This window comes from Juglans regia, chromosome 1 (genome assembly GCF_001411555.2).
Source record: "Juglans regia cultivar Chandler chromosome 1, Walnut 2.0, whole genome shotgun sequence".
NCBI lineage: Eukaryota > Viridiplantae > Streptophyta > Magnoliopsida > Fagales > Juglandaceae > Juglans > Juglans regia.
The window spans coordinates 20,721,702-20,793,790 of NC_049901.1; the positions used below are offsets into that span (position 1 = coordinate 20,721,702).

Here is a 72,089-nt window from a genome sequence, read left to right on the forward strand (position 1 = left end):
AGTTTTAAAAGGGTGAAGTTTTGGTTCTAGCAAGTACATCTAGAACTCATGCTCACACACACACACACACACACACACACACACACACACACACACACACACACACTAACTCTAGCTAGAAGAAGTTAGCTCATGCTTTGAGAGGTCTTCCATATAAACCTAAGTTTTTATGCAATGTTTAGATTAGGGTTTTACTTCAAGAAAGATGGAGTCAACCCTACTTGTTTTAAGCACATGAGCATGTTATTTTGATGAAAGAGTGTCACGAACTTAGTGATTATTTGAAGTTAGGATTAGTTGTATAAGATTTGGACTTGAGGATATGGAGTCTTTTCTTGGAAAAAGATGTCTAGAGCACAACACTCAATCACACGGGTTAGGAGTTTCTTGAATGATGAACCTAACGATTACTATATGTATTTTCAGCTTGCTTGTCATCTATTATGGATTTTTTTTGTAAGTGAACTTCTAACTTGTACTTGGATATTTTGTATATATGTCATGTGAACTTGTTGGTTGCTTAGTTTTATGTAAATGTTGTGATATTGATGTTTCTTCCATATGATATAATCTCTTCTTAGCATGACTATCTAATGCATGAATAGAACGGCCTATGGAATGTATTCATGTTATGAAAAATGGAATAAGAAACGATTTTAGGGTTCATAGAGCGCAATGTTTGTTTTGTCTATAAATGTTTGTTGCATGACCGAAACTAGTATGGGACTAAGTTCAAGAAAATGTTTGTCTATGATCACTAAAGTGCTTCGGCTACCCATGAGTATTCATTGTTAAAGGTTTTGCTTAATACATTAGAAGATTCTTAGTTCATAAAAAATTGATTGTAATACATGTTTCAAGTTTTAAAGTCTCGGCTATTACTATGGACAAGGTATGATCTTTTTGTGATTGAAGTTTAATGAGATAAGACCTATTCATTGATGTGCTAGGACTTATATGTCTCGGGCACTACATGGAAATTATTGCATGATTGCCTCTTGATTAATATTGAATGTGCTAGAGTTTATATAAAGGAACATATTCGCATGTTCTAATATTTTCAAGCTGTAATGCAAAATGTATTGGAATTGCATGTATGAATGTCATATAGTTATGATGAAGCATTTCGGCATTGCATGTGTCTCACGAAAGTTCTAAGTTTCATTATCATATCGCATGCAGTGAGATTGTAAAAATCTTTTGAAAGGAAAATAGTTTTTTTAAAGTTTTATCATGACCCCAAAGGCTAGGACGAGAAAATGTCCTAGCGGAACTCTTCTGTCTACTCAGGAGTGTTTAAAATAGATTGGTAACCCCTGAGTCGACAAAGTATAGTCAATGGATCTTGAATGGTTCCTAAAAGAAAAGGATATCGAAACGAGATCACACCTAAAGCTAGTGGGTGCACTACGGTGAAGGTGAAAAGTGAACTCCCGTAATATGAAAAATTTAAAGTAAGACGTAGTCACCTTGGTCAAAGTGGCCAATGGTTGATGTAGTAACTAGTAGGGAACACATGGTGGATAAAGGAGTCGTGAGGTATCCATTCATATGTAAAAGTTGAGAAAGACCTTCAGCTTAATGTTATGTTATATGATCAAGAATCGAGCTCACAAGTATGCTAAATGAACAAGTATGAAATGAAGAAAGAATTATGAAAGTCATGATTTATACAATGTCTTTTGAAAAGTCAAATGCATAAGTAAAGTCTCATGTCCATACATTCATTGTTAAGTTTGCTTACATATGTGCTTACAATATTTGTTACACGTTATTTGTTTACTTACTGAGATTTTTCGAAATCTCACCGTTGTAATTTCTATTATTATTCCCATACTTGGAATGGTAGAAGCTGTGACAAAATATCATAATTTATACAATGTCTTTTATTTTATTTTTTATGTTTACGATGGAATATGATTTTTTTTAAAAGTCGAGCCCAGCTACTCAACAATTCTATGCACGTTTCTTCCTACTCTTTCTTCCTCTGGGTTTCCAACTTTCGATATTTATGCACACCTTTAATACACAAACCCACTCTCTACAGACCTAATACATGGACAACCACACCCTTCCTACATGTTCTGAGCATCAACAACCAAAGCCCCTCACGTACAATATATTTTGTCAACTACCCAAGCCACTCCCCACGTACAGTATATTTTCTTCAACCTCCCCATCACTTTCTCTCCCACATTTTATTTTTGTTCTCACCTAAGGCAGGCCTCTCTCTCTCTCTCTCTCTCTCTCTCTTTCTCTCTCTCTCTCTCTCTCTTCTAAGAGTTTCACTGCCCAAGCCCTACCCCAGTCCAACGCCTTTCTCCTCCACCTCTGCCTCCCACCTCTGTCATGCGCATCCTGCCAAACAGCTGCCTCTCAACACCTCCAAGTAAGCCACGACATCAAGCTGTCGTCCAACCCTTCACGTTGCTAACCATACATCCAACAGAGTCGGTTGCAGTGCCACTACCATACGGATCCTTTGAGTTGCATTGTGCGCACACCAACATACTCCTCAAAGTCCAGCAACCAAGCGGAGGACCACCGCTGGTTCCCTGTCTTCCCTTTCTGTAGGTAGGAAGAAAACCACCATAGGTAGCCATGTTGCGACACCATGACCACCAAAAATAGCCCTTACCCAGCCTCTACTTTTGCTCCTCAAAACAAAGCAGCATGCCTTCTAGACCACACGGGTCCTCTGTCCTCCATCGAGCCCAGCCAAATGTGCATCACGAACCAGTTACTGGTGACACGCAACCCAAAAGAGAGAACAAGAATTCAACTAATTACTGTTGCCTTGCTAACCACAATATCCAACTCCACAGGCCACCAGCACAGTGCCTCATTGCGGGAAGATCACGACCATATGTTCCTCCATGATAAACCAAGCCAAAGCCACACTAAACAGAAATAGAAACGCCCCTGAAACACGGAACTGCAGCAAGCCACTGCAATGTGAGAAGACCCCAATGCTGCAGTCCGTTCCTAATGGTAGAACAATCACACCGTAAGCCTTTGCCTCCATGAATAATTGACACTGCCCAGTTCCTCCAAACATCAACACCAACGACATGCCCTGTTTTCCTCAACAAAAACACAACAAGTTGTGCACGTCCCCACAACCGTCACATGGCCATTGTAGACTACAAAGGCAACCAACCACAACGAAAGCCTTGTCTCTAAGTCTCGGTCTCTCCCTCAAGTTAACAGTCTCTCTCTCTCTCTCTCTCTCTCTCTCTCAGTGCCATGCCGCAGTGCTCACCATTGTCGACCTCTGCCCAGCTCACTGTCCCATAGTGCCTCTCATCCTTTCTCGGTGAGTATGCCTCCTTTGTTGCACAGTTTTGGTCCGTGGGTTCATTTTACTTTTGTCTAACATATATTCTTTTCCAGTCATACCATACCCAAAGAGCACATGCATGTTCATGTTGTTATTTTCCAAAACGCTCTTGTCATTTAGATGGTTTCATATTGGACTGACTTTTATATTAAACTCACTTTAAGTGGACTTTGCTTGAAATATAAGATTTTACATTTATGGATTCAAATTAAATTACTAAATATGTTACAACTAATTTTAGTAATAAATAATAAGATTTTAATTTTATTCTAAATGCTTTAAAACTGATTTAAATCTATCTCACTATATGAGTTTTCCTCTATTTATATTGTTTAAATTTGATATAATTATTTTGTTAAGTTGTAAATTGTAAGTGTAGATTTGCTATTATAATTCAAAAATAGTTGGAACATTATAAATGAGCTGATTACATATGAGCTTGATGTTTAAATTAGATTTGTTGTATTTTTCAAAAAATTATGTTAACAATTTTTAATGAACTTTATTTTCTTGTATTAAGAGACTAATGTATTATTTTAATTTGGGTTGTGTTTAGTATTTCTTAAATTAGGCATGACCTTATTCGTTTAAAAATATTAGTCATAAACTTGATTTCATAGAAAATATTTAAATACTTTAATTATATTACTTAATATTAATTTTACAATTTGATTTTGGTAGTAAATTGTAAGTATTTAATCTTTTCTTTTAAACACTTTAAACCTATTATATGAAATAAACCTTGTATGGTTTTAAATTAGATATGTTTAGTGGTTTGCAATGATTTTTAAGATAAGTATTATTAAAGATATTTTATGAACTACTATTGTTTAAGAAATTTACGATTCCCTACTACCTTATATGTTAGCATTATTAAATTATCATTAGAGAGAGTTTTAAAAATGATCGAGTTAATTTTTGAAATGAATTTTAAGTTGTTTTGCCAAATTTGAAAAAATTATATTATAATAAGTTAAGAATATATTTTTAATGAAGATAGTATTTGTTAGATTTTTGATAACTAAATAATTATTAAAACCATATATGTAGTATGAATTCAATTAAATGGGGAGTTTTAGCAAGTCCTTTTAGAAGCTTTGTAACGTTTAGTATTCCGTATATGTGAGAATTGATATTCATTCGGCATGATTGTGGAAAGATTCAGAAAAATTAAAAAGTCCAGATAAGCAGGGTTTCTATACTAGACATTGCATAAAAGAAATGAAACGAAGTTGATTTTGAAAATATGCATGCTTACTTTGAAAAGAAACCTAAAATCGAAATCAGATATGTGTTCTACATATTTATGGAATCTGTATATGAAATGAGTATTTTCTATCATGACTGATATAGACATGAGCTTATTTTGTTGCATTTCATCTTCTAAATTATGCAAAAATAGTGAATATGAAATTTATGAAAACTTGTGCATGTAATTTGAAGATTTCGGAAGTTGTTTTTGAATATGTAAATGATCTGAATTTGTTCAGTACTCTATTTTGATTTGATGTAACATCTAAAAACATTGGCATGAATTTTTATTTTGTATCTGATTATAATCTGGTTTCGATGTTGCCTCTATTCTGTCTCTATTAAGGCCATGTCATGGATATAATAGTGGTATACGGCCTCGCTACGGGTATAATAGTGGTTTATAAATCTACCATGAGGGTTAAACATGATATACGTCCCCGCCATGGGTATAATAGAGGCATACGGCCACGCCACGGGTATAATGGTTGTTTATAACCCTACCACGGAGGTTAAATATGGTATACGGCCCCACCACGGGTATAATGGTGGTTTATAACCCTACCACGTGGGTTAAACGTGGTATCTGTCCCAATGTGATGCTATGATATGATGAAGATGAGCTCTCAAATTTTGATATGCCAAATGATTTTTGAATAAGAATGTTTTCTGAAAGTTTCGCTCTAATATTTTTGATAAGATGCTTTGATTTTGTATTCTGAAAGCAAATGTTTCTGATTCTGCATTCTGAAATTAAATATTTTGTTCTGCATTCTGAATTTTGAAAATGCTCATGTTTATATACTAGTATATATAATCTGTTTACTGAGTTATTGATAATTCACCCCTTATCTCCATAATATTTTTCAGATAATTTGAATATTTCAACTGATGATTGAGATTATGGAGCATGGGTGAAATGATTTAAGCATAGAAAGTTTCTATAAGTACTGACATTTTTTTGTTAAGTTGTTTTGTCGTATTCTAATGACTTAATATTTTAGGAAGTTGATTATATTGAGATAGTTAGTAGGGGTGTAAACTCAAACCGGAAAATCGGACCGAACTGGACCGGTTTTACCGGTTTTGAACCGGTCCGGTTCGGAACTGGTTTTTAAAACGTAAAAAATGGCCGGTTCCGGAATTTTTTGGACCGGACCGAATCGGACCGGTTGATTAAAAAAAATAAAAAATAATATTTTTATATATAAGTTTTATACAAAATATTTTATATATATTAAATATTAATATACATAAGTTTTATATCTAATGTATAATTATAAATTTTATGTGAAATTTTATATATAACATATATATTCATTTATGAAATAATTTCTTATTATAATTTATAAATTATTACATAAAATATTAATACTAAATCACTAAAAGTTTATAACTAATGCTAATATATAACTTATAACTATATCAATAGTCTAATATATTAATAAAAGTATAAAATAGTTTTTTTTAAATCAATTTTTTTTTTTTTGTAAACAAATTTTTAATGATAAATTGTGAAATTTACATTTTAAAAAAACTGAAAAATCGGACCGGAACGGACCGGAAACCGGAAGTACCTGTTTAGGAAGGTAACCGGTGCGTAATCGGTTTTGAAAAATACAAAACCGGTACATACCGGCTCGGTCCTAAATTTTATCCAAAACCGGACCGGACCGAACCGGTTACGCCCCTAATAGTTAGTTTGAAACAACAATAATTTCTATATGGCATTGAAAATTTGAAGTCATAAATATATTTTTGAAATATGAGTTTAAATAACAGGATGTAACTCTCCGATCCATTCGAGACCGAGAATTACAGTGGGAGATGACTTTACGTAGAGAGAGATAACGTGGAGAGAGAAAAAGAGAGTGTAACGTGAGAGAGAGCCTGACATGCTTCCTGGCGGTGGCTAGGCGGCTATGGTTAAACTGTGGGCTACCGTGGGGGAGGATGGAAGTGGGTATTGCATCATGGCTTCGGCTGATGCAAGGTGTGGCTCTCGGTTTGGCCATAAAGTCTAGGGCCGGTTTACCTAGTGTCTGTGTTGACCAATCTCAAGTTTGGCCATAAACCATGGGTGTTACAGATAATGTTATGTTTCCTCAATGGAAGAGTAGATAAGAACACATAAATGGTTGTATGAAATGCTTGTAATGAGGAATGAAGAGAATGTAAATGACTACTGCGGGAATGAATACATGAGAATGCACAAGAAATGTTTGATAAAAAGCTCAACAGAGCCACTGGTATATTGCTACGGGTTCTTCGAGAGACCCAACCTCCATTACAGCACTCTAAGTAAAATCTTCCAGAATATTCATCCCCTCTTTCTAGTGCTCTACTTCCCTTCATATCCATGCAGGAATAACTAACTGATCTAATAAACTTGCAACACGTGTAAAGTAGAAATAACCGACTGCTTACTTAAAAGGAAATATTACAATGACTGGACAACAAGAATTAGAAATAATGACAAGCATAAACAACAAACTCCATACTTAGACGGCAACAACTGAAAATACTAAAAGGGCTCCTCCCAACACGCTGTGTCCTGGCCATCTTATTGAAACGGTGCACTTCACTCCAGCTAATGGCTTCTTACGCTTCGTTTAGAGTTTCCCTCATTTCCTGCCTCTTCTAAACCCTTCTACAGAAGAGGTCATAACAATCTCTCCCCCTTAAGAAACTTTGTCCTCAAGGTTTAAAGCATTGATAGCCTCTTGAATCAACTGGCATGGGAAGCTTTCCAAGGCATTAAGAAACATGTCACCAGAATTTTCTACTGGAGGTGCAGCACCAATTGTCATTGTAGCTTAAGGCATAAACATAACCAAAAAAAAATCAACAAGCCTTGAGCACTGAACCTGTGGGTGGATTCTAAAGCAAGCCAATTCCTAATGGCATCATCCTGAGGATTATAGAAAATAGTAGTAAGGTCACTGTATCCCTTCTCCTTACTGCAATAAAAATTTATATAACTCCCATGCATTGTAGGAGGCCTTGGACATTCTAAACCGAATTTAGAATCCATTCCGAGACATGGACTACATTTTCTCAGAAGTTGTAATCCAAATGAGATTATCAAGGAGACAAGACATGCTTCAATTATCTTGACTCGGTTCCCCCTCGTGGAAATGATTTATATGCCAATAAGATATATAAAAAGTAAATTGGTCAAAGAGTGCTCCCAGCAAACTTCTCATAACTCCAATAATTGACATCGAAAACAACTCCTCAAAAGAATAACCATGTTGACCATATGATATGTCCCATATTCTAACTACGGAAATATCAATGGTAATAAACTTTGGTTGTTTAGAATTTAGAGTACTATGCCATTTAATATCCAATATTGGGCCCCCAGTCCTGTGATGCTCAACTTGAGTTGGATAAGATGAACACAAGACATAGCTTAGCACCTTCCCTGTGTTACTTTCTATGGCCAATGGGAAACCTCTACCTCTGTCAAACTCCAATGAATTTACATCTTCACTATAAAATTGCTTGCTTCCTTTGCTCCTTGAAAGAGAAGGCAAGCAACCACAGAGAAGATTCCCTCTAACAGCAACTAATTTATTTATTTATTTATTTTTATTATTTTGCAGATGGCACCATTGCATGACCTTCATTCGATTTTCTTTCAAAGCTATTATTTAGTTCCAGCCTTCCACTATCAAAGTGCCTCCAGATTTGTTCCTCTATCAAGTGATATTCTCCAAGTTTTAGCAGTTTAATCCTATACCACTCAAAAACAGCCTTAATAAGCAATTTCTCGAGCAACTGAAGGGCTGTATTTTTATCTACTAAAATTTGCAAGACCATGAGTTTTCTCCATTGCCCTCCACCAAAGATTCCAAGAGAAACTTGAAGGGTTTTAAATATCTCAAAATTGCCTTCAGTGGTATAATTTGCACCCAAATCCCGATAGAAAGTGAAAATAGAGAGAGGGGGAATGTGCTTACCACTGATATGATTGAGTACAGGGTGCAGAAAAATGGGATAGCGTTCTAGTATCCCTTCTTCAAAGGTTGGAGGATCTAAGAATCCACACAATGATTTGATTCCAAGCCATATGGGTATGTGGTCCAGCTTTGCTTTTGACCTTGAAGTCTCACTTGTCGGTGGCAAAGCATTGATAATTGCTTTAATCAATGTTTCAAATTCAATGAACAATGACTGATCTTCTAACAGGATAGGGACTATTAAAATCTCATACATAACACTAACTTCAGCATTATCACGAGCCGGTTCACATTCTTCTCGTGCTATTCTTGCATTAATCTCTCTCAAGTGTTGAGTCACCCTCTACGCCTCCAGGGTTCGCAGCACATCAAGAAGAGAATTGATGCAACTTAGCTCATAATCTCTATCATACCTTTCTAAGGCTTGATGGTACTGAGAGATGCACTGGATACATTTCCGCATCTCGAAAGAAATCACCACTCTTCTATTATCCTCTGGAGACCATCTCTGTGACCATATCTTGGTGAATACGATGACCATCATCTGAGCAGAAACCGACTTTGCACAAATCTGATTGCTGCCATTCAATCCACCGAGATGCACATTGTAGCAGGCCCTGACTATATGCACCAAATGATCGCCTTGGGTCAAGACTCCGGGGGATCGAATGGCGGAAAGGAAAACATGGGGCACACCCAGCTCAATGGCTTCTTCTCCGAGACCAGCCGACCTGCACACACCGTCAATCATCTTGTAAACAGAGGATGTGTTGTTGCTATAGGGACCGAGGCGGTCAATCTTAGCGCAGATGAGGTTGAGGGAGAAGAAGCTGAAGGTGCAATCGAGGACAAGCTCGACGAGCTTGGCGTGGGCGGAATCTAGGGTCAAAATGAGGGGTTGGGGGACGGAATCAGTATGGGAGGAGGAGAAGGAGGAGAGATAATAAAAATAGATCCCACCAGGGTCAAACTCCAATCTAATGCCGCGATCGAGCTTGATGGTTGGGCCTTCTTCTGTCACTACATGGTTACTACTAAGTATGACCGACGAAAGTGAAGGAAGGAGGTGATCGTTTCTGAGAGAAACTAATGGAAACGAAGTTTGGGGGTGGCCATCTGAGAATATAGAAATTAATATCGGCTCTGGGTTTCCAAGAACAACGTAAATAGAAATTTCTTTGAGGGTTTCGTTGGGAACAACTTTCGTGGACATCACCACCCTCTCCTCCACCTCCACTGTTTTTTTGGCACTTTCCTCCGCAGTTTGGTCTTCGCCAAGCAAGAAGGATTCCGGCACTTGATGCTTGAAAATGTTACGATTTTCTTCCACCGCTGTTGGAATATTTTTCTCTTTTGTTGTATCTTCTGCGCCATCCTCCACAGTCTCTGTTGCCTCTTCTTCTTCATCCTCCTGGTCGTGACAGTGCACAAGAGATTCCTGCCTCTTCTTGGAATTTTGTTCCATTTTGTCGAGTATTTCACTCATATGATCTAATTTCTCCAAAATCTTTTCTAACAATAATAATTGTTGTTTATTTAATCGTATTACACCCATGAAGAATCGATGGCTCTGATACCAATTGTTATGTTTCCTCAATGGAAGAGTAGATAAGAACACATAAATGGTTGTATGAAATGCTTGTAATGAGGAATGAAGAGAATGTAAATGACTAGTGCGGGAATGAATACATGAGAATGCACAAGAAATGTTTGATAAAAAGCTCAACAGAGCCACTGGTATATTGCTACGGGTTCTTCGAGGGACCCAACCTCCATTACAACACTCTAAGTAAAATCTTCCAGAATATTCATCCCCTCTTTCCAGTGCTCTGCTTCCCTTCATATCCATGCAGGAATAACTAACTGATCTAATAAACTTGCAACACGTGTAAAGTAGAAATAACCGACTGCTTACTTAAAAGGAAATATTACAATGATTGGACAACAAGAATTAGAAATAACGACAAGTATAAACAACATACTCCATACTTAGACGGCAGCAACTGAAAATACCAAAAGGGCTCCTCCCAACACGCTGTGTCCTGGCCAGCTTATTGAAACGGTGCACTTCACTCCAGCTAATGGCTTCTTATGCTTCTTTTAGAGTTTCCCTCATTTCCTGCCTCTTCTAAACCCTTCTACAGAAGAGGTCATAACAGATAATAGGTAAATATATGGTGTTATGGGTTCAAATATACAAATATATGTATAGATCATATGAGTAGAATTATTATAACAAGTTTAACAAACCAAAAAAAAAAAAAAAAAACAATTACAACGCAGTTCGGGAAGCATCAAGGGAAGCAAATAGAGATGGAGGGACTGGAATATCCATTGTTCCTTCCAACATCAGGATCACACTCTTCATTGATGGACGCAAAGCAGGGTCTTCTTGAATGCACCATAACCCCACCTTCACTATTCTTTCCAGTGTTTTGAAGTCAACATTTTCATCAGCTTCCACAAGCTTATCCAACTCTCCAGCCACAAAGCAATTATATACCCAACTAGAAAGACTTATCTCGTCTGCCGTTGGGACGTTTACTTCTATACTTCTTCTACAACAGACAATCTCCAAAAGCAAGATACCAAAGCTATATGTGTCTGCTTTCGCTGATATCATGGCATTCTTTTGCCATTCGGGTGCAAAGTAGGAATACCCAGTTGTCTGTTTGCCTCCCATAGTCTTTCTTGATTGATTTGACAGTAAATATAGCTTCGCCAGCCCAAAATCAGAGATCTTTGATGTCCATGTGTCGTCCATGAGTATATTCTGTGGCTTTATATTGCAGTGGATGATATGGACTTCACACCCTTCATGCAGATAGAGGATCCCTCTAGCAACATCAAATGCAATTTTTACTCGTTCTTTCCAAATGGGGCGTATCTCGGCCTTGAAGAGAAGATCTGCAAGTGAGCCATTGCGCATGTATTCGTAAACAAGAAGCTTTCTAGAGCCCTCAATGCAAAAACCAAGTAATTGAACCAAGTTTCTGTGATGAGTTTGTCCAATTGCATTCATTTCAGCTCGAAATTCCCTTTGCCCTTCTTCCACAACTTTCTCTAGCCTTCTAACAGCAATAGTTTTGTTACCTCCATGCATAGTTCCTTTGTAAAGAGCTCCAAAAGTACCCCTACGTAACTCTTCCTTAAAGCCATTCGTTGCTTTCTCGAGCTCTTTATAAGAAAATGATCGCAAAGTAAATTCTTCATTTAATCCCAAGTTCACATTTTCTGACAGCAATCTATACGTACGAACTTGATGCCTGTATCTGCAGAAACAACAGACAGCAAAGAGGAAACACAAGCATGAAAAGAAACCCAAACTTGTAGCAAGAATCAAAACTAGTCCTCTTTTGCTTTCGAATCTGATATTTTCCCTTGTCACTTTGAATAAGGCCGTAGTTGGTTGGCTTTGATCACTTTCAAGAAGGCCATATCCAAGTGGAAGCTTATATTTGGAGCAACTATTATTTCTATACAATACTGCCCCACAGTTACAATCTATCAAGCAAGAGTCGCGGCAATTTCCCTCCTTCACTGATATTACCACAAAGTAAGGATGATCCATCAACAACACATGATGGACCGGAAAGATACTATACAGCATCACTGGATCTTCAGTACCACGTCTGCAATCATTATTATTGAAGTTCCTGTAGCAACCTAGGAACTTATTGCTGTCGTTAAAGAAACGAAATCCGGGAAAACACATACAGTCGGCTTTCTCGCCCATGAACGAACAGTAACTGTTGAGGCCACAGAAGCCTTTGACATAACATTGGTTGGGCAAGGCCGACCACTCTATCGATTTACTTGAGCTATTATCTGATCTCTCAAAGTGGTGTGAATACAATCTAAAGATCCCATCTGCATCAAGGGTTGCCCGGTAGATAACAGCTCCATTATTCTTGTCAGGATATGCGCTATTATCTGCCAAAACACGTTGGGCAAAATCAGTACTAGTTAGCATTGCTAGAACGCCTTGACGACTAAGTGAGATCTTTGTAGTACAAGTACTGTAAGTTCCAGAGGACCAATAAGAGTCATCTTGTTCATACGAGCTGTTTATAACAGGGTAGGCAACGAGGTTTCCATCTGACTGCATAATAAGAGAAAATGGTCCACTCGATTGGTCTGATTTAGACACACTCGAAACTAACTCCTGGCCGATAGACAGATTCTGACATCCTAATATGGTGTCAGTTGGAAAAAGAAAGCTTTCCCAGATTATATAAGAATCATTTTTGTAGAGCACAAAGTTACCGGAATCAAGCATAGCAGCTGAAGCTGCAGGTTCAGGCACATCAGAAATGGATTTTTTAAAACCGTGTCCAGTTCGAAGCACTAGCTTACCATCTGTAGTAAATTCGAGTGTAGAATTTGAGGAGGTAGGTGGGTCATCTCGATTTGCCGTCCAGATGATTATCTTTTCGGTTTGATTAATCAGCCATATTCCGATTGCAAAACCATCACCTTGTGAATAGAAACCGAATGCAAAAAGGCCCGATGGTGAGAGCCATGAAGTACGGTTTCCACTGGGGGAAAGTGAAGAATTCAAGGGTATGACGTTGGAGAGGTTTCTTTGGGCATTTGCGTCGAGAGAAAGTACGAGAACAAGCAGCAAGCGTAGATTTGCTTTAGAAGCCATGAGATGAAGACTGGGAGACAGACACGAGGATTAATGAGGCCAATGACTACCAGATAATGCTGACACAGATATATATATATATATATATATATCTATGAGTAATACTAGAGAGAAGTCATAATAGTAGTGCACACTTTACACTCACTGCGTGGCTACTTCTAGTTGATTGTTCCCAACACTCACTTACGGAGATGTGTGGTCTAGATGATGCCACATCATGTGTGCAAAATGGATGTTCCTAATAGTGGCTTCTATCTATATTTATTCTATATATATATATATATATATATATATATATATATACTAGTAAGATGTTACGTGCCTGAGGCACGTACGCGCAGTTCAAAGCACTAATATATTTTATTAAAATAAACATAAAGTACATATATCTTATTATTTTATTACTAATATATATCTTAAAAGGTATTGAAAGATAGGCTATTTGTAAATTATTATAATGCTTTCCTATTATAATGAATACGAAAAGACAAATCTACATAAATCTGTTTTCCTATTATAATGTATTTTCAAATTAGAAATTGAATCCATGATTATTATTATAATAAATATGCTTTATTAGCATATTTAAATATATTAATAGTGGAATAGAAACTAACAGAAATTATAAAAGTAGCCATAAATTGAATGTAAATGAAAATACAATTATATTCCTGTGTTCTGTAATTATTACAAACAGATGAAAAGTTAATGAAAACCAACATATTCCGTTACAACAAGAAATTTTTGTTAAAATAAGAAAATTTCGTTTCATAGGTTCTTTATATATATAGAGATATATTAGTTAATAAGCAAATTTATCCTTAGCTACTTCCTAATTAAGTTACTAAATATTTCTGAATGCCAAAGAGAAGGAAATAGACTTCACAGCAATTCGGTGAAGTTATTGCAGCCCAAGTTGACTTTGATCCCGTATTGAAAATGAATTGAGATTAGATGAATGGAAATTAAAATTAAATGTTAAATAAAATATTATTATAATATTATTATTATTTTGAGATTTGAAAAAAATTAAATTGTTATTATATTTTATATGAAATATAAAAAAATTATAATGACAAGATAAAATGATATGAAACTATAAAGACTTTCACTTACCTTCATCGTTTACTGTTCATCAGCAACCCAAAACATACGTTTGGTTGTTACTAGGGGTATAACCGGTTTGGTCCGGTTTTCGACAAAATTTAGGACCGAACCGGTATGTATCAGTTTTGTATTTTTCAAAATCGATTACGCACCGATTACCCTCCTAAACCGGTATTTTCGATTTTCGATCTTGTCTGGTCCGGTTTTAAAGTTTATATATGTAGTAACAAAAATAAACATCATAATCAAGGCAGATATAACAATATAATTATTAATAACTAAACCAAAGGTGGAGTTTAATGCAGACAACATGTCCAACTATTATATTTTGCTTCATTCAGTGTCAAAGACCAAGTGCAACCATTATTTTAACTATAAACATCCATTTGCTACAGTGGGTTTATATATGCTAGAATATATATATATATATATATATATTAATATTATAAGCTGCAATTAATTTCTTCACCCGATCCATATATGAAAGTTTCCTATCTGCATGCATATGTTAATTTCTAAGTAATTTCTTATATGTTATTGTTCCTTATTTTATTTTTATTTATTTTTGTTGAGCTTCACATTTTAAAACAATATGAGATGTTGTAATATGCAGATGCAAATGATAAAATAATTTTGGAACATACAAGAGAATTATGGGATTTTTGACTTAGCAGATGAATCGATGATAATGATATGCACATGCAGATGATAAAATCAGTTAAAGACAGATGATATGCAATGGAGCAAAGCCACTTGAAAGCTTTCATTCAACTTAGAATCTCAGATGCTTAATCGAACAAAACAAACAGAACTTTAGGCTAACGTGGTCCTTAGAAAAAAAAAACTAGGAAGTCCGCAACCCAAACATATCATTGCAGATTAAACAAACAGAGCTTCAGTACTTCATTATTGAGTATTGACATTAGACAAATAAAAATACTCAAGAAAAATTACCGTCCAAGTAGAGAGACAATAGAGAGGGGTTGTGGGCTGTGTGAGAGATGGGAGGGTTGCGTGAGATGCTGAGAGACTGAGGATGAGAGGTGAGGTTGGGAACGTTGGATGTAGAGAGGTCATGAGAGGGCAAAGAGGCCGTGAGAGGGCAGAGATGGAGGTGAGTTGTTGAGAGGCGGAGTGAAGAAGAGAAAACGGAGAGGAGAATCTGTGATTATCACGATAGTCTGATTCCTAGAGGTAGAGGGGATGAATTAAGAGGGAAAAAAAATAACTGGGTGTTTGGGGAAATAAATCAGGGTTTTTGGGGGGCTGGGGGGACGACGCCGTTTCTTAGAGTAATTTAATACGATATAAAAATAAAAATAATATATATATATATATATATATATATATATATATATATAGAGTCATATAAATTTTGTTCTAATGATTTAACCTATTAAAAACAATTATTATAGACTTATAGTGATTTAATATAGATTAGTATAACCATAACTATAGTCTATATTAGACTATTAGTATAGCTATATATTAATATTAGTTATATATTAGTGTAGCTATATAATATATTAGACTATATAATAGTATTAATATTAAACTATTAGTATTAGTATATATATTAGTATTAGTTATATATTAGTTAATATAATATACTAGACTATATAATAATATTAATATTAGACTTAAAGTATATTACTAATAGTAATATAGTATTAGACTCTAATATTATTATAAATATTAGTATTTGACTATTAGTTATAGTGATTAGAATAACTATTTGTAATATATTTAATAGACCATAGTGATTTAGTATAACTATATATATATATATTTGTAATACATTTAATATACTATAGGCAAATATATTATATATTAGACTATATAATTTATATATATTTGTAATACATTTAATATACTATAGTCTAATAGCATTAATATTAGCCTATTAGTATAGTCATATATTAGTATTAGTTATAGTAATTTAGTATAACTATATTAGTATAAGTAAAACTAGAATCTATAGTCTATATTAAACTATTAGTATTAGTTAAATTGTTATAGACTTATATATAATTAGTATAGCTATATAATATATTAGACTATATAATAGTATTAATATTAGCCTATTAGTATAGTTATATATTAGCATTAGTTATAAACTATATATTAGTATTAGTTATAAACTTTTAGTGATTTAGTATAGCTATATTAGTATAAGTATAACTATAGTCTATATTAGACTATTAGTATTAGTTAAATAGTTATAGACTTATAGATTAGTATAGCTAAATAATATATTAGACTATATAGTAGTATTAATATTAGACTATTAGTATTAGTTATAAACTATATATTTAATATTAGTATTAGTTATAAACTTTTAGTAAAAACTTTTAGTATTGATTATAAGTATAACTATAGTCTATATTAAACTATTAGTATTAGTTAAATAGTTATAGACTTATATATTAATATAACTATATAATATATAATAGTATTAATATTAGCCTATTAGTATAGTTATATATTAGTATTAGTTATAAACTTTTAGTGATTTAGTATAGCTATATTGGTATAAGTATAATTATAGTCTATATTAGACTATTAGTATTAGTTATAAACTTATATATTAGTATCAACATTTTATGTAATAATTTGTAAATTATAATATGAAATTATTTCATATATGAATATATATAATTATAGATATTATATATAAAAATTTCACATATTAATTTATAATTATACATTATATGTAAAACTTATATATATTAATATATTAAAAATATTTTGTATAAAACTTATATATACAAATATTATTTTATATATTTTTTTTATCAACCGGTTCGGAAAATTCAAAAACTAGAACCTTACTGGTTCCAGCTGGTTTTTACATTCCAAGAATCGGTCCCGGACCGGACCAGTTCAAAACCGGTAAAACCGGTCCAGTCCGGTCTAGTTTTTCAGTTTGAATTTACACCCCTAGTTGTTGCTATCATGTTCGTAACGTAAACACCACATGCTTGGGTTCGCGTGACTATGGTACTGACACTCAAGAAGGTATATTGACTTCTTTTCCAAACCGACACTAAATTATTATTGCTCTGCATGGCATCTTGACTTCATGATCAAGACTCTAGCCTCAAGAAGGTGTGGTTTCAGGGTTGGGAAAGTATCACCTCTCATATCATTATTATAATTTTTTTATATTTTTATAAAAAATATAAAAAATAATTTATACCAAACCCAAAACAAATGTTTGGTTGTTGCTGTCATGTTCGTAAATATCACATGCTTGGGTTCTAGTGATTGTTGGTACCGAACTCAATCTTGACTTCTTCTCCCAATTGACACTAAATTATTATTGCTACGCAAGGCATCTTGAATTCATGATCAAGACTCTGGCCTCAAGAAGACTCGGTTTCAAGGCTGGATAACTATCTCCTCACATATAATTACCGAGTGTCGACAGTGGGGTCCCGCACCCCGTTACCCCACCCCCGCATGGCGGGCCAGGCAATCCCGCTCTGCCCATGGGGGTCGGGCCCTTCGTCCCGCATCTAGGGCCCCTAGTGGGGGTGGGTGGCGGGGAGGGCCCAACACCACCCTGCCCCTACTTACATATATATAAACATAACAATGTAATTATATTTTACAAATTGTGTATATATAAATATATACTATAATTTATTAGACTTGTTCACAAAATATGCAATGACAAATTTAAAAATTATAGTGTAAAACCTAATACACTACAATACACAAAATATGCACTAGCAAATTTAAAAATTAAATAATTTTTAAATTATAGTCATATTTTCAAAATTCAAATTTATAATTTGAGTCCAAAAATGTATTTTTAATTACTTTTGGATTAGAAATAATTTTTAAATCAAGTAAAATGTAGTGTTTGTTTTTTAATTAGATGATGGCAGGGCTGATTGGGAAGCCCATCCTCAGATGATAAAATCAGTTAAAAACAGATGATATGCAATGGAGCAAAGCCACTTGAAAGCTTTCATTCAACTCAGAATCTCAGATGCTTAATCAAACAAAACAAACAGAAATTTAGGCTAACGTGATCCTTAGAAAAAAAAAACTAGGTAGTCCGCAACCCAAACATATCATTGCAGATTAAACAAACAGAGCTTCAATGCTTCACTATTGAGTATTGACGTTAGACAAATAAAGATCCTCAAGAAATATTAACGTCCAAGTAGAGAGATGTTAGAGAGGGGTTGCGGGCTGCGTGAGGGATGCGAGGGTTGCGTGAGATGCTGAGAGAGCGAGGAAGAGAGGTGAGGCAGGGAACATTGGATGCAGAGAGACCATGAGAGGGCAAAGATGGAGGTTGTGAGTCGTAGAGAGGCAGAGAGTGAGGAAGAGAGGGGCACCGACGGAGGGACTGAAGGATGCGATGGAAGTTGTTAGCCTGTTACGTGCGGCGCAGTTCCTAGGGGGGGGGGGATCTAGGGTTCCTAAGGTAGGGGGATCTAGGGTTCCTAGACGCTGTTTCTTAGAGTAATTTATTACCATATAATAATAATAATAATAATAATAATAATAATAATAATAATATACATATATAGTCATATAAATTTTGTTATAGTGATTTAACCTCTTAAAAAAAATTATTATAGACTCTTAGTGATTTAATATAGATTAGTATAACTATAACTATAGTCTATATTAGACTATTAGTATAGCTATATAATATATTAGACTATATAATAGTATTAGTATTAGACTATTAGTTTTAGTATATATATTAGTATTAGTTATATATTAGTTAATATAATATATTAGACTATATAATAATATTAATATTAGACTTAAAGTATATTACTAATAGTAATATAGTATTAGACTCTAATATTATTATAAATATTAGTGTTAGACTATTAGTTATAGTGATTAGAATAACTATTTGTAATACATTTAATAGACTATAGTGATTTAGTATAACTATATATATATTTGTAATACATTTAATATACTATAGTCTAATAGCATTGATATTAGCCTATTAGTATAGTCATATATTAATATTAGTTATAGTGATTTAGTATAACTATATTAGTATAAGTAAAACTATAATCTATGATTCTATAGTCTATATTAAACTATTAGTATTAGTTAAATAGTTATAGACTTATATATTAGTATAGGTATATAATATATTAGCCTAGTCTAATAGTATTAATATTAGCCTACCAGTATAGTCATATATTAGTATTAGTTATTGTGATTTAGTATAAATATATTAGTATAAGTTTAACTATAGTCTATATTAAACTATTAGTTTTAGTTAAATAATTATAGACTTATATATTAGTATAGCTATATAATATATTAGACTATATAATAGTATTATTATTAGCTTATTAGTATAGTTATATATTAGTATTAGTTATAAACTATATATTAGTATTAGTTATAATCTTTTAGTGATTTAGTATAGCTATATTAGTATAAGTATAACTATAGTCTATATTAGACTATTAGTATTAGTTAATTAGTTATAGACTTACATATTAGTTTAGCTAAATAATATATTAGACTATATAATAGTATTAATATTAGACTATTATTATTAGTTATAAACTATATATTTAATATTAGTATTAGTTATAAACTTTTAGTAAAAACTTTTAGTATTGATTATAAGTATAACTATAGTCTATATTAAACTATTAGTATTAGTTAAATAGTTATAGACTTATATATTAGTATAACTATATAATATATAATAGTATTAATATTAGCCTATTAGTATAGTTATATATTAGTATTAGTTATAAACTATATAATATTATTAGTTATAAACTTTTAGTGATTTACTATAGCTATATTAGTATAAGTATAACTGTAGTCTATATTAGACTATTAGTATTAGTTATAAACTTATATATTTGTATCAACGTTTTATGGAATAATTTATAAATTATAATAAGAAATTATTTCGTATACGAATAAATATAATTATATATATTATATATAAAAATTTCACTTATAAATTTATAATTATACATTATATATAAAACTTATATATATATTAATATATAAAAAATATTTTGTATAAAACTTATGTATACGAATGTTATTATATATATATATATTTTTTTTATCAACCGGTCCGGAAAATCCTAAAACCAGAACCGGACCGGTGTCGGCCGGTCTTTACATTCCAAGACTCGATCCCGGACCGGACCAGTTCAAAACCGGTCCGGTCTGGACTGGTTTTCCAATTTGAATTTACACCTCTAGTTGTTGTTACAATGTTCGTAAAGTAAATACCACATGCTTTGGTTCCCGTGACTGCTGGTACCGACACTCAAGAAGGTATCTTGACTTCTTTTCCCAACCGACACTAAATTATTATTGCTCTGCGTGGCATCTTGACTTCATGATCAAGACTCTGGCCTCAAGAAGACTCGATTTCAGGGTTGGATAACTATCTCCTCACATATAATTACCAGGGGTCGGCAATGGGGTCCTGCACCCCGCTGCCCAGCCCTCGCATGGTGGGTCAGGCAATCCCGCTCTGCCCTTGGGGGTCGGGCCCTCCGTCCCACATCTAGGGCCCTTAGTGGGGGTAGGTGGCGGGAAGGGTCCAACACTGCCCTGCCCCTGCTTACACATATATATATATATTATATAAAGATAAATATATTTATATTTATAAATATAACTATGTAATTATATTTTACAAATTGTGCATATATAAATATATACTACAATTTATTAGACTTGTTTAGAAAATATGCAATGACAAATTTAAAAATTATGGTGTAAAAATTAATACACTATAATACACAAAATATGAATTAGCAAATTTAAAAAGTACATAATTTTTAAATTATAATCATATTTTCAAAATTCAAATTTATAATTTGAGTCCAAAAATGTTTTTTTAATTACTTTTGGATTTTGAAAAAATTTTGAAATAAAGTAAAATGTAGTGCTTTTCTTTTTTTAATTAGACGGAGGCGGGGCAGATTGGGAATCCCATCCTCAGATGATAAAATCAGTTAAAAACAGATGATATGCAATGGAGCAAAGCCACTTGAAAGCTTTCATTCAACTCAGAATCTCAGATGCTTAATCAAACAAAACAAACAGAACTTTAGGCTAACGTGGTCCTTAGAAAAAAAAAACTGGGAAGTCCGCAACCCAAAAATATCATTGCAGATTAAACAAACAGAGCTTTCGTGCTTCACTATTGAGTATTGACGTTAGACAAATAAAAATCTTGAAAAAAAATTACCGTCCAAGCAGAGAGACGTTAGAGAGGGGTTGCGGGCAGCGTGAGGTATGGGAGGGTTGTGTGAGACGTTGCGAGAGTGAGGAAGAGAGGTGAGGCCGAGAACATTGGATGTAGAGAGGCCGTGAGAGGGTAGAGAGGGAGGTCGTGAGTCGTAGAGAGGTAGAGAGTGAGGAAGAGAGGGAGCAACCAATGAGGACCGGGAGGACGAGGCTGCTTAGCCCTACACGTATACAAGTAGAAAACGTAAGGCGGAAGGGTCTGGGGGAAATAAACTGAGGTTTTTTTTAGGGGGGAGGAATCTAATGTTTTAGAGTAATTTAATACCATATAATAATAATAATAATAATATACATATATAGTCATATAAATTTTGTTATAGTGATTTAACCTATTAAAAAAATTATTATAGACTTTTTAGTGATTTAATATAGATTAGTATAACTATAACTATAGTCTATATTAGACTATTAGTATAGTTATATATTAATATTAGTTATATATTAGTGTAGATATATAATATATTAGACTATATAATAGTATTAATATTAGACAATTAGTATTAGTACATATATTAGTATTAGTTATATATTAGTTAATATAATATATTAGACTATATAATAATATTAATATTAGACTTAAAGTATATTACTAATAGTAATATAGTATTAGACTCTAATATTATTACAAATATTAGTATTAGACTATTAGTTATAGTGATTAGAATAACTATTTGTAATACATTTAATAGAATATAGTGATTTAGTATAACTATATATATATATTTGTAATACATTTAATATACTATAGTCTAATAGCATTAATATTAGCCTATTAGTATAGTCATATATTAGTATTAGTTATAGTGATTTAGTATAACTATATTAGTATAAGTAAAACTATAGTCTATAGTCTATATTGAACTATAGTATTAGTTAAATAGTTATAGACTTATATATTAGTATAGCTATATAATATATTAGACTAGTCTAATAGTATTAATATTAGCCTACCAGAATAGTCATATATTAGTATTAGTTATAGTGATTTAGTATAAATATATTAATATAAGTATAACTATAGTCTATATTAAACTATTAGTATTAGTTAAATAGTTATAGACTTATATATTAGTATAGCTATATAATATTTTAGACTATATAATAGTATTAATATTAGCCTATTAGTGTAGTTATATATTAGTATTAGTTATAAACTATATATTAGTATTAGTTATAAACTTTTAGTGATTTAGTATAGCTATATTAGTATAAGTATAACTATAGTCTATATTAGACTATATAATAGTATTAATATTAGACTATAAGTATTAGTTATAAACTATATATTTAATATTAGTATTAGTTATAAACTTTTAGTAAAAACTTTTAGTATTGATTATAAGTATAGCTATAGTCTATATTAAACTATTAGTATTAGTTAAATAGTTATTGACTTATATATTGTGATAACTATATAATATATTAGACTATATAATAGTATTAATATTAGCCTATTAGTATAGTTATATATTTGTATTAGTTATAAACTATAAAATATTATTAGTTATAAACTTTTTGTGATTTAGTATAGCTATATTACTATAAATATAACTGTAGTCTATATTAGACCATTAGTATTAGTTATAAACTTATATATTAGTATCAACATTTTATGTAATAATTTATAAATTATAATATGAAATTATTTTATATTCGAAAAAATATAATTATATATATTATATACAAAAATTTCACATATAAATTTATAATTTTACATTATATATAAAACTTATATATATATATATTAATATATAAAAAATATTTTGTATAAAACTTATATATACAAATATTATTTTATATATTTTTTTTATCAACCGGTCCGGAAAATCCTAAAACCAGAATCTGACCGGTTCCGGCCTGTTTTTACATTCCAAGACTCGGTCTCGGACCGGACTAGTTCAAAACCGGTCCAGTCAGGACCGGTTTGCTTGTTTGAATTTACACCCGTAGTTGTTGCTATCATGTTCGTAAAGTAAATACCACATGCTTGGGTTCCCGTGACTGTTGGTACCGACACTCAAGAAGGTATCTTGACTTCTTTTCCCAACCGACACTAAATTAATATTGCTCTGCCTGGCATCTTGACTTCATGATCAAGACTCCTCAAGAAGACTCGATTTCAGGGCTGGATAACTATCTCCTCACATATAATTACCAGGGGTCGGCAGTGGGTGGCGGTGTTGGGCCCTCCCCGCCACCCACCCCCATTAGGGGCCCTAGATGCGGGACGAGGGGCCTGACCCCCAAGGGCAGAGCGGGATTGCCTGACCTTGTGTATATATAAATATATATTATAATTTATCAGACTTGTTCACAAAATATGCAATTACAAATTTAAAAATTATATAGTTTAAAAACTAATACACTACAATAGACAAAATATGCACTACAAATTTAAAAATTACATAAATTTTAAATTATAGTCATAATTTCAAAATTCAAATTTATAATTTGAGTCTAAAAATATTTTTTTAATTACTTTTGGATTTAGAAATAATTTTTAAATCAAGTAAATTGTAGTGTTCTTTTTTTAATTAGACGGAGGCTGGGCGGATTCCCAATCCGCCCCGCACCCCACCCATCGGGGCTGTGGACGGGGGTGAAAATCCCATCCGCGGCCCCATGCGGGGCGGGGTGCGGGGAAGGGGTGGCCTCGCCCCGTAGGGGCGGGTAGCACCTTGAATAATTACTATAATTTTTTGAAATTTCTATATAAAATATAATAAATAATTTAATTTTTTAAAATTTTTAAATAAAAATAATATTAAAAAATAATATTTTATTTTACTATCAACAAAACTTGTCATCTAAACTACATAACTAAATGAGACAGTCTTCACGTAATTTCCATCATGTCTTTCGATTATAGAAGACGCGGATTTAAATTCAATAGGATTAGGAAAACGTTATATTGACGACTTTGTCATAATGTCTTTAATTCGTAGAGGCGGAAATATGTTATACAACATGAATCCAATATGAATACAACACGAAACTAGTAGATTTGAATTTGATATAAAGGAATTAAGAAAATGTTAATTTCCATCATGTCTTTTGACTCTGAAAGTCCTAGACTGAAATTCAATAGGATTAGGAAAATGTTATAGTCATGACTTTTCCATAATGCCTTTAATTTATAGGGTTGTCAATCTGTAACACGACGTGAACCACACGAACACGATACGAAATTAGCTAATTTGAGTTTGATATAAATGTGTTCAAATAAAATTGGATTGACCCAATAAGGACAATTAATAAAGTACGGGTGAACCGGGTGCTTAACTAGAAGTTAACTGCAATGACCCGTTTAAATTTTATTTTAAAATTAAAATTTTGTTATTGTTGAGTTGTAATTTTGGTATTGCTATATATGCTTATGGTTGAGATTGTAATTCTGAATCTATACTCATATTTTTTATTATCGGGTTTGTAATATTAGTTTTATTATAGCTTAAAATTTGAAAAATACTAATATTTCTTTTAGTAAGTAGTCTTATTGTGTTTTTAAGATATTGTGGTTACTAATAAATAAAGATTTTAATTCTTATGTGAAATTATATTAATTAGGTCAAATGAGACGTTATGCGTGTTAGTTCAATCCATTTACATTAAATGAGTTGAAATGACTCGTGTTGTGTTGATCTATATCTAATTAACTATTAAACGAGTTAAAAAGAGTGATATGACACGACTCATAATTTAAATTAGTTGGGTTAAGCTTTGAAAGTTTGACACATTTAGCTTAACGGGTTGGATTTGGATTGATCTATATTGTCAAATGCTCATGACTTGACACAATACTAACAAGACCCTTGAACACAAATGTCTTTGTCTATCCGCAGATTGCACAATTGCCAATTACACAACCCTGCCGTGGGGGTAAACATGGATTATGTTTTAAGTGAATCACTTTGGTGACAAAATAGTGATTTACGTTCTACTTGATTATCCGCAAACATACACAACCCTACCACAAAGATAAACATGACCTCTATTTCTATTTTTTATATTGTTCATTTACGCTTGTGCCTAAGATCTTTTTGTAAATAATTTATATTGGATAAATGAATGTTTCTGAAATTATCACTATTATTTTGTGAATTTTCTTGTTCTACATTTTGTAATTAGCTCATGTTTACACACTAATATATGTTTGCTGTTTACTGAGTTGTTGATAACTCACCCCTTATCTCTACAATATTTTCAGATAATTTTGATGGTTCAATTGAGAATCAAAGAGTAGGAAGCTTGAGGAAGATTTATTGAATGTAGGAGGATAAGTGCTAAAGGGTACAAGTGGTCATCAGAGAGTCCTATTCAGTATAATTATTATCATTATTTTGATTTAGGGTATTTTGAGATGTGAATACTTTTATCGACTACTTGTGGAGATTTTAAATTCATTATGTTGTGGTCTTTGCATAGGAACATATACATTTAGTTTGGATAATGAATTTATGGATTATGAAGACTTTGGGATATATATTCATGTGAAGGAGTATTATATTTAGCTGACAGGTCGTAACTCCCTGACCCTTTGGGTACGTGACATTACATGTATTGTTGGGAAGGATTTCAAATGATTGAATACTTAGTGGCAGTTGTGGATTTGTATGGTTTGGCCATTGTGACTGTCATAATGTCTTTAATTCGTAGGGGTGACAATATGTAACATAACATGAGTCCAACACAAATATGACACCAAATTAATGGGTTTGGATTTGATATAAGCAAATTAGGAAAATGTTAATTTCCATCATGTCTTTCGACTCTAAAACACCCGGATTCAAATTCAATAGGATTAGGAAAATGTTATAGTCATGATTTTTCTATAATGCCTTGGGTGCCAATATATGATACGACGTGAACCCAACAAGGACCTGACACAAAGTTAGGAGATTTGAGTTTGATATAAATGGGTTCAAATAAAAATGGATTCCCATTAAGACATGATTAATAAAGTACGGGTCAACCGGGTTCTTAACTAGAAATTAATTCGCAATAACCTATTTAAATTTTATTATTATTGAGTTGTAATTTTGGCATTACTCAATATGCTTATTGTCGAGATCATGTAATTTTAAACCTACGTTCGTATTTGTTATTATAAGGTTTTTAATATTAGTTTTATTATAGGTTAAAATCTGAAAATATTAATATTTTTTTAGTAGGTAGTCTTATTGTAACGTTCCGTCCCCGAGGGTCCGGAGAGTTAACTCATATAACCTGATAATCAACTCTAACAAGGCTAGAGTACTTCCAAATTCAAGAATATATATTTTTCCAAACCTCAAATCAAACGTAAATACTTCAATTAAATAAACTATATAAACTCATCTATCCAATTTTCAATCCAGCAACTCAAAAAATCAACTCTTCTTCATGTCTCAAATAACAAACTAGAAATAATGAAACATTAACATAAGTCTCCATAAGCCGTCTAAATCCATTGAAGCAACTTAAGAAATATAAATAACTTCTAACATCAACACTAATACCACGAGATACCCAACAACCATTCCCTGCTAATCTTCTCCATAAACTCTAATACTGATACTCAGCTGAACCATCAATGTCATCTGAAATATTATGGAGATAAGGGGGTGAGTTATCAACAACTCAGTAAGCAGAGAGCATATACTAGTATGTAAACATGAGCATTTATAACATTTGATAAGTAGGACAAAACATTTACTTTCAGAATGCAGAAAAAAAACTTTGTACAAAAGTATTAGAGCGAAATTTTCAGAAAAATAAACTTATTCCAAATAGAAAATCCGTTAGCATTTCCAAACTGAAACATTATAATTAAATCATCTCTTAGCATCACATCGAGACAATACCATGTTTAACCCCCATGGTAGGGTTATAAACCACCATTATACCCGTGGCTGGGCCATATTCCATGTTTCACCCCCGTGGTAAGGTTATAAACCACCATTATACCCGTGGCTGGGTCATATTCCATGTTTCACCCCCGTGGTAGGGTTATAAACCACCATTATACCCGTGGCTGGGCCTTAACAGATACAGAACGGATTTCATTGAAAATCCGGTTACAATCATATACAGAATCAGAACTTCATGCCAAGATTTTCAGATGACACATCATATCAAAACAAAACACTAAAAAGCTTCAGATCATTTCACATGTTCGAGATAAATATAAACAAAATATGCTCATTTGTTCATAACAAAACTTTTAGAATTTCCTTATTCGCTCTTTTACATAGTTCAGAAACAAAGTGCACAAAACTAGCTCATGCCTACACCAGTCATGACAGAAAATACTTTCTTTTATATTGAATTTATGCATATGCAGAATAAACATCTGGGGTTGTTTTCAGATCATTTCTTTTAAAAAACAAACACGTTTATTTTCAAAGTTAACCTCATTTTATTTCTTTTATGCAAAACTAGTATATGAACCCCGCTTACCTGGACTTCTTAGCTTTTTTAGAATTTTCTTCAAAAAATTTGAGTCGACTATAAATCGTCACCTATAAAAATAATCACACAATTTCTGTAAGTTTTCAATCAATCACGGAATTCGATATTTAAGCCTAAACTTCTAAAATAACCTATTTTAATATCTCAAAACTTAAAACCCTCATAATCCCAAAATATACCATCACTTCTTAAAAATCACCAATATCCACCATGACCAACATCAAACTCAAAACACCAATATTTAAACCCGAAACAGCCAACAAATTTCAAAGCATAAGCCAATCTCACATAAACAATTCCATCATCCAATCCAACCGACCACCTTACTCCTCGGACTCAGTCCGGCACAACCAATAAAATTCACAGTAAATATAAATTAGCGCAAAAATACATTTAAATCTCAAAAGTTTTTTGGTAAAAATACTTACAATGCTATAATATAATTCTTGAAAGATCACGAAGGTGCTAGAAGCGGCAACGCAGCAACAAAACAGTGCGAAATGCACTGTGGCCGTGGGTCTAAAAAACTCACTTTTGAACGAGTGTAAACGAAGACCCGAGATTGATAGGATAGGACTTAGGGATATCGGTGAAGCTAGTGGTGGTGGTGGTTGGCCGTGGGTGGCGGCGTGGGCGGCAGTTTAATGCCAAAAAGCTCAAATCGAAGATGGAGATAGATGGGCTTCACCGGTGACAGATCGGAGCCAAGGATGGGTGCATTAGGTTGCTAGAAGGTCGATGATGATGTGGTGAGAAGATGGTGGCCGGAGGGGCGCGCGCGGGAGTGCGGTTGGTGGGTGGCAATGAACGCGGGAATCAAACCTGGGCACTGAGAGAGAGAGAGAGAGAGAGAGAGAGAGAGAGAGAGAGAGAGAGAGAGAGAGAGAGACGTCCGCGCGGGAAGGGAAACCAGGGGAGAAAAAGAAAAGAAAGAAAAAAAAAGAAAAGAGGAAAAGAAAAAGAAAAGGAAAAGAAAAATAGAGGGAAAATAAATGAGGTCCAAAACTCACAACTTGGGTCACAAAATTCCAACAAAAATTTATTTCAACACCAGAGTTTTAAATAAAATAAATTTAAATACAGTGACTAAGTAAAATAAAATAATTAAATCCAACAATACAATAATTTTTAAAACCTACAAACTAATTTAAATTAAGAGAATTTAAATGCATAACAATTATTAATATTAAGGAAACATGTCAAATTTAATTTTCACAAATTAAAAAAAATCATAAAAAAATAAACCCACTAAAATTTGAAAATTTAAAACAAGATAATCAAATTTTAAATTAATAACAAATAATCATTCAATTAAAAAAAACACTAAAAAAAATACGGGGTGTTACACTTATTGTGTTTTTAAGATATTGTAGTAACTAATAAATAAATATTTTAATTTTTATGTGAAATTATGTTAATCAGGTCAAATGGGACGTTATGCGTGTTAGTTCAATCTATTTACATTAAACGAGTTGAAATAAGTCGTATTGTGTCGCTCTATTTCTAATTAATTATTAAACTGGTTAAAATGAGTAACACGACACGATCCATAATTTAAATGAGTCGGATTAAGATTTGAAAGTTTGACACAATATTTATCTTAATGGGTTGGGTTCTAATTGACTTATATAGTCGAATGCCTATGACTTGACACAATACAAACAATGAAACAAGACCCGTAAACGTGCCACTTCTTGTCTTTCGACTCTAGAAGATGTAGTACTTCTACATGATTGAGAAGATATAGACTTTAAACTTCGGGAGAAAGTTTTTGGATGTTTTTTTCCTTAAAAAGAAGGAGACTCGAGAGTTTTCAATAGAGTAAGAAGAAGTGTGTTTCCATATATTTAACGATTTTTATGAAGTTTTAAAATTTCTTAGAGAGTCAAAAATATTACTTTTTCTTTCAAAGCCATCCATGGCTTCCATATCCATTGTTGTATTCCTTTTCATGCTCATTTCCTTTGCAGGTGGAAGATATCCACCAAATCAAAGTGGACATATAGTACTCCCCGGATCTTTACTCTCCCCCAGATCAGACTCAAGGTCATGGCTTTCTCCTACAGGCCGATTTGCATTTGGGTTCTATCAGAAAGGTAGATCAGATCATGATTTTGCTGTTGGAATTTGGTTGGTCGGTACTGAAGAGAACATAACGGTGTGGACGTCATTTCGTGATGATCCGCCGCTCACTTCGAATGCCTTGCTGGATTTTAACAAGGATGGCAAGCTTGTTTTGATGGTTGAAGAAGGAGAACATAAACTCATCACTGAAGCAACAGATCAGTCCGCTTCCTATGCCTCATGCTGGACACTGGCAATTTCGTGCTCTGTGACGACAAGTCCAATGTCATTTGGCAGAGTTTCCGTCATCCTGCCGACACCATTTTAGGAGGCCAGAGTCTGTTTAGGGGAAATCAACTCGTCTCCAGTTCAACCAAGACTGACCACTCAACCGGAGGGTTCCTTCTCAAGATGCAATATGATGGAAACCTTGTTTTTTACCCGGCAAACACTGAAGACTCATCAGGAGATGCTTATTGGAGCTCAGGCACTTACGGTATTTTCAGTCCCAATTCTTCTCTTTATCTCAATAATACAGGCCTTCAGTTAATCATCAACGACACCTATACATTAGACAGAGGCAGTTTAATCGTAAGTACTTATGACCCATCTCCGAGCGGCAACGTCATCAACAACAACAACACCATTTATCGCGCAACTCTTGACTATGATGGGATTCTCCGGTTGTATTCTCATGCCTATGATGAAAGTGGCAATTTCAGCGCAAATAAATTATGGGAATCAGCCCTTCCATGCCAGGTGAACAACTTTTGTGGCTTAAACAGCTATTGCATAGTCGATGACAACCAACCAATCTGTGTCTGCCTTCCTGGGATCGATATTTTAAATCTGAATAACAACAGGTCTCTTGGCTGTGAGAGAAACTTCTCTGAAGCTGAGTCATGTAGAAATGGGAAAGAAAACACAGAGTTTTATACTATGAAAACCATGGAGAATATGATGTGGGGAGATCATTCTTATGTTTATGAACCACCAATGTCCAAGGAAGAATGCAAGAAATCTTGCTTGGAAGACTGCAATTGTGGGGCCTCACTCATCTCCGAGAGTGGTTCTTGTATGAAACAAAATCTTCCACTGAGATATGTAAGAAAATATACAGAAAAGGAAGAGGGGCTCACGGCATTCATTAAGGTAGGGATGACAAGCTGTAAGACCCAGCTTTGCCAGACCCCTTTGAACTGGTGCGTTACTTTGAGCCTAAAATGTTTTGGCAGTATATTTTATTTTATTTATTTTATTTTCTTTTAGTTGATTAGAGACCCGAAGCTTTAGATGAAAGCAATACATTAATCTCGTTCAGAGCCTAGCCGTGAGATCGCGTGGGTCCAGACTTTATCGCACGGCGTCCAGCTAGTTCTATTTCATGCACGTCCATCCTTTCCTTTTTAATTAGGTTTGTTCTACTTTCTACTTATAGTTATGTATAAGTTTAAGTCTTCTCAACCCTAGTTCATGTGCCGCAGCCCTCATTTCACGCCTCAGCACATTAGAACTGTGGCCATTGCACCCGTCCCTACCCTCAAGGCTCCAAACCGCAAGCCTCATTCAGCAGCCCATCTACCCGCACAGCCATGCCAAGGCGTTTTTCTCCGCCGAACGCTGTCCACGCACACGGAACGACAACCACACAAAGTCCACCTCTCAAGCCGGGCGCCACCACCCTCTCCGTGTAAACACCATCTCGGTTGTACCTCCGAAAACAGAGCACCATCCCAGCCCAAAAATCCCCTGTTTTAGCCACCCAAAACAGAGGTTCTAACACCAAACCATTGTACTGCACCATTCAATCCAAGACGTCGCCTCTCGCTCGGAAAGAGGGCGCTGGACGCCCACAGGCCACCTCGGTCGTAACCACCTCCCACGGTGAGCATCTCTTTTGGTTTGCACACTTCTTTCTCTCTGCCTCTTGCTCGCTCACCTTACTCTCTCTTTTTCTCTCGTGCTCAGCCCAGCTCGACGGCCTCCCCACTGCGTTCCTGCTCTTTAGTCGCGCCACCACTGTCCCGCCAGCCAGCCATCGCGCCGTACTCCTCCATGCTCGCCTCGGTCTCCTGGGAGTAAGCCCCTGCCATCGCATGTCCGGGTGTTGTGATCCTCTAGTTTTGGTTCTTATGATATATATATATATATATATATTATTAACCTAATAGTTGAATATTATTACTGGTTTACCCTTAGTGTATGTTCCCGATTCATATTTTCGAATGAGGGATCTATTTGAGTTTATGTCATCTGGGTTTTGTTTTAAGTCTCATAGAATATTGTATTTTTGTTGTAGATGATATTTTAATAATATTGTCAGCTAAAGAAAGTAAACCTATTTTTTAAAAGGAGTTTTCATGACGTATTTTATAAGATTTTTTTTAGTAGTTAAAGTATCCTATCAATTTGTAATGCGTTTTTGGTATTTTAGATATTTTAATATTACTATTCATTGAGTTCCGTAATTATTATAATACTTATTCGATTAAATTATTGTTCAATACGAATTCGATTTAGTGGATATCGATGGTTTAGGGAAATGATGCTATTTTGAGGGTACGAGGACTTTAAGTTTGAGGAATTTAAAATAGGGTATTCTAACATTTTTGGCTTATGTATTGAAGTATGTGATCGACTGAAAATTTACGAAAATTACGTGATTTTATAGGTGAGGATTAATATGCTTGTTCGGCACTTTTGAGGAAAACTTTCGAGAAGCTAAGAAGTCCAGGTAAGCGGGGTTCCTATACTAGATTTGCATAAAAAGAAATGAACTGAGGTTGGTTTGTAAAAATGTGCATGTTGTTTTAAAAAGGAAAAGTGAAAAGCAATCTCAGTATATGTTTAGCATTCCCTCATGAGATATGTATGAAAGAGAAAAGAAATGTTTTTGACATGAAATGTGTAGACATGAGCAATATTTGACATGTTTCTGAAATATGCAAAAGAGCGAATTTGATATCATTGAAATTTTTATGCATGTGATATGAAATGATTTGGATCTGTTTTTGATCAAATAGAAATGATATGAATATGTTTCGCACGTGTTTTGATATGATATGGATATGATAAAACTTTGGCATACTTATCTGTTCTGAATATGGTTCTGATATGATGATACTGTTCACGTGATATGGTTGGTACCACCATGATATGATATGAGTGCACCCACTTTGGAAACAAAGTGGTCTTTTTACGTGTTCTTTCCTGTGTGCACACTCGGGGCTCCGAGATTGAAAAAGGGGAAGTTCACCACATGATACTGCCTGGTTTGGCCACCGGGGATAGCACAACCCTACCACGGGGGTTAAACATGGTATATGATATGATATGATAAGATGAATATGTTCAGTTATGTTATGCCAAAGCGTTTTTGAATATGAAATGGATCCTCAAATATGAATTGTTGACTTGAGTATGAAATGCTTGAAAAGTCGCTCTGATTTTCTGATAACACGTTTTGTGAGATCTGCATATAAAAATAAAATGTTTTGTTTCTGCATATTGAACTTTCTGAAAAGGCTCATGTTTACATGCTAGTATATGTTCTCTGCTTACTGAGTTGTTGATAACTCACCCCTTATCTCCACAATATTTTTCAGATGATTTGAATGTTTCAGTTGAGGATCAAGGATATGGAGCATGGGTGAAAAGAGTTAAAAATGATGGTTTAAGCATAGAAGGTTTATATGGGTATTGAGGATTTTCATTCAGTAAGCTTGTTGTGCTCTGATGATGTGATTTGTTGGGAGATTGACGTTTATATTAAGACTTTGTCTTGTCTTAGAATCGTTATTCTGGAGTAAGTGATGTAAATATATGAGTATTTTGTGCGATAGAGAAAAATTAGAGTATGTACTATGTGGAAGAAAAAAATGATTTTTAAGTGACATGAGTTAACTCTCCGGACCCTCGGGTACGGGGCGTTACAAGCATAAAGAGCGGCAAGACATCTGGTCTTCACCCAAACAAGCTGAAGATAGTCGTGCCCAAAAGCGCAATAGTGCAGATTATTCTTGTGACTTCTGCTTTTACTGTATTTTCAATTGTTTCCCTTGCACTCTCTTGCTTTTTCATTTTCAAAATTCGAATTTTAAAGTACGGAAGGCTGTTAGAGAATGGAGACTTGGGCCTGGTGGAGATCATCACCTTGAGATTGTTTTCATATAAAGAGCTCAAAAGAGTAACACATGGATTCAAAGAAGAGATAGGTAAGGGTTCATTTGGATCCGTTTACAAAGGCTCCCTACAGAAAGGTAAAAGACTTGTTGCAGTAAAGAGACTGGAGAAGTTAATCGAAGAAGGTGAAAGGGAGTTCCGAGCAGAGATGCGAGCAATAGGGAGAACCCACCATAGGAACTTGGTTCGCTTGCTGGGTTATTGCGCTGAGGACTCTAAAAGGCTCCTGGTTTACGAGTTCATGAGCAATGGCTCCCTTGCAGATCTTCTTTTTAGATCCCAAAGGCGTCCAGCTTGGACTGAGAGAGTAAGAATTGCACAGGATGTTGCTAGAGGGATCTTCTATCTACATGACGAGTGTGCGGTCCCAATTATTCATTGTGATATAAATCCTCAAAACATCTTAATGGATGAGTTTTGGACCGCCAAAATATTTGACTTCGGGCTGGCAAAATTCTTAATTCCAGATCAAACGAGGACATTCACAGGGGCGAGAGGGACAAGAGGATACATAGCGCCAGAATGGCACAAGAACATCCCAATATCAGTGAGGGTAGATGTTTACAGTTATGGGGTAGTTCTCTTCGAAATCATATGTTGCAGAAGGAGCACAGAACTTATCGTGTCAAACGACGATGAGATTCTTCTTTCTACTTGGATCTATAAATGCTTTGTTGCTGGAGAGTTGGAGAAGATTGTGAAGTGGGAAGAAGTAGATAAGACCGCCTTGGAGAATATGGTTAAGGTGGGCCTTTGGTGTATTCAAGACGAACCAGCTCTTCGTCCTTCCATGAAAAGTGTGGTCTCGGTGTTAGAAGGGAACATCACTGATATATCTGTTCCTCCATGTCCAACCGCTGCATCCATGTAAACTTTCGACTAAAACACAAAAGAATTATCTGCTTTCTGGTAGTTTTCATTAATTTGTGTTATGTATTTTACTCTTTGCATCATGGAAGGGCATATATATCTTCTATATAACATTCCTCCATGGACAGCTGCTACTACATCCATGTAAACTTCTGCCTGCAGCAGCAAAAGTCATTTCTACTTTCGTGTAGTTATTAAACTTATTATTTTGTTTCTTGTAATCTTATCAGTCGGAAAAATTCTACTCATCATACTCTACACCACACGCCACACATGATTTTTTTTTTAATTTTTTTTCTTACTAAATATATGGTGTATGGATGATGATCAGTAAAAGAATTCCTTTAATTTAGCAAAAATAAAACAAAAAACAAATTAAAAAAAATATGATATTTGGTGTAAGAATGATAAATAGAACGACTCTTCTCCTTGCAACATACGACGGAGATTGGAGGGTATCCTGTCCCTTTACGTGAGCACAATGGTTTGCCTAAGAGGTAAAAGGTATAATGGGTCTCTAATAGTTTTGACTGAAAGTGGGTCAATATATTAGCAAGAGTGATTTGGATTCTGAGATGGGTTGAGATCGTTTGTGAATAGTAGAATAAAAGTAGAATTATTTATTATATTTTATGTGGAAATTTGAGAAAGTTGTTTTCGGATTTGAAAAAGTTGTATTGTTTATTATATTTTGTGTATGAATTTGAAAAAGTTGTAATGATGAGATGAGATAAGTTGAGATGAGTTGAGGTAGGTTTTGAATGCAAACGAGGGATAGTATCTTATTACTCATAGGCCCGTCAATTTAGTGAATATACAAAGTGCGTGCTTTCGGTGCTCTAGACAAAATCTCAAAAGAGTCGACGGGTGATTTCTGTCCATGAACCTCTCATTGATGACCTTGGTTAGTTACATCTAAGTATGTGAGGCTGGATTTGAAGATCACCTATCTGGTGCCCATTTACATTTATTCTATCCATTTAAAATTATTTACAACGACTGCTTGGAAAAAACAACATCACTTTTCATAGTTCGCCTGGTATTCTGGTAACATCAATTCACTCAATCAAAGTTCCATATATTTCACCTAGTATTCTGGTAACATCTATTATGGTAATTACAACAGCTACATATATTTTTCGTTGTATTTGTGTTCTGTAAATGAGTGGTTTTGACTCTGTACTTCAAGTTGTTGCTCTTTGTTTTTAAAAGCTAGGTATTAAGCATTTACGGGGTGAGTTATTCTGCTATGCTCACATAGTCTTCCAAAATCAAAATACAATCTTTGTACTTATTCCGCTATGCTTATATGGTCTTGCCCAAGCTTCCTATTCTTGATCATCGTCTGAAAACATCCAAGACAATTGACATATTGTAGAGAGAAGGAGTGAGTTATCAACAACTTAGTAAGTAGCAGACATATAATAGTGTATAAACATGAGCTAGTTACTGAATGTAGAACTAGACAATTCATTACGGGTGAAACCGGTCTGATTCGGTCCAATTTTTTACATTTTTTAGGACGGAATCGATATACGCCGATTTTGAAAAACATAAGAACCGATACCAGATTGATTTACTACAAACTTTCAATTTTCCCGATTTCGGTCCAGTCGAGTCCCATTTTTTTGATTTTACAGATTATCTATGTTTATAATAATATGATGTTTTCATATACTAAACTATTAGTCTATTAATATTATAATATAAGTGCATTATTTTATAATAATTAACACATACTAGTATCGTATTAAATTTAACTATAATTGTAACGCCCCAGTTTCGGATGAAGTCATTGAGTTACTACCTGTTGCCTAAATCTTTTTTCACAATACAAATAAATATTCCAAAGACTCTATAAACACATCCTCATCCATTTTTAAAAACTTCATAACCATACATACGACAACTCAAGGCTTAATGTCAACATCCCAACAAATCTAGTCAATACAATCGATCAATCTACAAAAAAAATAACATTTCAATAATCTCAGTACTTATTCCTTACATTTAGCAATCTTGTACCTGTTTTCTATTCTCGATCCTCAGTCTAAGCATTCACTTCATCTGAAAAATATTATAGAGATAAGGGCTGAGTTATCAACAACTCAGTAATTAGAAAACATATGCTAGTATGTAAACATGATAAATTTCACATAATTCAGAACGCAGAAACAAAACATTTCAGTTTCAATATGCAAATTTCAAAAATACATATTATCAGAAAATCAGAGCGACACTTCAAACTGTTCATATTCAAAAACTAACTTTTCATATTCAAAGACTCATTTGGCACAACATGACTGAATATCTTCATCTTATCATATCATATTATTTCAGAGTATCATATCCGAACAGCGACCATGTTTAACCCTTGTGGTAGGTTTGTGCATTCTGCGGAAAGCTAAACAGAACATAAATCACCATGTTACCAAAGTGATTGCACTCAGAACAGAGATCACTATTATATCCCGTGGTAGGACTAGAGGTCACTATTATATCTCGTGGCAAGGCTAGAAGTCACTATTATATCTCGTAACAGGGCCAGAGGTTACTTTTGTGACAGAGCCAGAGCTCACTATTGTATCTCGTGATAGGACCAAAGGTCACTATTGTATTCTGTGATAAAGCCAGAGGTCATTATTATATCCTGTGACAGGGCCACAGGTCACTATTATATCCCGCGACAGGGCCAGATATCAGAGCAAAATAGAAGTACAATCACCATATTAGAACTAGAATTAGAGTCAGAACATAATTAGAATCACCGTATCAGAACCATAATCAGAGTTAGAACAGAATCAGAAAGTCATGTCAAAGGTTTTTTAGATGCCACATTATATCAAAACAGAGTACTAAAATTCAAATAATTTCACATTTTCCAAAACAGGTTCAGAACATCTTCATGTCACATGCAAGAATTATCAAATTTTCATATTCGCTCATTTTTCTCAATTCAATAATAGAATGCCAAAAATAAGCTCATGTCTACACGAGTTATGCCAAAAAGTACTTTATTCTTATACAGAATTTCACGAGTAATGCAGAACAAATAACTGATGTCGTTTTAAAGTTTTTTTCATAACAAAACATGCATATTTTTCCATAAATCAACTTCGGCCCATTTTATTTTTATGCAACGTCTAGCATAGGAACCCCGCTTACCTGAACTTCTTAGCTTTTCATAATTTCTCCACAGTAATAATGAACAAAAATCAATCGTCACCTATAAAATTATCATGTAATTCGAGTAAATTTTCAATTGAACACGTACTACGTAATTGAACTTGAAATACTTGAGTTACCTATTTTACTTCTTAAAATCCTAAAATTCTCATAACTCTAAAGTACCATAACTTCCCAATTCATTGATATTCACTTAATTTCTCCAACTATGACAGTAAACACTAAATTATTTACTACTGAAATCTAACTATAAATAAATTAATACCAACTAATATAATTTAAAACCCTAAATATTTTCTGTTAAACAACATTTTTGGCTAATCAAATACCAAGTAGACAGAGCAAAACAAAACTACTGAATTAAATTCTCTAATAACCAAAGTATCCTCTTTGTACTTAATCCATTATGCTCATGTAGCCATATACATACTTTCGATTCTTGATCCCCAGCTGAAATATTCAAACATCATTTGAAACTATTGTGAAGATAAGAGTTGAGTTGTCAATAACTTAGTTAGCAGAGAACATATATTAGTATGTAAACATGACCCTTTCCAGAAAGTTCAGAATGCAGAAACAAAACTTTTTTATTTCAATTACATATCTCAAAAAGTGTTATCAGAAAATTAGAGCGATATCTCAAACTGTTCATATTCAAAGACATTTAAGCATAACATGACTAAACATCTTCATTTTATCATATCATATTGTATCGTATCATATCATATACAAAGTATAACTCATGTGGTAGGGTTATTCTATCATTGGTGGTCAAACCAGACAGTATTAGAATATAAAATTTTCTCTTATTCATTCTCGGAGTCTTGAGTGTCTACACAGAAAAGAACACGCAGAAAACCACGTTATTTTCAAAGTAGGTGCACCCATATCAGAGATGTTGGTACCAACCCTCTAAGAGAATCAGAACCATCGTATCAGGATCAGAAACAAAATCATAACAGAATCAGAAAGTCATGCCAAAAGTTTTTCAAATGCCATATCATATCAAACAAAGTATTAAACATTTTCATATCATTTTCACATATTCAAAACGTAGAGCATCTTCATATAACATGTATGAAATTCACAAATTTCATATTCGCTATTTTGCACATTTCAGAAACAACATGTCAAAATATTATTCATGTCTACACTAGTCATGTCAGAAAACACTTTCTCTTTTATACAGATTTCATGAGTAATGCAGAACACATAATTGAAATTTTTTTCATATTTCTTTTCAAAACATATCATGTGAATTTTTATAAATCAACCTCAGTTCATTTTTTTTTTATTTTTATGTAAAGTCTAGCATAAGAACCCCGCTTACTTGAACTTTTTAACTTTCCTATAAATAGGCACGTAACTTGCATCAACTTCCAACCATGCGTGAGTATTTAATTAAGCACGTGCTTTACAATTAAGAACCTAAAATGCCTAAATAACCCATATATCCTAAACATATAATATATTTTCAACCTAGCTCACTTCAAAAATATTATAATGGTGCTCTGCCACATCTAAAATCAGTTCAACAATCAATTCAACTTAAAAATCTAACTCATCTGTAAAATCAGTATGCTTAAGATATTTTATGAATATATATATTAAATAACACTGAAAGTTCATTTCATAAAATAGACTTATTCATAATTGAAGTGTTAAGAATAAAACTTAATTTTATTATTTACTACAAAAATTTTAGTTTTAAAATTAATACTTAGTAATATAATTTAAACTCTTAAGTATTTATGTATAAATTTAGAGATTTCCATATCAAACCCACAACTACTAAGCCCTAGTTAATAATTAAGCCAAACATAAAACATGTTGCACATGAAAGGAGGGCCAAAATGGTTGCTGCCATAACCTAAACACATAGGGTAAAAATGTAAATGAGCATTCCATGTGAATATACTTACAGCTGAATAAATGATAGGTCACTTGTGGAAGAAAATGGTCATGCGACAGAGAGGAGTTCCATCCTCTCTGATAGAGCAGGGGACATGTGACGGAGTAGGGGGCTAGGCTAGGCAAGATGAAATCATGGTGGCCCCCTCCGTGGCACGTGGTGCAGTTCTCAGAGAGAGAGAGAGAGGATCAAGTAGAAAGAAAAAGAAGTTACGTCGAGAAAGAGGAAGGGGCTTGTGCCTCCATGGTGCCAGGTAGCAGCCGCATGGGGTGGAGCTGGGTGGTTTGAAGAGGCTGAGGATGGGAGGGAGGCCCATGGTGGTCTCGGTTTGCTTATGGCTTCACGGTTGTACTCGGTGTAATTGCTTGGTGGTCATCGGTGGCGTACGTTGGGCAGCCTTCTAGGTGGTTGCCTAGTTTTGTGTCTCACGTGGGTGGCGTTTGGTGCACTCAGCGACTGTGTTAGGGACCACGGTGTAGTCCCTAAACACTATGGTCCGTGAGCTCGCCTTGGTGATGGTGATGACCGAGTGGGCCTTGCCAACTTGCTTGGCCTTCAACTTTCGTGGCAAAGGAGGGGCCCTAGGTTGATGAAAGTTTAGTGTTTAAGTGATGGAAGTGATGATGATGATGCAATTGGATGATCTAAGTGTTTGATGGATGCAATGCAATGTAGTTAGGCTTGTGCTTGTTCTCTAGAATGGCATCGAATTGGTATGGGTTAGGGTTGAGGTTGGAGGAGAGAAGTGAGGTTAGGGTTTGGTGGCTACGGCAACACACCAAGGGTAATGGAATTAGGGTTTGTGTGAGTTTAGGGTTTTGGATTAGGGTTGGCGTGATTGGGTGCTTGGATGAGGATGGACGGATTGGAGATGAGTATGGAAAGATTCCTAAATGGTAGTAATCTTTTAAGGAAGGATAGTAATTCAGCTTTGGCTATTATGGAAGGCCTTTGGTTGACTTGAGATAATGTAGGAAAGGAAAGATTTAAGGAATTGATGATGAATGTCAATTCCTTAAATCAAGGGATTCGATTTGGATGAAGACAGGGATTCCTAAGTTATTGGAATTACCTTATGGGATCTAGGGTATTTCGGCTAGGGTTTTATGGATATAGAAGGGAGGTTAATTATTGTAAGTGGAGATATGGCTATTGGCTTGGACGTGAGATTGGAGTGATGGTGTTTGTTTGGTGGGAAAACTCAAGAAAATGGTATGAACAATGCAAGAACAATGCATGAACAATAAGATGATCAATGGAAGAATAATGGAAGGCAAGAGAATGATTGAATAATACTCATAAGATTGGATAACTTGAACCACACCTATTCACGAATTACAAGGTGTGATTCTCTCTTAGGGGATTCATGAATTGCACCCCAAAGAGCCCAAGTGCAAAGCACAAAAAATGATCTCAAGAACAATAAGCCATCCACAAATGGAATTGTGAAAAGATGTAAGTTAAATGACTAAGGGTCCTATTTATAGGGATTACAAAGTGGAAGCTCTCAAAAGGTCCCTTGAAAAATATTAAAATAAAAATAAAAGAAAGTAATAAGATAGTCTTGTAAGGGCTATGGTGGCCTGTAGCTTGCATTGGCCCATGGGTGGGCTAGTGTGGTTAATGGCCCACGATTGGGCTGGTCTGGCTCATGGCTGGTGGGGCACGGTATGGTGTCATGTATGGTCTGCTGGTGGGCATGGTAGGGTGCCATGCATGGGCCTGCTGGTGGGCACAACATGGTGTCGTGCATGGCTTGTTGCTGGCATGGCAGGGTGCCCTGTGTTAGTGCTGCATGGCCCAGGCAGGTGGTCTGAGCGTTCGCTCCACGTGGCTCAGGCAGGTGGCCTAGGCGTTGATGCTGCAAGGCATGGGCTAGTGCTATGCGCTGGTAGGCATGCCCCTGGCCTTGCTTGCAGGGCACTGGCTGGAGTCGTGCGTTGGATGGCATGCCTGTTGAGGGATGCCACTAACCTTGCTAGGCTACTGCTGCTGGGGCGCCCGCGTGGGCTTGCAGCGCAGGGGTGTGCTGTAACGCCCCGTCCTCGAGGGTCCGGAGAGTTAACTCATATAACCTGATAATCAACTCTAATAAAGCTAAAGTACTTCCAAATTCAAGAATATATATTTTCCAAACTTCAAATCAAGCGTAAATACTTCAAATTAATAAACCATATAAACTCGTTTATCAAACAACCCAATTAAAAATCAACTCTTCCCCATGTCTCAAATAACAAACTAGAAATAAGATAACATCGACATAAGTCTCCATAAACCGTCTAAATCCATTGAAGCCAACTTAAGAAAATATAAATAACTTCCAACATCAGCACTAATACCACAAGATAACTCACAACAATTCACTATTAATCTTCTCCATAAACTCTAATACTAATCCTCAGCTGAACCATCAATGCCATCTGAAATATTATAAAGATTAAAGGGGTGAGTTATCAATAACTCAGCAAGTAGAGATCATATACTAGCATGTAAACATGAGCATTTATAACATTTGATAAGCAGAACAAAACAGTTTCTTTCAGAATGTAAAAACAACATATTTTCTTTTTCAATGCATAAACAAAACTTGGTAAAAAAATATTAGAGCGAAATTTCCAAAAAAATAAACTTATTCCCAACAGGAAAATCCGTTGGCATTTCTAAACTGAAACATTATAATCATATCATCTCTTAGCATCACATCGGGACAAATACCATGTTTAACCCCCGTGGTAAGGTTATAAACCACCATTATACCCGTGGCTGAGCCGTATACCATGTTTCACCCCCGTGGTAGGGTTATAAACCACCATTATACCTGTAGCTGGGCCGTATACCATGTTTCACCCCTGTGGTAGGGTTATAAACCACCATTATTCCCGTGGCTGGGCCTTATACCATGTTTTACCCTCGTGGCTGGGCTGTATACCATGTTTCACCCCCGTTGTTGGGTTATAAACCACCATTATATCCGTGGCTAGGCCTTAACTAGAAAACAGAACAGATATCATCGGAATCAGATCACAATCATATACAGAATCAGAACTTCATGCCAAGGTTTTCAGACAACACATCATATCAGATTAAAATACTGAATAACTTTAGATCATTTCACATGTTCAAAAATAAATAGACAGCAAAACATCTTCCTTTATCCATGGCAAAAACTTCTAGAATTTCACATTCGCTCTTTTGTATAGTTCAGAAACAACATGCACAAAACTAGCTCATGTCTACACCAGTCATGACATAAAATATTTTCTCTTATATTGAATTCATACATATGCAAAATAAACGTCTGAGGTCGTTTTCAGAGTTCTTTTCAAAAATAAATATGCTTATTTTCAAAGTCAACCTCAATTATTTCTTTTATGCAAAACTAGTGTATGAACCCCGCTTACCTGATTTCTTCGTATTATCAAGACCTTGAGTCGGAACTCTAGTAGTAACACCATCTAAACAAAACATATATCCAACATTTAATAACCAATCTAGTAAGCTACTATTTATTGAGTAATAAATCAAAACAGTCCCTTCACAATTCAATAACTATCATAACAATTAAACTCGAACAACTCTCTCTTCAAACCATTTGCATTTAAAACCCAAAACAACCACCTTTCATTAACGCCGAACCAACCATAATCACTTCCAAAATCAACAACAACAACTCCAATTATTAAAAACATAATCCAAACCAACTTCACCTCCATCCTTCAACTAAAAATTTTCAGTGCAAGCACCAATATTTTAGTCATTCAACAATTCAAGACTTGCATAAAAAAAATCCAATACAACTAGCTCAAAACACCCATAAATTTACACCAAATAGTCTCAAACAATAATCCAAAACAATCTCACAAAGCCATCCAAACAATTAAACTCCTCAACTTCAAGAATTCCATCACACTCAACCATCATCAAATTAGTAATTCTATTACAATTCACAGTCCAAACCTAATATTCGAAAACTACCAAAAGCTTCGGGGAACTTACCCCAAAAGAATCACAAAACTTCAAACCACTTCGAATGGGTACAACCCACTGCAAACCATGTCCAAAAAAAAAAATTCATAGCAATCTCTAATGAAAGAGCAAGTGACCTGCACAAGGAAGGCTTGAGAAGTTGAGTGTGTGTGACGGCAAGCCAAAACAGAGTGGTTTGTGTGCGTGTAAGCAAAACTGAGCCAACCCAAATAGAAGAGAGGCCGCGCGAGTAAAACTAGAAGAAAAGGAAGAAGAAGGAAGAAAAAAAATGAAAAGAAAGAGGGAGATGCCGTATTGAAGGAGAAAGTTACCGATTGTTCAAGATGCTGAACAAAACTGCGGTGGAGTCGAAAGTTTGAAGCTCAAACGCCCGGGTTGAACGCACAGTGAAAGGAGAGAAAAGTTGAGAGGAACCGAAGGACAACTCTGCTCAAAGGTGATGGTTTGCTTCTTGATCGCGAGAAGAGGTAAAAAAAATAATTGCAAAGTTGTGGGTGCACGGGTTGAGTAAGATGCGGAATTGCAGTGCAGTGGCTGTAACCGTGAAGACGAAGAACAGTGCAGCGTAAAAGGGAAATTAACCTTCACGCAAACGATGCCGCTCGGGTCTCACAACATGTGCTTGTGGGCTGGGCTTCATGCAACCGGGCTGACTTCAAGAAGACTGGGCTTAGGGCCCGAGTATTACAGGTGCGCAGGGGCATGATCATGGGTGTGTGCATGCTGGGCCGCGCGCGGTCACTTACCTCGCTAGGCATGCGCATGCTGGGCTACGCGCGACCAGTAGCCTCACTGGGCCCTTCATACATGTTGAGGCATGGGCCATGGCATGCATGTAGGCTAGCTGTGAGGCTGCCACGGCATGTCAAGGGCAGTTTCGAGGCGTGGCTAGAGGCCACTTTCCTAGGGGTCCTGACAGGCTGGCAGCGTCATGCGGTTGTGGAATTGTTAGGCGTGGGGTCATGCTTACTTGGTTGTGCTTTGTTTTGAGTATTAAAAACATAGTGTTCTGGTTTGGTTTATAGAGGATGAAGCAGGCTTGTGGTTTGCCATGAGGGACCGAGGGTGGCTTACTCATCTATGGGTTGGCAACAATGATGGTGGCCATTGGTGAAGGTGTTGCGGTTTGGGGTGTGTAACAATTTGGGGTGGCTTGCTGAAGGTGCTTGGAGGTCGAGGGAAGCAGGTTGACGATGGTGGTTACTATGGTTAGGCATGGCTGGGCTTGGGGTGTACGGTTGGATGTGGTAGAAGTGCAGCAGCTAATAATGCTGAGATGTGGCTTGTGGCTAGAGAGATGTTGTTGAACTTCACCATTTACGACAATGACGTCATGGTGACTGCTTATTTTCGACTGGCTGGAACGGGGCTTGTCGTGTGGGGAGATTTGATGCTTGAAGGAAAAAGCTCACGGTGTGGAGGGGAAATGTTGGTTCCAGACAAAGGGAACAAGAGAGAGAGAGAGTGGTTATGGAGAGAGAGCAAACCATATAGAGGGAAAATACGGGAACGTGCAAAACTGATTGAGGGGAAGGGGGAAGAGAGGCATCGGCGCAGGTTGGGTTGTAACCTGTTCGGTTTTGGATAAAATTTGGGACTGAACCGGTATTCACTGGTTTTGCAATTTCAATAACCAATTCTGCACCGGTTATCCCCCTAAACCAGTACTTCCAGTTTTACCGGTTCCGATCCGGTTTGATCTGACTTTCCAGTTTTAATATACTATATACTATATTATATAATATATAAAATAGTATATTATAATATATAATACTATAGTGATAATATATTGTAGTATATTATAATATATATTATAATTGTATTATAGACTATAGTGATATATTATATTATATACTATACCACTATATTATATTTATAATATATAGTAATATAGTATTAGTATAACTATTAATACAATAGATTATAGTGATATAAAATTTTAAAATTAAATATTATATTAATTAGTAATTCATCATATAATACAAAACTATTTTATATATAATTATATATTATATATAAAAATTATATACAATATAAAAAATTATAATTTATATATGAACTGGTACTATTCGGTTCGGTCCGATCCAGGTTTAGAAAAAGAAAAATCAAAACCAAATTGATTTTGACCGGTTTTAAGAAAAATAAAATCGATACCGTACCGAACCAAATTCTGTACCGGACGAAACTACTGGTTTGGCCGGTCTGGTACGATTTACCGATTCACCGATTTTTTTTACACCCATAGATGCAAGGAAAGTTTGAGTGGGGGTGACTGAACTCCAAGGACTAAACGACATTTTGCACCTTTTCCCCCACCCTTCCTTGGGCCTAATCGCTTAAGAGCATTCCCATTGAGCTCTTCATAACCTATTTTTCTTATAATTTGAGAAAAAATTTAAGAAGTGCTCTAAAAAGCTCCCCCATCCAGATCTCTATTTCAAGGAAAATATTTAAGAAATAAATAGTGATTTTTTAAAATATGAAAAATTACTATTCTTCCAATCATCTATACTTTCTTTCATACTTAAAATTTGTTATAGTTTTTAATAATAATTTTAAAAATAATTTAAATAACTATGAAAATATAAAAAAATATGAATTTTAAAAATATTAAAAATAATTTAAATTTTTATTTAAAATATTCTTTAGATAAATAGTACAAAATATAAGAAAAAATATGAGTAGTTTAATTTGTTAATGGAAGTGTGAGAAAAAATTAATAAAAAAAATAGAGAAATGTTATTTTAATAAAATAGAGAACGGATAGAAATGAGATGTAGAAAGCTTTTGAAAGATAAGTAAAATTTAAGAAAATTTTTTAAAAAATATACTTTTTAATTAGATTATAGGAAATTATATTGAAACAAACGGGAATGCTCTAAACAGGAGTTGACTTCAAAGGGCGAGGCCTCATGTGCTGGTTGCTACAATCCGAGAAGCACCTTGGGGTTAGGCAGTTCAGAACCGGCGACGACGGTGGCTAGCCAGAGCCTCCACGAGCTTCCACGCTGTAACTTCGGTTGGACTTTTGGTCCAGCGTTAGGGAGGCCACAAGGACGCACGGCGGGGCTACTGTACTGCTTGCTCTGTTTCCAGTGGCGATGGCGTCTGCGTCAGCTTAAGGTTGGTGGTCTGAACGGTGAAAGTTTTGCTGTGTTTTAGTGTATTGAAACAATGGCAAACGCACATGGCTTATTGGCTGTTCCTATGGTGGAGTTAGGGTTGTTTCTTTGGTGGAGAGGGGGGGCTTCGGTGGTTGGCAGCACGTCGTGTCGTAGGGGTGGTGGCAGTGGGAACGGTGCGCAGCGTCGGTTGTTTGTGGGGGAAGAGGCTCACGGTGTGGAGGCCGTTGCTCGGTCTTCGTTTCTCACAGTGCCGCATAGTGGGGCTTCCTCTGGTGGTTATTCCTAGCTTGGCCGTACGAAAGTTGGTGCTGTACTGCCTCAGTTGGACTTCTGGTTGGCAACATGAAGCGGCTGGAGGGCGGCCTGCTGTACGTGGGGAGTGGCTTGGTAGACCTGGCTGGCCGTGTATCATGGTGAGGGAGAGGAGGTCTGCGGCCGAGAGGAAATCTTTTGTGAAGGCTGTGTGTGTGGTGCGGCAACCCTAGGCTCAAGATTGAAGATGAGTGCTTACGAGCATGAGGTAGGGCTTTATTTACAAACGGGTTGCTCAATTATTTTTTTTCATGGGTCTTGGGTTGGGTCCATTTCATGTGCCAAGTATTCAATAAACTCCAATGGCCTCGGCTCAAGTCCAAAATTCATCCGATAAATAATTATGCAATTTCCAAAAAAGACTCTTGGACAGAATACCAACATTAAAATGCGGCCCACTTGATTCATAAATTTTAAATGGGCTTTAACTCGATTTTTAAGCCCAATGAAAAATTCTAAATCCACCATAAGAATTTTGGACCCATGTCCTAATTAAAATTACTTTTTAAATCTTAAATGGGCTTAAGCCTTGGGCCACTCGAACAGTTTTGGTCCTTAAGACTTCTTAAAAGCATTTAGCCTGTGGGCTTAACCAAAGTTATCCCGGAAATCTCACTTGAGGTTTCTCTAGGATATTTGCCCATTAAATGTAATCTAGGCCCAATACAATATATTCATTTTTCATCTCTAATGCGTTCGGGTCGGGTCGTTACAATTTGACAGTAATAACATCACAGATTATAAAAAACACATTGAATTGTAGATGATACATAGATAAGTTTGTTTGAAATGAGGTACGTCTTTGCTTCACAATCTACATAGTCACGAAACCACGTCATCCCATCCCATCCCATCTATGAATAGTAATCCTTAACAAAATGCAGTGAATACAATATATTAAGAAAGCATAACATTTATTAAGTAGTGGCATCCAGATAGTTGTAACTATCGTTATAAACCAACAAAACAAGCGATCCACAAATTTCAAGACTTTTGACGGCCAGAACCTTCGGGCCATTCCGTATTGCCCCTCTAAAAACAAGCCCAAAGCCTCCTTTACCGAGCACTTCCTTGAAATCATCAGATTCTTTGTTTTCAGGATAACAAGTGTGCAACACTCGGCCCAGCATGAAGCCCGCCTTTTAATTTCTATTTTTTGATAAATATGTATAAAAAGTCCACTTGAAATTTAAAGAGTAATTTAGAATAGGTTATAGGCCCAAAAATTTATTTTAGCAGAGTATAGATTTTATTGGAATTGATAATTAGGATAAAAGATTTTAATGGACCGAGTGGAAATTTGCCCAAAAACTTAATGGGACAAGTTGTATTATTTTAAGAATTTGAGTAGAGGCCCATTAGTGTATTGACAAAATACTCGAACCATAAGAAAAATTACGGACAAGCAAAAGAGATTTTTGAACTATTATAATCGGCCTGGCCAATCCACTGGTTAATTCCATACGTTATCCAAGATGTGGGCTCAAATACTTTGAAATGGGTCCAAAAACTCAAGCTCAAAGACTTTGCATGGCCCGACCCCTAGCTCACTTCAGCGGTCTCCACTTGGACCGCCTGCGTCTTCTGCCGGCTAAGGGGTGGTCCTTGATCACCACGGTTGAACCTCGTGGCCGGACCATGCACCCAATGCAAGTTTTTTGCACTGGACTCCTCAGCCAGCTCTCGGCTAACTGCCATGAGCCGCTAGCGCCCGCCGGCGGCACCTTCTGAAGGCAACATGGGGGTCCCCGATCACCATGGGCAAAAAACTTCTCGCCCAACAACTCGACCAGTATCATGGCCCTCCACGGCCATGCACGCTCCTCGGCCATTACTCATGGGCCATGCACTCTTCGGCAAGCCATTCCTCATCCACTCGGGGCGAGGTTCTACGAATTAACAACCGGTGTTTATGCCTGTGCTGTGCATGATGCATGAGATGGACAACAAGGAACTACCCAATAATCGACTTGCCCATAGTACACGACTCGAGAGAAAATGAATGGATCGGAAAGACAAACGACTTCCTCAGCAGTAAGCTGACTCAAAAAAAAAAAGGGAAGAGGAGCAAGGGGAGAAGAAACAACAACCAGTTGTTGGCAATTTCAGTCAAGCAAAAATTGACTTCTTCAACTAAAACTCCCCAGTTTTTCTTTCTCAAAATTTATGTGAATTTTATCTATGATAACAAAAGTGATTCCTATAGCACGGAACACTGGCCGCCCAGCCCAACTCGGGTAGCCCTCGTACATCCAAGATTGTGAATTAATTTCTCGGAATTAACATGCACGCGGGCACCTCGGGAATCACCTAAAGTGGATACCTTCAGGAACGAGTTTACGGGCTCAGCAACTGCCTAAAGTTAATCCAGGGGGTCGACGAGGTCCCTGACCATTTTGCATGGGTGACCATGTACAAACTCCCACACTAATAGTAAACTGGGAACGTTAATAGCGGCTCGCTTTGGAAGGGAAAAATCTCCCCAACACCGTTGAAAACAAAAATGTCGAATGAATATACGCTTTTCAACAATGACAGACGAATCCAGTCTTATGAACTGCTCGATTTCCATCGTATCAAAGAGGCGGGTCTAGTCCTTCGATTGCCTAGTTGGCCACCATTTTGATAACAAGTTAATAGAAGGGAAAGGTCAGGGACTGCCCTGCCTCCCAAGTGCTCGAGTAGGAGGGCAAGTCACTAAATTGTCCAACCACCCTCGTGCGCATATTACATGGTCGAGTTCATCTCCCGCCACGTCTGAGCTCCGTGCTCACATCTTATGCGGTCGAGTACAACTCGCGCCTAACTCCACACCCAAAAATCTTTGTCACTTAATGCAAGTCAAACAGATAACTAGTAATTCGCTCCCGAAGTTTACTTCTCTACGGGATTCGAGGGATCATTTCGACTGCATATTTTATATTTAAAGATTCTCAAGGTCTTTTTTAGAACAAATGACCCTTAAGAATCACGTGTCACTGGAAGGGATAAAACATACACAGCCCAAAGTTAGCCTATTAAGTTCAGCCCAAGGGGAGAGGTCCCACCACTAGAAGATAAAGGAAGAGAGAGGAAGGGGAGACAAGGGAAATGAGGGTGTTGAGATAAGAGGAAAACGAAAGAAAACGGAAAGGAAAGGAAGATGTCAGACACGCAATGTAATACCCTGCTCCTTCTTACGTACGGTTCTTCCTTTTTATGTACGCTCCTTCTGACGTATGTTTCGTCTTTATGACGTAAGTGAATCCCGAAGGCAGAGATTATGTGACCATCTGCCTTTCTCAATAGCGACTGCGAGCCACGTTATAAGTGTCAAACCATGATGGCGCGTCTCGAAAGATATTGTGTGACTTCTAGGGCACGGCCAGTGTTTTAAATATGCTGTAAATATTTATAAGTAGTATTTCCAGTGTTATTGAATTAAGATTTGATCTTAAATACGACAATCATAATATTCTTGAAGAGCTCCAAAAATATTATAATTGCCAGAAATTATTTTAATATTATTATTAAAATGATTTCAATTATTTAAGATATTATGAGATTTAAATTATGTTGAGAACTTTTATTAATTAAATGGTTTAATCCTTTTAAATACGTTAAGTGAGACTTCATCATTTTATTAATGATGAAGAATATTATTTTATAAACTAAAGTTAGTTTAAAATAATATTCTACCTTAATTCCTCTAAGCACTTTTAATTAAGTTAATGTTTTACGCATTTTCAAATCAGTGTTTTAATCTCTCATCATTAGATCATTACGTAGATCCCCAGAAGAAGGGACTGGGTTATAAACCCATACCCCCTCTCTTTCTCCCTCATTTCCCGTAGCCCCCCCTCTCCTTCGGCGTACGAGATACGTAGTGTGCCTCCCTTCACGCCAAAGCTTCCAACGCACAGCCCGGCGCCGCCAGCTCTCACCGCCGGCACCATTGGCCTCCTCTCCCTCCTGCGAGTCCATCCATGCCAGCCCCTCTCTCCCACACTCTCTCTTCCTCTCCGTTGGAAGTGCAAGGCCCGAATGGGTTTGCTATCCTTAGCGCCGCCCAATGGCTCCACCGCTCCCACGACGACCTCCCCTCCCACCGGCCATCATCCTCCACCGAAGCCAGCCCCTGTTACGCAGCCCTCCTCTCCTTCCACGGCAAGTACCCGAAATGGGTCTCTAACCCATTTCCTCACCGTGCGCCGCTGTACACGGCCACCCATGACCACCGAACGACGCCATGAACCTCCTCTCCCCTTCCCCGAGCTCCTCCGCATGACCCATGGCCAAAGCCCCCTCCTCCATCTCACGGGTTGCACGCCGTGCACCACCGTGCACCGCCACCCATGGCGGGTAACCACTGTCATCAGGTTCTCAGGCCGCCACCAAGCCAACCCAACCTCCCACGGCCCCGATCTACCACCCACGCACGCACACTCTCTCTCACTCTCCCACGGCCTTTCCTCCACTTCATGGCCTTGAACCGCCGCCGTGAGCCACCGTGGCGCCACCTCGACGCCACCACGAGATCCACCGCACCTCCCTTAGCCGAGCCCTAGGTCTAAGCCACCACTTTATGTGGTGGGTAACCACTGTGCGTGATTGACCGCCACTGCATACGGCTAGATTCGCCGTGTTATGCCCCTTACCGCCATCACAAGGCCATCACGAGCCCTTCCAAGACCACACCTAGTTATCCAAACGCCTAAACAGTTAACGTACGTGGGTTAGCCGCTACGTACGACACTGTCGACATCATCGACTGTGAGGATCAACGAGCAACGCACGGGTTATCCCGTCGATGGTATAACCCTCTATCCCTCGTTAATTATGTTGGATATTGATTAGTTGACTAGGTTGTGGACTGTGCTGTTGGTATTCATGGAGTTGTGGTATTGTGATGTGGTGCTGTGTATTGAAGTGTTGGGCATTCTGTGTAATGAAGTGTTGGGCTTGTCTGTGTTGTATGGAGGTGTATGGTGCCGTGTAGTGTGCTGTGAAGTGTTGGGCGTATTGTGAAGTGTTGTGGATTGTGCTGTGTAATGCAGTTGTGGGGTTTGTGCTGTAATTATGGTGCGGTTGTGCTGTGCAGTGTAGTTGTGGGGCATGTGTTGTATGGATGGCGTGGCATTGTGTGGGATGGGAAGAGTACACGCTGGGTGTACTTTGTGTGTGGCGTAATGTGAGACAAGGAGAGTATATGTAAAATATACCCTCCTGGTGTATTGTGGAACGGGATAAGTACAAGTGGAGTGTACTCTGCGGTGTAGTACGTGTATGAAGGGAGTGTACGTGGAATGTACTCCATGTGATGGAGTGACGCACCATACGGTAGGTTTGCCGTAGTAGGTGATGTGCCATAACGTGCATGGAGTATACGCGGAGTGTATTCCATGTAGTGGAGTGACGCATCATATGGTGGGTATGCCATAGTGATGATGTGGCGTAGCGTCTGTGAATGGAGTACATGTGGAGTGTACTCTATGTGGTGGACGATGCACCGTATGGCGTGTATGCCATAGTGGTGATGTGGCGTAATGTACATGGAGTATATGTAGAATGTATTCCATGTAGTGGAGTGACGCACCATACGGTGGGTATGCCGTAGTGGTGATGTGGCGTAACGTGCATGGAGTATACGCGGAGTGTATTCCATGTAGTGGAGTGACGCATCATATGGCGAGTATGCCATAGTGATGATGTGGCGTAGCATCTGTGAAGGGAGTACATGTGGAATGTACTCCGTATGATGGTGGGATGCACCATATGGCGGATATGCCATAATGGTGATATGACGTGATGTGTATGAAGGGAGTACATGTGGAATGTACTCCGTATGGCGGATTGATGTAGCATATAGCCGCATGCCATAATGGTGATGTGTATGTGGAATGGGACGAGTACACGATGAGTGTACTCTGGGTGGTGAAGTGATGTACCATATGGCGGGTACGCCATAGTGATGATGTGGTGTAGCATGTGAGAAGAGAGTACGCATGGGATGTACTCCATGAGGTGCAGCGATATGCCGTGTGACATGTCGCTGTGATAAGGATGGTTGTGTGATTGATGGGCGTGGAACGTGATGAGTAGTGTCGGGAATTGTGGAACAGTATCCCGGAGTAATTAAGGTGTAGTCTGTAGTCTAAGGTGACAAGTGTCACCGTGTTGGACTTACGGCTGGGAATAAAGATGAAGTAGCATAATAAGTGTAAGAGTACGCAGCGGAACCATGACTGGGCAACGTCACCTCGTGACGTGGTTACTGACAGCCGTACTTGCCATGTGGTGAAGTGATAGGGTATGAATGGCGTAATGGGAACGTGACAAGATGTCACGATGTGTCGGGAGTACGTAAGGAATCGTACTCATGATGAGTTAGGAATTTATGTTGCAGAATGTTGGGTAACGCGACAAGGTCATGGCGTAGCTTGAGAATAGTCTCGAGTTATATGACATGACATGAGACATGGTTTTGATTGGAGTCTTGTCGTGTTAAGTGTTGGGATGAACTGTCAAAGGGACGGGTAGCATGAGGAGTCATGCTAGCCGGGTTAAGAGAAGGTTGGTATCGGAGTATGGTCCTTGTCCCTCGAAGCTGGTGATCAACGTGTTATATATGTTGATCTTAGGTGATAAGGGGTAGAGTACATGTGTAATCTGGTTAGACACATGTGCCAGACGGATTCACCATATGTAATGGATAATCTGTCATTAGCACAGTTACACGGTGCTTAAGCCTCAGAGTTGGCTTAGAGCTGTGTGGCTTGTCTGGATGGGAATGAGGATTAGTATGGGTTAAGATGCATGCAGAAAGTGACAAGTGTACCGTCCAAGGAAGGGATGTGTGACTTAGTTGATCTGAGTCATGCGTCGGAATGAGATTAATGAGAAGAATGAGACAGAGGCCTCAGTGTCTTAATCGTAAGGTGAATCATGAGTTCACTTTAGTGGATGAGCACTCGAGGCGAGACATGAGTTGGAAGATGGGGTAACCGTAATGGGTCCCCGAAGGTTTTAATTTAGTAAGGAACACGTAAGAACACGGGATAGAAGGAGAGTGTTCCAAGTGAAGTGTAGCTTGTGCTTTCTAAGTTTAAGTTGCTTATGCATTAGATAGAAAATGACGTTAAGGTTATGTGTATGCATGTAGGTTGCCATCTGACAAGCATGAATGGACTGCATGACATGCAAGTAGCATGCAGTCCAGGTAAGTGTTACGTTCATACTCTTATAGAGTTTTCAAAGATACAAGAAACGCTTTTCCTTTAAGATGCTTACGAAAAAAACGACAGACGCTTTAAGGAAGAAAATGCTAAGTGTTCAAATGTATAAGTATGTACAGTTCCTCCTTGGCAGCCCCTTTTTACGCAGCCAAAGTATTAATTGTACGCATGTGAATGGATGACTATACGTTGTATCTATTGTATGTATTTTCTATAAAAATCCATAAATTGATGAAGATCCATGAAAGGCATGACAACGGATGCTTTTATGGATCCTACAAATCGACGCTCTCATGTGCGCCACGAGGTGACGCTCGTGGATGCCATGAGAGACGACGTTCAAGGTGACGCTTATGGGATGCCATGAAAGCCGACGTTTAAGCCCATGTATGTTCTCAAATGAAGTTTTCAAGAACGAACTGCTAAAGAAAAGATAGAACTGAAATGAACTGAAAGACGAAAAGACCATTTTCGGGCTTACGCCCCAAACGATATTTTCTCATGAAAAGAAATGTTTTCTCATGAAAAGAAAGGACTGTTAAATGAAAGAAAGAACTGAATGAAAGCTCCAACTCTTTCGAGCTGACATGAACGAACGAATGAACGAATGAAAAGCAAAGAAAGAAATGAAAGAATGAATGTATGAAGATACGTAACGGCCACTTGAATGAATGAAAATGGTACCAATGAATGGGCAGATTGCAATGCCGGGTAAGTAGTACTAGAAGTGCACCCAGTGCTGCCCCCTATGAAAGGGATTCCCAACCCGTGGCCACGGGCGGAATCCGGGTCCAAAGGAACACCACTAACCCCAAACGCACGGGGTGTAACAGTGTGTACTAGCCTATGAAAGTGATAGGAACGAATGGATTTATGCATGTATGTATGAACGCACGAATGCACGAATCTTTAGGAAATGAAGGCACTGACGGGGGACACGTTTTAAAGAAAGGAAAGTCTTTTGAAAGAAAAGCCCTGTCCAGTGACATTTTCAAAAGAACGCACGTAAACATGTACAAACTCTTGAAGAAATGAAGGCACTGACGGGAGAAACATTTTACAAAAAGGAAGCCCATGTTTACAAGTGAAAAATCCCGTCCAGTGATGTTTTCAAACGAACGCACATATGACACGTATGCACGCACGTAATAGTATGTACGAGTGATGAACGCATGAATGAAAACCTATATTGTTATATTTTTAACGGTATGAAGTATGCTTATGAGTCTTCGACTCATTTTAGTTTTTATGCATGTCCCTTCCCCTCACAGGAACTGCATGATCAGGACGGACACGGCCCTTGGGGAAGAGCACGAAAGTCTAGGCACGAATTCTAAACGTACTAGAGGCCTTTTTATTTCAAGATTTATGTTTTCCGCTGTAAACCACTTTCATTGTCAAAGCACATTTTAATTTATAAACGTGGAGTCTTGCACCCTGGGTATGCAAGTGAAAAGTTTTAAATCGGACGGTAATTCCTGTCATTCTTTTCTAAAAATATTTATAAAAAGTCCCACCATAAGGACGGACATTACACACAAGGGAATGCGACCAATCCTTACCACTCTCTAGGGGCAATTGAAAAGATGGGGCCTATAAAAGGAAACGGCCAGGCTATTTCAAGGGGACTTTTTCGACTTTGACTTCTTTTTCAAATTCGTCAACCTTAGGAGTGGAGCTCCAGCGATGAGATTTCCACCAAAAAAATATAGCTCTAATCTCCATTGTATAGAGAGTATGAAAGATCATGAGTGATTGTAAATAAGCATATTATAGTGGATTATCCCCTCCTCAAAAATCCCAGTAGATGTAGGCAATATGCCGAACCACGTAAACGGTAAATTACCATTTATAAATCCATTCGAATAAAAATAGACCAATTTGAATAAAAAATAACCAATTCGAACGATAAACGAGAAATACATTCGAACAAAAAAATATTTATTCGAATAATGTTAATTTTCAAAATACTGTTCGAACGGACAAAATTTCACAAAATAAAATGTCTGTTTGAACTGACATAATTTCTATTTGAACAAAAGTCATTTGAACAAAAATTATGGGTACGAACACTCTATTCGTTCGAACATGATCAAATATGGTTATTTGTTCGAATCAAAAGTTTAATTTGTTCGAATGGATGGGTCGGTTCGAACTGACAAATATTCCATTCGAACAGTGTTTTGAGATGAAATTGATTCATCTAAAACACAACTCTCGTTTGAACAATTTCGACTGGTTCCGCCAAATTTCATCCCAAGAATTGGTTTTTTGATACAAAAATTGAATTTTGTCTCCAAAGACCTTTTGAGACGGTCTGTTGTAGTGAGGATGCCTGATTGGCAATTACTTTTTGGTTCTAGAGAGAAATATACAATAGCACACACTTTAGCTAGGAAGGCTTTGAGTTCTATAGAAAAACCAATTTGGATAGAAGAGATGCCAGAATTTATTGTAAATTATCTGGTTAGAGACAGAAATTGTAATTCTTAACTTCTATCAATGAAATATTGAGGTTTTCTTTCAAAAAAAAAAAAGAAAAGAAAAAGAAATTGCCTGTCATAAAAACTTGAATGCAACAAAAAGACTTTAAAGGAGCTGCAATTAGTTGGGTTAACTCTGAAATCTTAAAAACTCAAACTCTTTATTACTTCTGTTTTTATTCATTGCTGCAATAGTTATCATATAAATTAAGAGACTTCACTAATTCTCTATTAATTTCATGCTGGCTGGGCCTCTATAATAGATAGAAAAGCAGGAATCTTGATGATCTTATGGTGGGGAAAGCCTCCTTCTTCGAGCAAATTCTTCCAATCCAGCTCTGTCCTCTCCTTTCCACTCGGGGCTACTGTCATCATTATCAAATCGAATACTAAGCCTGTCTCATCAAATGGTCCATTTCCGTTGGGATCCAGAACATGTTCCACAATAATAATCTTCCCAGTCTTCTTTGGTATTGCCTTTACACAGTTTTTTAAGATCTTGATGCAATCTTCATCGCTAAAACCGTGCAGTACTCTCTACATGAAGAAAAGAAAAAAGTCAAATGGGTCGACGTTGCGTGTATGTAGCCTGCATGTATGGGTGTATATATAATGGTATAAATCAAAGCTACTGATACAAGCATCGACATGGAAACTCATGGCAAATTAATCATTTAGTGTTAATACAATAAGGCCGCAAGCATGTATTTATATTCAAATTATTATTTTTCACTCCGTTTTTAAAATATAAATATTAATTTCATGCTACATATATATAGGATAATTTATTTAAGAACGAAAATTAAAAATCGTCTATATTTTTTCTTAAAACTACAAGAGGATTTGTATATGAATTAACAATTTGGTTCCCACAAAAATAAGTAAAATCTCTAGCTAGATTTTCATTTTTCAGGGTCCTAGTGGAACAATAGAGATTTTTCTTTTTATGAATACAGCCTTTAAAATCGAGTCGAACTTCTGAGGTTAAAATATAGATATGACACGATATTTTGGCTTACATCTAATCAAACAAATGGTTGAATTGTCATGTTAAGCTAGCAAATGAACGAAGGAGACTAATATTTGTGGATGTACTCAAACATTCATAAATTGATCTGAAACTGACGATTGGATCGATTTATTACTACCTTTAATAGAATTGCATCAGCATTAGGAATGGCCTCAAACATGTTACCCTCAACATGGGAGACCCCTTGGTGCATTGGTGCCGTTCTGATAACATGAGGCAGATTGAAGTTGATGGCTTTGATGTGTGGATGTGCTGTCACAATCTTAGCCACCATCTCACCAGTACCACCTCCCACATCCACCAACGAGCCATTAATGGAACCGAACCCATCTGTATCCCCATAAGATGGGCTCTGCCACGAGCTTGGCCGTGCAAGCCATTGCATCGTTGAACATTTTATTGAATTTAGGGTTGTTGTGCGCAAAGTCTATGACCTCACAACCATGGACCTTGCTGAAAGCTGTGCCACCTTCCTTGACACATTGGCTAAGGGAAAACCATGAAGTCATTAGCCCTGAATGGCTTTGCATCAATATGAATGGAACCAGGCTAAATTCAGAGCCTTGCATGAGCCATCTTGACGTGTGAGCTGTCAACCCATAGAGAGTGATCTCCCCAGAGTCTGATGGCTGATGATGAGTGGTGAAGATATCTTTGCGCACTAGCAATCTCATGACGCGTGCGAGGTTGTGGATGTTTAGAGAGGGAGAGTCTATACCAGCAGCTATTTGGGATAGAGTGATTGGGCCACCATGGGAGTGTATGATGTCAACAATGCCGAGCTCCAAGGCACATCTCAGTGCCATGGAGTCCGTAAAGGCAAATATGTTTCCCCAAAGCTTTGCTTGGCCTTGTATCATTGCCTCCAAAGTTGTGAGTTCCATTTTCTCACTCTCTCTTATGGAGTAATACTCGTGCGCTTTCAATTGTAATATAAAGAGAGAGTAGAGTTTGGTAGCTACATGCCCCTGCCTATGGGGAGGGTATAAGGATTACACAAGTGATTTGGTGAAAATGCTCTATTATATTTAGCATTACAACTTGTCTTAATATAATACATGATTGGCTATTTAAGGAATATACAACCATAAACAAGAATACAACTATTTATGGAATATATAGCCAGAAATAGAGTTGTTATACAGAGATATTGACAGAGAGGAAAATCACGGATGAGCATGATTTATGTGGATTCCCTTATAGCGGGAAGGTCGAACTCTCGGCCAAACCGGTGCATGGATCCTTGGGAGCTATCTTAAACCCCATAAATCCTTCTAATTGATAAAATAGATCATTAGAAATATCATCAAGGACTATCTTCATTTAATCAAGATGTATAGTCTATGTCCATGCCTACAAGGTAGAACACCGGCCGCCTAGCCCAACTAGGGCAACCCTCGGACATCTAAGATTGTGAATTAATTTCTTGGAATTAACATGCACGCGGGCACCTTAGGAATTGCCTAAAGTGGATACCTTTAGGAACGAGTCGACGGGCTCAGCAACCACCTAAAGTTGATCCAGGGGGTCGATGTGCACCCTAACCTGTAACACCCAACTCCGTCCTTCTTATGTATGCTTCTTCCTTCTTACGTACGCTCCTCTCTTTCTGACGTACGTTCTTTCTTTCTTACCTAAGATTCATTCTTTCTGACGTAAGCAAATTCTGAAGGTAAAGATTATGTGATTTATCTGCCCCTTCTATCTAGCGACTGCGAGCCTCGTTAGGCATGCTGAACCCCGATGACGTGTCTTTAAAGATAGTATGTGACTTCTAGGTTACGACCAGTGTTTTATATGTACTGAAAATATTTATAAGGAGTATTTCCAGTATTATTGAATTAAACTTGATTTTAAATACGACAATTATAATATTTTGAAGAGCTCCAAAAATATTATAATTGTCGGAAATCATTTTTAATATTATTATTAAAATGATTTCAATTATATTAGATATTATGAGATTTAAATTATGTTGAAAGCTTTAATTAATTAAATGGTTTTATTCTCTTAAATACGTTAAGTGAGACTTCATCATTTTATTAATGATGAAAGAATATTATTTTATAAACTAAAGTTAGGTTAAATAATATTCTATCTTTATTACTTTTAATACTTTTAATTAAGTTAATGTTTATGTATTTTAAATCAGTATTTGAGATCCATCGTTAGATCGTTACGTGGATCCCCAGACAAAGGGACTGGATTAAATACCTAGACCCCTCTCTTTCTTCCTCACTTTTCCACAGCTCTCTCTCTCTCCTCCCTTTCCACAGCATACGCGATACACTGCTTCTCCCCCCAGCCGAATCCTCCACTCCTCAGCCTGGCGCCGCCTGGCCTCACTGTCGCCACCACCAGCTCCATCTCCCTCCGGCGAGCTCACCCATCCCGGTATCTATCTCCCACGCTCTCTCTTCCTCTCCCTCGGCAGTGCATAGCCCAAACGGGCTTCACGTTTCTGCGCCACCGTGCGCCGTCCAACGGCGCCACCACCTCCACGGCAGCTTCTCCTCCCACCGGCCACCACCCTCCAGCGAGCTTAGCCCCCTCCATGCAGCCACCTTCTCCACTTGCATGTACACAGTCTCCTCCATGCACGGGTTCACTATGCATGCTCGTAGCGCCGCCGTGCGCGGCCACCAGAAAACAATAGAGTGATTGTTGAGAGGTGATCCCAAATATTGACCATCCCACTAGAATCCCAAGTGTGAGAGAAGAGTATCAAGATGTAAGGCTTGAGAGACCACAAAGAGAGGAAGCCTTTGAGGCCGAGTTTGAGCATGAGCATGAGTATGAGAGGCCTTATGGCCATGGAGGCCATTATGAGAGAAGAAGAGACCATCATGGGAGGGGGTATGATGTTGATCACCATGAGGATAGAAGGGGAAACCAGGCTTATGACCAGGGATCTAAGAGGTCAAAGGTGGACTTTCCCAAATTTAATGGGGGAGATCCATATGAATGGTTAGATAAGGTGGACCACTATTTCCATGCATATGAGGTGCCTAGGCAAGAAAGAGTGTCGACAACATGTTTTTATTTGGAGGGAAAAGCAAGTAAATGGCGAGATGGATTCGGGACCAATATGAAAAGGATAGGAGAAGATTGGGTTGGAAGGCCTTTGAAAAAGAATTCCTAATGCAATTTGGGTCATCCCCAACCATTAATCATCATGGCCAACTTGCCAAGTTGAGGCAAGAAGGCAATGTGCATGCTTACATTGAGGAGTTTAGGCAACTCCAAACACTTGTGAGAGGTTGGTCCGAGGAGGCCCTTGAGGGCACATTTGTGGATGGGTTGAAGCCTTGGATAGCTAAGGAAATTAAGTTGAAACAACCCACTAAGATTCAAGAGGCTATGAGGATAGTGGAGATCCTAGAAGAGAGCACTAATATGGAGAAACGTTAATCTAAGGAAATGGGGAGTAAGGTTACTACACCCTTGCAAACCAATGTTCATTGGAAAGGCAAGGAGGAAAGGGGGAGTGCTACTAAGTCTAAGCAGATTGAAGTGAAAAAACTTTCAAGGGAAGAGGTATAAGAGAGAATAAAAAAGGGTCTTTGTTTTAAGTGTGGAGAAAAATGGGACATAGGGCACAAATGTGGACCGGGACAAGTGTACATGTTGGTTGATGAGAGGAGTGTGGAAGAGGAGGATGAATATCTTGTGGAAACATATAGTGAAGAGTTCGATCAAGAAGAGACCAAAGTGAAAAAATAATAATAAAGAGGCCGAGTTGTCCCTTAATACCATGATTGGGACCCAAAAGCATACCTTCTTGAGGATGATGGCATGGATAGGAACATTTGAGGTTCCTTTGTTGGTAGATAGTGGCTCCACACACAACTTTATCAACACCAATATTGTTGTCAAGGTTGGGTTGAAGCCAATTTCTATAGAGCCATTTGATGTAAAGATGACAAGTGGGGACAAGATGAAATGTGAATGGTTAGTAAAGGAAGTGAAAATGAATGTGCAAGGAGTGAAAGTAGTGGCGGACCTACATGTACTTCCTTTGGTAGGGCTTGATATTGTATTGGGCACTCCATGGCTCAAGAGCCTTGAAAGAACAGTGCTTGACTACAACAATAGGACCATGGAATTCAAGCTAGGGTTCAAGAAGAATGTATGGGCAACTTTAGCTCCCAAGGAGGCCAAGTCGGATGAGGTCTCAATGTTAGAAAAATTGGGCAAAGGAGGGGCGCATTGTTTTGCCAAGGAGATGGCTAAAGAAGAGAATGAGGAGAGAGCATGGAAATTTTCAAATTTAATCCTTGAGGGCAAGGATGTTCTTGAAGGGAGGGGGAATGGTAGGACCCCATGTTTTGTGACTCATGGTCAAGCCACTAGCCATGTCATGACAAGGCTGGATAGCCCCACAGCAGTCCCATGGGCATGTCAGCCACATGCCAACAGCCATGCTAGCCATGCCAGCCATGCCCATGGCCCATGGCCCATGCCAACTAAGTTATTTTTTATTATTATTTTTTATTTAATTATTTATTTTCCAATGGACCTATTGGGGGTTTCCAAGTTGTAATCTTTATAAATAGGACCTTTAGATTTTGCATTTACATCTTTTGGCAAATTCGCTAGTGGGTAGACTATTTTGTTCTTGAGATCACCATTCGGTGCTAAGGCACTTGGGCTCTTTGGGGTGCAATACGTGAATCCCCTAAAAGAGGATCACACATTGCAATTCGTGAATAGGTGTGATTCAATCTATCTTGTTTTTGCAACTAGGTGCATTCGTGAATCCAAGTTGTTGTTCTCTTTGTTATTTTCAAGTTCATCAATAAAGAGGTTTATTTCATCTATGTGCAATTCGTGAAGCATAGTTGAATTGGCTATCTTTTGTTCACTTTGTTCTTGATTATTTATCATTTGTTCATCATGTTCTTCATTTGTTCTTAGTGTTCATCCATTCTATTGCTCATTTGATCCATTCCATACCTCATACTCGACCATCATAGTGTTTGTCATCCTTTCCATAAGTTTTTCATTCTTCATAATTGGTTTGCCTCATCAAACTTGCCCTAGCCGAAACACACTCCCAATTTGAATTCAAATTCAAATTTCGTCAACCCTTGCCTTATTTGAATTTGCCTTAGCCGCCCATTCCACTTTCCATATCCAAAACTCTTGCCCTAAGTCCAAAACCCTAATCCTAAGCCCTAGTCGTCCATTATCATCTTTCCAACAGTAAACCCTAAAGTCACGTGGCGCCAACCCTAGTGTCCCCATCTTACCAACTTTGTCACTTACCATAAATAGCCCCATCATCCACCATAAACCCTAGCCGCCCACCTCAAAACTCTATAAGGAAACTCATTCCTTTTAGGAGTCTTGGCTCCCTTACATTCAAATTCAAATCCCATTTTAAATCCCTTAATTTAAGGAATTGCAAATCATCTTCAATTCCTTAAATCACTCTTCCTACAATCTCTCCAAGTCAACTATTGACTTGTCATCTTAATTCAAATTCAAGCTTCCCTCTTCCCTCAAAGATTCCTTCCATCTTACAAACTTTCCTTATCCATTCCTTAGCCACCAAACCCTTGCCTCACTCTTCCATCTCATTCCCAAACCCTAGCATCATCTTGAACTCCAACCCTAAGCCCACTCTTGCAAATCTCGAAATCCACCCTAGCCTTCCCACAAAATCCTAGCTACACTACACCATACCTACCATAATCACCATCCAAGTGGCCCAAACATCAAGGGCAACCCTTAGGCCATTCCAATTGCATCAAACACCCGTAATCATCTCTTAGAACACTCATATTCCATCATCTTGATACTTCACTCAAGAAGAAGTCTAGCCACCCACATTGATTTGCCTTAGCCTAAACACTTAGCCTACCCAAGTGCATCATTATTTCATCACTCAAACACCATCCTTTTGTAGAAGGCCAAGCAAGTTGGCATGATCACTCAGTCATCATCTTCACCAAGGCAAGCTCGTGGACCTTAGTGTTAGGGACAAGACCGGGGTCCTGTCTACAATATAACCCTCTATCCCTTGTTATTTATATTATTAGTTGACTGGGTCGTGGACTATGCTGTTTGTATTTGTGGAGTGTGGTGATGTGATGTGATGTGTAGCGAAGTGTCGAGCATATTTGTGTAGTGCATTGATGTGATGTGCTGTGTATGTGAAGTATTAGGCATAATTGGGAAGTGCGCTATGTAGTGTTGTGGACTGTGTTGTAATGGTGGCGTGGTGTGTGTGGAATGGAAGAGTACATGCTGAGTGTACTCTATTTGGTATAACGTGTGTGAAGGGAGTACATGTGGAGTGTATTCCATATGGTGGAGTGATGCACCATATGGCGGGTGTGCCATAATGGTGATGTGGCATGGTGTGTATGAGGGGAGTACATGCGAAATGTACTTCGTTTGGCGGAGTGATGTACCATGTGGCGAATATGCCATAATGGTGATGTGGCGCAGGGCATGGTGAGTAGTGTTGAGAACTGTGGAACAGTGTCCCAAAGTAGTTATGGTGCGGCCTGTAGTCTATGGTGATGAGTGTCACCATACTTGACCTATGGGTGAAGTAGCAGAACAAGTGTAAGAGTATATAGCGAAAGCATGACTGGGCAATGTCACTTTGTGACATGGTTACTGACAGTCGTGCTTTCGATGGATGAAGAGTTAGTGTACGAATGGCGTAGCAAAACGTGATGAGATGTCACGATGTGACGAGAGTATGTGAGGAACTATACACACGATGAGTTAGGAGTTGACGTAGCAGAATGTTGGATAACGCAACAAGGTCACGATGTAGCTTTGGAGCAGTCTCGAGCTATATGGTGTGACATAAGGTGTAGTTGTGAATGGAGTCTTGTCGCGTTAAGTGTTGGGATGAACTGTCAAAAGGGACGGATAGCATGAGGAATCATGTTAGCTGGGTTAAGAGAAGATTGGTATCGGAGTATGGTCGTTGTCTCTACGAGCAGGTGATGAAAATGTTACATGTTGATCTTAGGTGATAAGGGAGGGGTAAGGAGTAAATTACATGTGTAACATGGTGAGACACATGTGTCGGATAGATTCACCATATGTAATGGGTAATTTGTCCTAAGCATAGTTACAAGGTGCTTAAGCCTCAGAGTTGGCTTAGTGCCGTGTGGCTTGTATGGATAGAAATGATGATTAGTATGGGTTAAGGTGCATGAAGGTAGTGATGGGTGTACTGTCTAAGGATGGATTGCGTGACTTAGTCGGTCTGAGTCATGCGTCGGAATGTGGTTAATGAGAACAATGAGACAGAAGTCTTAGTATCTTAATCCTAAGGTGAATCATGGGTTCACTTTAGTGGATGAGCACTCGAGGCAAGACCTTGAGTTGGAAGGTGTGATGACCGTAAGTGGTCTCCGAAGGTTTTAGCATAGTAAGGAACACATAAGAACATAGGATAGAAGGAGAGTGTTCCAAGTGAAGTGTAGTTTATGTTTTCTAAGTTTAAGTTGTTTATGCATTAGATAGAGAATGACATTAAGATTACGTGTATGCATGTAGGTTGACATCTGACACTCACATGAATGGACTGCTTGATATGCAAGTAGCATGGAGTCCAGGTAAGTGTTACGTTCATACTCTTCTAGAGTTTTCTAAGATACAAGAAATGCTTTTCCTTTAAGATGCTTACGAAAAGAAACGAAAGACGTTTTAGGAAAGAAAATGCTAAGTGTTCAAAGGTATACTTATGTACGGCCCCTCCTTGGCAACCCCTGTTTACGCACCCAATGTATTAATTGTACGCATGTGAATGGATGACTATATGGTGTAGCTATTGTACGTATTTTCTAAGAAAACCAACGAACTGATATTTTATGATCATAAAACTATGCTCTTCTCACGAAACGATGTTTTCTCATGAAAATGAATGTTTTCTCACAAAAAGCAAAGAAAGTTATGAGAACTGAGGCTTTCATGGATCCTACGAACCGACGAGGTGATGCTCGTGGATGCCGTGAAAGACGACGTTCAAGGTGATGCTTATGGATGTCGTGAAATACAAAGTTTAAGTCCATGTTTTAAGCGATGCTTTCCATGAAAATGAATGTTTTCTCATGAAAGGACATGTTAAATGAAAGATAAGAAAAGAATGGAAGCTCCAGCTCTTTAGAGCTAACATGAATGAATGAAAGAATAAATGAAAGCATGAAATGTATAAAGATACGTAACGGCCTCATGAATGAATGAAAGCATGAAATGTATGAAGATATGTAACGACCTCATGAATGAATGAAAAAGGGTACCCACTGAATGAATGGGCATATTGCAATGTCGGGCAGCAGTACTGGTAGTGCACCCAGTGTTGCACCCTAACGGAATGGGATTCCAACCCATGACCACGGGCGAATCCATTGTGGCCATAAGGCCACTAACCCTAACACACGGAACGTAATAGTGTGTACTAGCCAATGAAAGTGATGAGAAAGAATGTATGTATGCATGAATGCACGAGAGCACGGACTCTTGAAGAAATGAAGGCACTGACGGGAGAAAAGTTTTAAGAAAAGAAAGCCTTTTAAAGAAAAATCTCGTCTAGTGACGTTTTCAAATGAACACACGTATGACACGTATGCATGCACGTATAGTATATACGAATGATGAATGCATGACTGAAAACCTATGTTGTTATATTTTAACTTTATGAAGTAATGCTTATGAGTATTCGACTCATTTTAATTTTTATGTATGCCCCTCCCCCCCACAGGAACTGAACGGTTAGGATGGACACGGCCCATGCAGAAGAGCACTAAAGTCTAGGCATGGGTTTTAAATGTATGAGAGGCATTGTTATTGTAAAAATAATGTTTCCGTTGCAAACCTCCTTTATTGTCAAAGCACGTTTTATTCTATAAACGTAGAGTCTTGCACCCGGGGTATGCAAGTAAAAAGGTTTTAAATTGAACTGTAATTCCCATCGTCCTTTCTAAAATATTTTGTAAAAAGTCTCACTACAAGGACGGGCGTTACATAACCATTTTGTATAGGTGACCATATACAAACTCCCACACTAATTGTAAACTGGGAACGTTAATAGCGGCTCACATTGGAAGAGAAAAATCTCCCCAGCACCATTGAAAACAAAAACGTCGAATGAATATACACTTTTCAACAACGATAGGCGAGTTATTTCTTACGAATTGCTCGATCTCCATCATGTCAAAGAGGCGGGTCTAGTCTTTCGGCTGCCAAGCTGGCCACCATTTTTATAACAAGTTAACAGAAGGGAAATGTCAATGACCGCCCTACCTCCCAAGCACTCGAGTAGGCGGGCAAGTCACTTGATTGCTTGACCACCCTCGTGCGCATATTACATGGTCGAGTTCATCTCCCGCCACGTCCGAGCTCCATGCTCGCATCTTACGCGGTCAAGTACAACTCCCGCCTAGCTCCATGCCCAAAAATATTTGTCACTTAACGCAAGTCAAACGGATAACCAGTAAACCACTCCCTAAGTTTACTTCTCTACAAAATTCGAGGGATCATTTCGATTGCATATTTTATATTTAAAGATTCTCAAGGTCCTTTTTAGAAAAAATGACCCTTAAGAATCGCATACAACTGGAAGGGATAAAATATACACAACCCAAAGTAAGCCTACTAAGCCCAACCCAAGGGGAGAGGTCCTACTGCTAGAAGATAAAGGAAGAGAGAGGAAGGGGAGATAAGGAGGGGGACAAGGGAAATGAGGCTGCCGAGATAAAAGGAAAATGAAAGAAAAATGAAAGGAAAGGAAGATGTTAGACAGGTAAGGGAAGGCGGGAAATCCTCACCACTCCCTAGGGGCACTCGAAAAGATGTTTCTATAAAAGGAAACGGCCAGACAGGGGACTTTTTCGACTTTGACTTCTTTTTCAGCTTCTTCAACCTTAGGATAGGAGCTCCAGAGATGAGATTTCTACCAGAAAAATATAGTTCTAATCTCCATGGTATAGAGAGTATGAAAGACCATGACTGATTATAAATAAGCATATTATAGTAGGTTATCCCCTCCTCAAAAAGCCTCGTTGATATAGGCAATATGCCGAACTATGTAAATTTGTGTGTCCATCTCACTTTTACATTCTCAGTATTTATTTTTCATTAACTGCCATGAACATATGCACAGCCGCACTGGACCATGCCGAGGGCTCCAGACTACACCGATCGAGGCCCAAATCGTTATAGCAGGCCGGGAATGACTCTTTCTTCTATTCGGGGACTATTGTTCGATTTTTGGCATTAAAAAACTAGTTTTTTTCCAAATCGTTTTCCTTTCATTCTTGATTATAGGTAAAAAAGTTTTCTTCAATTTTCAACATAAACATGTAAAGTGATGTTACTTTACAAAAATACCCCTCATTTAGAACATAGTTATATTAAAAGTTGTAAAAATTATATCTATCATTTTCCATGTTTAAAACCCCAAAATGATATCTTCTGCACAATAAGTTTCTTTTTTTTGGAAAAAAAAAACAAAATCATATTACAAAAACCTAAAAAGGCACCCTTAAAAATTCTTCCTTGTAGATATCTTGTCAATGAATCCTACCGTTTTCGCAAACAAAAAACTTAAAATACAAGTCAAATTCTTTACTCAAATTTATTGTTTGTTCCAAACATGCTCTGAGATGGGAACTGGATGAAGGCAGAAAGGAAACTTTTCTAGTTTGGCATAATGAGAGACAAAGGCTGTTTTGGATGGTCTGAATTAAAGGGTGGGATGCTCCTGTGTGGTACCACAGAAGTGAATAGCATTGCAAATTTCTATTGTGAAAAAAGGGGCTGCTGGTGTTACAGAACTGTTGCGGAATCAGTTTTAGCTACCTTCATTGGTTAAATAAGGGAAGCTGGCCATTAAATTAAGTATCCTAGCGCGCTTGCGTCATGTAGTATAGATTCTAGAAGACAATCGATGTTGGGCACGGACTACGGTACTGTTTATATTTTGAGCATGTATTTTTAAAAGTCCAAATTAACTAGTGTCATGAGTCATTTCAATAATAATAAAAAAATGAATTTATCATATGCTCAAAATATAAATAATATTTTTTTAAATAAATTCCAACCCTTTTTAAAGAAAAACTTTGTTCTTTAATTATAAAAGTTGCATGTCAAAATTCATGTTTGTAATTGTTAATGGGATTTCAGGCCACGTGATCGATTTATTTGGTTTATTTCTAGAAGAATTAAATCGATAAAGAAAGTGGACTCGATCGAACCCAATTATCATGCGGGTTATAGGCTCTTTATAATATAATTCAAAGCGGATATAAGAATATTTTTATCACCCTTTTAAATCAATTAATCAAAAAAATATTAATAATCACTAAGTACACAAAATTCCAGCAAACACACCCGACATGCAACGGCTCACCCCACATACGAAGGACGGCTTGCCCATGATCTGACACCCAACTCGGGCATAAAGTAGCAAGATAGGCCTTGCCCGGTTGACACGCCACGATCTCCTTCAGCAGCTAGAGCCTCGGGCTGACACACCGTGGCGGCAGGAAATGAGTGGTAGTAGGTATTACGCCTGACATGTCATGACCTCCCAGCAGTGGGATAGGCCTAGCACGGCTGGCATGCCACGATCTCCTTCAGCTGCCAGAGCCGTAGCCCGAAACACTGTGGCGGCAGGAAATGAGTGGTAGCAGGTCTGACACCTGACATGCCACGACCTCCCAACTGCGGGACAAGCCTAGCATGTATCAGGTATAAATAACGAGCATCCATTCTATGGGAGCTCTCTCTCAACTTTTGATTGTTCTTACTATGCTTTAGAGTTGTTTATAGAGAATCGTTCACTGATTTTGGTATCGGAGTGACTCCAAACGTCATCGGAGCCCTTTCTTTTTGTTTGCAGGTGGCGTGAGCTTAGTTATTACGGAAGTGCTCGGGCTGCAAAACACAACATCAACAACCCGTATCTTCTTTATAGAAATCTATCTTATAGATAAGCATGTCTGTTTTGAAGGTATCGAGAGGAAAAACAATAAAACTAATCATATGCCTATAATATGAGAGAGTTTTGGGTATGGAAGACACCAAGAACAGACATCGAATTTATAGAAATATGAGCACACAAGGTCTTTGTAACCCCGTCATTGTGGTGAGACTTTAAAAAATGATTTTACAAAATGAGACGGAAATTAATGGCCCTTTTAAACTTCTTTCTCTTTCCTTCCCAATATATGAAAGATTCTAAGTTTAAAACTAAAGTGTACTCTTTAAATATAAGAGAGAGTTTTGTAGTGGAAATCATTAAGTTAAATTTAAAAGTCCTTTTGCAAAAATAATCTTTCATATGTTACCTAAAATTTGTCTAGACTTCTGTAACCTTTCCCTTGAGCCATGTATGTCCTGACGCTTCTTCCTCGTTTTGTCCTTGAGAGGGGGAGGGACATACATAAAAACTGAAGTGAGTCGAATACTTAGTGAGTATTACTTCATATTGTGAAACTATACTAACATAGATTTTCATTCATGCATTCATCTACATACTTTACGTAAAACATTTACTTTCTTTGAAAACATTACAAGGTGAAACTTGTTTTCATTTCTTAGAGAACATCCCCCACACCTTGTAAATACTTCATAAAAAGCTAAATGATCATACAACACTCAATTTAAGTCTTTGAACGGTGCTACTTTGCTGCCCGAGTAGCACCGCTCGGTGTTACCTCTAGTTGCAAAAGTAACTTTTTTTTTTTCATTTTTCTATTCATATTTTTTAATGTATTTAAATATTTTTAAAAAATAAAAAAAATACATCAATACATTGAAAATCACTTTCTTCATCATTCATTAAAAAATTAAAAAAAAAATCACCGAGCGGTCAAATCGAGCGATATGTTTGGGGCGGCATAGTAGACTTTTTCTAACTCTTTTCACTTTTCCTTAGGCCGGTACACACTGTTATTTCTCTTGTGTTGGTGTTAGCGGACTTTTGGACCCAGATTCCGCCAGTGGCCATAGGTGGGAAATCCCTTTCAGTCAGAGGGTAGCACTGGGTGCACAACCAGTACTACTTACCCGGCATTGCAATCTGTCCAATCCTTTGGTACCATAATTTATTCATTAAGTCATGCCTGTTATGTATTTTCATACATTAAAATATTCATTCATTTAAGTCATTTCTTTTTCATTCATTCATTGTCGTCCTTTCCTTTCCATTTCTTTTCATTCATTTTATAAACATAATTTCAAAGCATAAGCGTAAACATCATCAGTAAATATTGTTTCATAGCATCCATTAAAAATTCATTTCATAGCATCATTTAAACTTTATTTCATGACCTCATTTGAAAATCCTTTCATAGCATCATTTAAATATCATTTCATAGCTTCATTTAAACATCAGTTTATAACGTCATTTAAAAACACCTTCAACGCATCATTTAAATATCATTTCAAAGTGTCAAGCATAAACCTTAACATTTAATTTCATGAAAATAAGGATAATAACTACTACATATAACATCAGTTCACATGCATATAACTATTACTTGGGGTGCATAAACAGGGGCTGCCAAAGAAGGCCTTTATATATATATATATATATATATATATATATATATATATACACCTTTAAACACTTATACTTAGCATAGTTTCATAAGCATCCTTTCATTTCATTTCATAAAGCATTACAAAGAGAAACATTTCTT

At 37.0% G+C, this 72,089-nt stretch overlaps 1 protein-coding gene and 2 pseudogenes across 1 annotated transcript; 1 reads left to right on the forward strand and 2 right to left on the reverse strand.

Moving 5' to 3' along the window:
- Positions 1–10,567: 10,567 nt before the first annotated feature.
- LOC108996819 (G-type lectin S-receptor-like serine/threonine-protein kinase LECRK1) lies at positions 10,568–13,216 on the reverse strand. The gene is made up of 2 exons (XM_018972839.2): positions 10,833–13,216; positions 10,568–10,694 (listed from the first exon to the last, which is right to left on the reverse strand). The coding sequence occupies exons 1-2, from the start codon at positions 13,205–13,207 to the stop codon at positions 10,685–10,687; spliced, it is 2,385 nt and encodes a 794-aa protein (XP_018828384.1). The 5' UTR covers positions 13,208–13,216; the 3' UTR covers positions 10,568–10,684.
- A 16,750-nt stretch (positions 13,217–29,966) lies between these two features.
- On the forward strand, positions 29,967–35,165 carry LOC108996766 (annotated as a pseudogene).
- A 22,455-nt stretch (positions 35,166–57,620) lies between these two features.
- On the reverse strand, positions 57,621–59,323 carry LOC108996765 (annotated as a pseudogene).
- Between the last annotated feature and the right edge of the window lie 12,766 nt (positions 59,324–72,089).

What these genes read in the sequence shown, in the direction of transcription:
- LOC108996819 (XM_018972839.2), bottom strand. Translation starts at nt 13,207, where the DNA reads ATGGCTTCTAAAGCAAATCTACGCTTGCTGCTTGTTCTCGTACTTTCT.